The sequence below is a fragment of the Quercus lobata genome, chromosome 5 (assembly GCF_001633185.2).
Source record: "Quercus lobata isolate SW786 chromosome 5, ValleyOak3.0 Primary Assembly, whole genome shotgun sequence".
NCBI classification, from domain to species: domain Eukaryota; kingdom Viridiplantae; phylum Streptophyta; class Magnoliopsida; order Fagales; family Fagaceae; genus Quercus; species Quercus lobata.
The window spans coordinates 81954161-82009037 of record NC_044908.1 but is presented as its reverse complement, the minus strand read 5'-3'; the positions used below and the strand labels follow the sequence as shown (position 1 = coordinate 82009037).

General features: G+C 37.8%; 3 protein-coding genes and 1 non-coding gene across 4 annotated transcripts; 3 read left to right on the top strand and 1 right to left on the bottom strand.

Annotated features, from left to right (window-relative positions):
* The first annotated feature begins 27497 nt into the window (after positions 1 to 27497).
* Positions 27498 to 30612, top strand: LOC115988649 (putative F-box protein At1g49610). Its single transcript, XM_031112235.1, has 3 exons — positions 27498 to 28678; positions 29359 to 29538; positions 30112 to 30612. Exons 1-3 carry the CDS (start codon positions 27590 to 27592, stop codon positions 30454 to 30456), a joined length of 1614 nt encoding a protein of 537 aa, XP_030968095.1. The 5' UTR covers positions 27498 to 27589; the 3' UTR covers positions 30457 to 30612.
* A 2343-nt stretch (positions 30613 to 32955) lies between these two features.
* On the top strand, positions 32956 to 33027 carry TRNAD-GUC. Its single transcript has one exon. It is a non-coding gene; the product is annotated as a tRNA-Asp (tRNA).
* Positions 33028 to 33236: 209 nt separating this feature from the next.
* Positions 33237 to 45684, top strand: LOC115991628 (anaphase-promoting complex subunit 4-like). The gene is made up of 19 exons (XM_031115450.1): positions 33237 to 33559; positions 33682 to 33793; positions 34177 to 34268; positions 34967 to 35050; positions 35447 to 35686; positions 36447 to 36527; positions 38104 to 38255; positions 38360 to 38520; positions 38613 to 38713; positions 38822 to 38896; positions 39453 to 39632; positions 40641 to 40723; positions 40809 to 40907; positions 41643 to 41747; positions 42124 to 42262; positions 42937 to 43164; positions 43251 to 43400; positions 43913 to 43994; positions 45455 to 45684. The coding sequence occupies exons 1-19, from the start codon at positions 33491 to 33493 to the stop codon at positions 45547 to 45549; spliced, it is 2328 nt and encodes a 775-aa protein (XP_030971310.1). The 5' UTR covers positions 33237 to 33490; the 3' UTR covers positions 45550 to 45684.
* Positions 45685 to 46146: 462 nt separating this feature from the next.
* LOC115991625 (calmodulin-binding protein 60 B-like) lies at positions 46147 to 52945 on the bottom strand. Its single transcript, XM_031115445.1, has 8 exons — positions 52347 to 52945; positions 50730 to 50805; positions 50260 to 50318; positions 49134 to 49627; positions 48761 to 48921; positions 48461 to 48664; positions 47831 to 48071; positions 46147 to 47344 (listed from the first exon to the last, which is right to left on the bottom strand). The coding sequence occupies exons 1-8, from the start codon at positions 52457 to 52459 to the stop codon at positions 46797 to 46799; spliced, it is 1896 nt and encodes a 631-aa protein (XP_030971305.1). The 5' UTR covers positions 52460 to 52945; the 3' UTR covers positions 46147 to 46796.
* Between the last annotated feature and the right edge of the window lie 1932 nt (positions 52946 to 54877).

The window sequence follows — 54877 nt, the reverse complement described above, 5'->3', positions numbered from 1 at the left end:
GATCAGGCCCTGGCCCAAAGCGCAACCTACAATAAATATTTGTAGAGGATGTGTCAAAGAACTTGGTCTCAGTGAGTCTATTCGGTCTGATACATGGACATCATTTGTTGCAGAAAATAAAAAACACCAGAATGGATCTCTCACGTATAAGTTTATTTCTTTAGTTCCTCATACAGAATTTTTCGTCCCTTTCTCTGAGGGACTCCACTACATTATATAGTTCCCTTCTCTCATCTCAACCCTACACTTGTTGACCATCTAAGCACCTACTTAAGTGGCTGTCCCATCAGACGCCTTCATCTCTCCCCATGTGAGTTGCAGAGGCCAAGGCGGTACTGTTCAGGGGTCACTTCCTCATTAATGCGGCTAAGAGGGTGGTTGGGGCGCAATTAATGTGGTGGTAGCTCTCCATGGGATATTTTGGATTTTATTCATTTTATATGTTGGGAGGATGAACTGAAGTGGCTGGGGAGAGTTCCTCGTCTGGGCTTCGTGATGTCCGAGGAGGAGTTACTCCTCGGACAGGTTTCCTTGGCGTTTATTGGGATTGAGTAATGCTTCATACGTGGTTTCTCTTCGGACAGGACGCTCCTCGGACGAGCCTGAATTTGGAATAGCTCATTATTTCTGGGCCGGGCCCCACAATAGCCCCTCAAAACTCCGGTTTCTATCTCTTTCCGAGGAGAAAAAACGGGGTTTTGACGTTTGGGAGAGGATGGAAATAAGGAGAGCGTGTGGCGCGCGTGCGGACCGTTACTTCTGACGCGCTGCAATTTACGAGGCGCGGTCATTAACTTCTGGAGGCGTTATGTTCCCTCATCCAACGGTGTGGCGTAGATCGAACGGCTATCGTTTTTTCTCGTATTTTCAGGTAGGAGTGATCTTTTCTCTCTCCTCCTGGCTATATAAGACGTCATAGGGGTTCAGTTTCTTCTTTTATCTGCATTTCATAAACCTTAGAGGCTTCCAGAGAACTCCATCGAACCCCAGAGATACACGAACACTTGCGTCCGTTACGCCATCGTAGCCGTTTTTGTGAAGCGTTTCGTCCACGAGAGATTCCTAGGCGTCTCATTGAACGTTTTGTGAAGATACCAGTACATTTCGTTCATCTTGCTGTTTCAATTTCCTCCTCGGACTCTACTTTTTTTTTTTCTGAGTCTTTACTTTTGTTCCCCGGTTCAGTCCAGATGGGTAGATTTAAGAAATTAGTAAACACCCCAGCCACTATGGAGGCCTTTAGGGCTAAATATCACATTCCCCCAGGGGTTGGGCTGCGGTACTGTCCTCTTGAAGGAATATTGACAGATAGGCGTGAGGGAGAAGTCGTTATCCCCATGATTGCTTTCATAGAGGGAGGGATGACACTTCCCATGCGTAGGATTACAAGGGAGTATTTGTTCAACCATAGGTTGACGCCGTACCAATGTGCCCCGAATATGTTCAAGATACTAGGCTGTGTAGATGTCTTAAACGAGCGGATGAATCTAGGCCTTACTTGGCACGATGTGGCTTATCTGTACGAATGTCATCGCCTCGGGGATGAGGGGTATTATCTTAAATCCCGGAACGAGGACGTTAGGTTGATCTCTTGTCTCCCAATATCCAATAAGACAGTGAAGAATGATTTCCTTATTACTTCTGGGGAGTGGTTCGACGGTATTCATTGTCCAACTCGGGCAGGAAATCCAGGTGCGGCGTCTCTAGGATCGGTCCCTTTTGGGATAGGATTTAGCATTGAGGGGTTACATTTTTTGCTTTCTTTATAATTGGAAGATTTCGTGGACTAATCCCCTTTTCCTTGATTGTTTGCAGATAAAATTCACGTTGCCCCTCGGCTAAACTTTGTGAACATGCCAGCGCTGAACTACCTTCTTAGGTCGGAGATCTACGTTTCCGAGGACGGGCAGTTGCGTGCTGCCCATCTGGTTCTAGGCTATCAACCTCTGAGTAGCTCTTTCCAGGCTATCGGTCACGCCATAAGGGCTGGTAGTCCGAGGTTGGCTAGGATTGACGTGTCCAGGGACGGGCTCCTAGCTGAACACGATCTGCCACCAGTTGTGTTGCCCGGTGTTAGAGATCCCTACTTGGCAGAGCAGCTACCTCCGCCAAACGAGCCTGGTGCTGCCGTTCAGGTTGAAGAGGAAGCTGAATCATCTCGTCTTTCCCTTGAGGCAGAGATAGACGAGTTTTATTTTAAAGAGGAAGTTCAACAGACCCCCCTAGTGGAATTTTCTGATCCCGAAGGAGAGCGGGACCGACATTCTGTAGTTGGTGTTCCTTCCATCGTTATCTGCTTGGACGATACTTCGGACGAGGAGATAGAGCCCATGGCAGGAAAAGGAAAAACTCTAAAGGAGCTGATGGCCTCCCGAGGGAAAGGCCAGTCGTCGAAAGGATAGTCATCAAAAGGGCAGTCCCCGAAGGCACCAACTCCACCACAGGGCAAGACCCTCCCTCCTGTGGCCCCTACGAACACCTCGGACCTTGGCCTTAAGGTTAATCCAGACCTAAAGAAGAAAAGGCCGGCCGACACTCCTGAGGAGGGCGAGGTGGTTGCCCGGCCGACCAAGCAGCAAAAAACCACTCGAGCGCTAAGGAGCAGAAGGGGCAACTCCTCGGAGAGTCGGGACGAGGAGAATTTTGCAGAGGTTCGCGCTGCCCCACGTGTATGGGGCCCCAGGTTGGAGCTGGATGGGGTGGCCATCCCCTACAATGCTTCGATCCGGGAGTACAACCGAGGCCGGGCGGGATACGTGGCCGAGCCCTTAGAGCAGCCCCTACTCCTTCCTCGAGATATGGAGGCTTATAGGCGGTTCTCTCAGCCCGAGATTTTCCTATCCCTTAAAAGAGATCTCGCGATGGTAAGTAATCCTTTTACTGTTTCATTGATTTATTTGGCCTTGTTAGATTAAAGTAATCTTGCTTCGTTTGTAGATTACTCAGCAGGTATTCGTGGCTGAGGAATTTTGCCGCGGTAACAGTAGTCGGGCTGAGGTCGAGATCCAGGCCCGGGCGGAGGTGGAGAAAACCTTGGGGTCTCTCCAGCACGATTATGCTGAACTCACGGACAAGTTCAAGGAGTCGGAGAACCGGCGCAAATCTGCAGACGCTGGTTTGAAGACTGTTGAGGCCCAGGCGGAGGACCAACGCAAGGAGCTGTTCGCGACCCAGATCAACCTCGCCATCGAGAAACAGGCAGTGCAGGACCTCAAGACTGCTCTACGAAAGGTCGAGGATGAGCTGCGGCGGGTCAAAGAGGAGGCCCAGTTGATCCGGGAGGCCACAGAGGCTGAGAAGAGTGCCGCTCGCCAGCTCGGGGCCGAAGAGACAGAGGCGAGGCTATCCGAGGAGATCCCCGAGGTATGCCGAGAATATTGCGGCATCTCATGGTCTCGTGCCCTTGATGCTGCAGGAGTTCCTGCTGACTCGGCGCTGAGACTGCCTGAGAGCATTTTCTATCCTCAGGAGATCCGAGAGAAGTCTGATGACGCCCAAATGGCTTCAGAGCAGGATCCGGCGACGCCTGATGCTGTCCTTGTGCCCGATATGACGAAGGATCCCGTCGTAGACTCTACCATCGAGGTTCCGCCTCCTCAGCCCGAGCAGAAAGAAGATCCTCCTGCTGAGGCTTAGCCTTCTAGGCTTTTGATCTTTGTACTCTTTCCTTTTTTGACCGAGAGTCGTCCTATTTTCCCGCTCTTTTGTAAGGACCTCTCTTTCTAATGTACTCGGAATATTAATATAAAATGTTCGTTTTACTTACTATGGATGCACGTCAGTAGCGCTCTTCTTTAAACATTTGCAACTATGTAGATACAGATAAACGGTCAAGATAAAATGGGTTTTTGGGCTGCGCATCTGAGGATTGCGATGGTGCCAGACTGCGCGCACGTATTAAAATGATTTCCTTTAAGTAATAATCTCCCAATCTACCATAAGCAATAATTTTCCCCAAGTCTGTGGTCCGAGGAGCCATGCAGGACTTGGGTTCTGTTTAGAACTATGAATAGTTGCCTTAAGTATTAATTTCCCCTTAGTCTGTGGTCCGTGGAGCCATGCAGGACTAGGTTCTGTTTAAAACTTATGAGTAATAATTTCCCCCAAGTCTGTGGTCCGAGGAGCCATGCAGGACTTGGGTTCTGTTTAAAACTATGAATAGTTGCCTTAAGTATTAATTTCCCCTTAGTCTGTGGTCCGTGGAGCCATGCAGGACTAGGTTCTGTTTAAAACTTATATGAGTAATAATTTCCCCCAAGTCTGTGGTCCGAGGAGCCATGCAGGACTTGGGTTCTGTTTAAAACTATGAATAGTTGCCTTAAGTATTAATTTCCCCTTAGTCTGTGGTCCGTGGAGCCATGCAGGACTAGGTTCTGTTTAAAACTTATGAGTAATAATTTCCCCCAAGTCTGTGGTCCGAGGAGCCATGCAGGACTTGGGTTCTGTTTAAAACTATGAATAGTTGCCTTAAGTATTAATTTCCCCTTAGTCTGTGGTCCGTGGAGCCATGCAGGACTAGGTTCTGTTTAAAACTTATGAATAATAATTTCCCCCAAGTCTGTGGTCCGAGGAGCCATGCAGGACTTGGGTTCTGTTTAAAACTATGAATAGTTGCCTTAAGTATTAATTTCCCCTTAGTCTGTGGTCCGTGGAGCCATGCAGGACTAGATTCTGTTTAAAACTTATGAGTAATAATTTCCCCCAAGTCTGTGGTCCGAGGAGCCATGCAGGACTTGAGTTCTGTTTAAAACTATGAATAGTTGCTTTTAGTATTAATTTCCCCTTAGTCTGTGGTCCGTGGAGTCATGCAGGACTAGGTTCTGTTTAAAACTTATGAGTAATAATTTCCCCCAAGTCTGTGGTCCGAGGAGCCATGCAGGACTTGGATTCTGTTTAAAACTATGAATAGTTGCCTTTAGTATTAATTTCCCCTTAGTCTGTGGTCCGTGGAGCCATGCAGGACTAGGTTCTGTTTAAAACTTATGAGTAATAATTTCCCCCAAGTCTGTGGTCCGAGGAGCCATGCAGGACTTGGGTTTTGTTTAAAACTATGAATAGTTGCCTTAAGTATTAATTTCCCCTTAGTCTGTGGTCCGTGGAGCCATGCAGGACTAGGTTCTGTTTAAAACTTATGAGTAATAATTTCCCCTAAGTCTGTGGTCCGAGGAGCCATGCAGGACTTGGGTTCTGTTTAAAACTATGAATAGTTGTTAGTAGCCCAGCAAGCAGCGGATAATTATGAAAGAAAACGTATGCTAAGCCATTCTCATTAATAATAATATCTTTTGAGGTTATTTACATTCCATGGTCGAGGTACAGCTTTTTCATCTAAATCTTCTAGGTAGTAGGCGCCTATTCCGGCCACGGATGTGACACGGTATGGTCCCTCCCAATTGGGCCCCAACTTGCCCCAAGAGGGGTTCTTCACGCTGCCAAGAATCTTCCTCATCACGAGATCACCTGGTCCCAGAGGCCGTGGTTTGACGTTAGCATCATACCCTTGCCTCAGCTTCTGGTGATAATAGGCCATGTGAATCATCGCTTTTTCCCTTCTTTCTTCGGCTAGGTCCAGACTTCGTTCCAATAACTCGTCGTTATCGTTTGGGGTAAACGATCTAGACCTTAGTGTGGGAAAGTTGTTCTCAATCGGGAGCACGGCCTCAGCCCCGTAAGTCATCGAGAAGGGGGTCTCACCGGTCGATCGTCACGGCATCGTCCGATAAGTCCATAAGACGTGTGGGAGTTCTTCCACCCATCTCCCCTTTGCCTCGTCCAGTCTCTTCTTCAGTCCGTTCACTATGACCTTGTTCACGGCTTCGACCTGCCCATTTCCCTGAGGGTAGGCAGGGGTGGAATATCGGTTGATGATTCCAAACTCGCGGCAATACTCCCTAAAGTTTTTACTGTCGAACTGCAGACCATTGTCGGAAATGAGTGTACGCGGAGTCCCGAAGCGGGTGATGATATTCTTCCAGATGAATTTTTGGGCGTCCACGTCCCTAATGTTGGCCAATGGTTCAGCCTCCACCCATTTAGTGAAGTAATCCGTTCCGACTATTATATATCGCTTGTTCCCCGCGGCCTTGGGGAAGGGTCCAACTAGATCAAGGCCCCATTGTGCGAACGGCCATGGACTCGAGAGGGGGTTGAGAACTCCTCCGGGTTGGTGGATATTCGGGGTGAATCTTTGGCACTGATCGCACTTCTTAGCGTATTCCTGGGCCTCTCTCTGCATGTTCGGCCACCAATACCCTTGGGTAAGTGCCCTATGCGCCAGCGATCTCCCTCCGGTATGACTTCCACAAATCCCCTCGTGTAACTCCTCAAGTAGAGATTCGGATTCTTCTGGGTGCACGCAGAATAGGTACGGTCCAGAGTAGGAGTGCCGATATAGTTTGTGGTCCTCTGACAGCCAAAACCGAGGAGCATTATTTTGTATCTTCTCGGCTTCCAATTTTTCTTCTGGCAAGACGTCGTTTTGAAGGAAGTTCTTTATGGGATCCATCCAGCTGTGACTCTTTCTGATCTGATGGACTCTGGCAGGGCTTCTGCTGATGGGACCTGCCTGGGCTAGATCTTCAACCAGGATCACTCGCGGCAGATTATGTGCCGAGGACGTGGCGAGAGTGGTCAGCGAGTCCGCATGGGTGTTGACACTCCTGGAAATGTGTGTCAGATTGAAGGACTCAAAATTCGTCTGCAGCCGCTTGACTTGTCCCAAATACTCTTGCATCCTATTATCTCGGGCTTCCAGCTCACCCATCACCTGTCCGACTACCAGTCTGGAGTCCGAGAACGCTTCTATTATTCTTCCGCCCAACCTTTGAACCATCGTCATCCCTTGAAGTAAGGCTTCGTATTCGGCTTCATTGTTCGTAGCCGAGAATCCGAGCCTTAATGATTTTTCAATGGCAGAACCATCCGGGGATATTAAAACTATCCCAACTCCTGACCCTCTCTGGTTGGCTGCGCCATCTACGTAGACCTTCCAATACCTGTTCCTCCCTGTCGAAATCGCACCAACCGACTTTCCGTCCTTGTCCCTCTCCTCGGTTATTGTTTCTATGGAGGGCTCAGCAAACTCCGCTACCAAGTCTGCGAGGACCTGTCCTTTGATGGAGGATCTGGGCATATATTTTATATCAAAGGCTCCCAAGAGCGCACTCCACATGGCGATCCTTCCTGTATAGTCAGCGCTTCGAAGTACTGCTCGGAGGGGAAGCTGAGTCAGAACGATGACCGTGTGCGCCTGAAAGTAATGAGGAAGTTTTCAGGTTGCATGCACTATTGCCAGAATTGCCTTTTCTAAAGGTAGGTATCGCACCTCGGCCTCATGTAGCGATTTGCTCACATAGTACACCGGTCGCTGCACCCCATTATCATCCCGTATCAGTACCAGGCTTACAGCGTGGGGAGCTACGGCGATGTAGGCAAACAGCACCTCATCTGCCTCAGGGCTGGACATGATGGGTGGTCGGGACAGGTAGTCTTTGAGTTGCTGGAAAGCCTGAACGCAATCCTCCGACCATGCGAACTCTTTCCACTTGTTTATCAGGAGGTAGAAAGGCCGACATCGATCCGCCGATCTCGATATGAACCGGTTCAACGCCGCAATCATACCAGTGAGCTTCTGTACTTCCTTCGGATTCCGAGGAGCCTGTAGGCTGTTAATGGCTTTGATTTGATCGGGACTTACTTCTATTCCCCTGTGGGTGACCATATACCCTAGGAATTTCCCAGACCTGACCCCGAATGAACATTTGGAGGCATTCAGCCGCAACCGGTGCTCCCTTAATATAGTGAAGATTGTTCCGAGGTCCTTCACGTGCTCGGACACCCTTCTACTCTTGACAACCATATCGTCTATATAAACCTCAATGATCTTGCCCAGTTGTGGTTCAAACATCCGAGTCATCATCCTTTGGTAGGTTGAGCCTGCGTTCTTTAGCCCAAACGGCATCACCTTATAATGATAATTTCCGATGGGCGTCATGAAAGCCGTTTTCTCTTGGTCCTCTAGCGCAAGGGGTATCTGATGATAGCCTTGGAAGGCATCCAGGAAGCTCATTCGAGGGTGCCCCACGGTTGCATCCACCAATCGATCAATTCGGGGTAGGGGGAATGGGTCCTTTGGGCACGCCCTGTTCAGGTCCGTGAAGTCTATGCAGACCCTCCATTTCCCTGTCTTCTTCTTTACCACCACAGTGTTTGCCAACCACTCTGGGTAAAAGACCTCTTTGATAGCCCCCGCTCTTTTTAGCTTTGCCACTTCGTCTTTTACGGCACTAGCATGTTCCTTTGAAGGGCGTCGGGGTGGCTGCTTCTTCGGAGTGGAAGAGGGATTGACGTTCAGGTGGTGACAAATAAGGCTAGGATCGACGCCCGGGGCGTCGTAGGCGTCCCATGCGAACACGTCGACATTTTCTCTAAGAAATCTGACCAGTTCCTCCTTTTCTTGAGAGGGCAATTCAGAGCCGACCAGGAAGAACTTCTCCTGGTCGCCGTTGACAGCGATTTTATCTAAACTTTCACACCTTATCTCCTCGGCCAGTCCGTCATCTTGCTCTGCCGAGGCGGCTAATTGCTATAAACTTTCAGGGGCCGAGGACTCGGCATGGGGCCGATGTAAGACGGCGGCCACCATACACTGCCTGGATACGGCCTGATCCCCTCGGATCTCTTCTACTTGTCCTTTGGATGGGTATTTCACCTTCTGATGAAGTGTGGAGGTTACGGCTTCCAGGGCGTGGATCCATGGCCTGGCGACTATCGTGGTGTAGGGTGAGTAAGCGTCGACGACGATAAAATTCACCTCCACCACCTCCGCCCCAGTCTGTACGGGTAGTCGGATTTGTCCTTTTGGCGTAACCATTCTTCCCTCGAAGCTGAGAAGGGGGGAATCATAAACTGCCAAATCTTCTGGCTTCAGGTTCAGCCCCTTGTATAGATCAGGGTACATTATCTCTACTGCACTTCCCGAATCCACCAACACCCTTTTCACGTCAAAGCCCCCAATCCTCAGAGTGACCACCAAGGCATCATCGTGAGGTTGAATAGTTCCTCTCTTATCCTCATCCGAGAACCCCAGTATCAAAGAGCTTCCCTTTTTTGACCTTTTGTGTTCCCTCTGCCTGCTCCCGGAGGGGAGCCGATCAACAGCTAACACCCTGGGGATGGGTGGTCCCGTTCTTCCTGGTGCAGCGAGGATGACATGTATCGTCCCGGTGGGTGGTCTTAAGGTCACGTCCTTTCGAGGCTCTTGTGTTGCTTGGCTGGTGTGGCCACTCGACGGGTGTAGCAGGTGACGTAACTTTCCTTCTCGGACCAACTGATCCAGATGATTCCACAGATTCCTGCAGTCCTCAGTAGTGTGCCCATGGTCTTGATGATAGTGGCAGTACAGGTTCTGGTTACGTTTGGAAGGGTCTCCAGCCATCTTTCCCGGCCACCTGAAATAGGGCTCATCTCTTACTTTCTCCAGTACCTGTTGTACAGGCTCTCTGAATATGGCATTCACTGTTTGCGGGTTACTCTGCCCAGCCTGTCGCGAAAAATCTCTCCTCGGCTGACCAGGGTTGTGCCGTTCCGACCTGAAATCATTTGCTTTGGGGTGGATAACCTTCTCCTTCCCCCTCCCTTGCAGCTGATCTTCCTCCACTCTTTTGTACTTGTCTATCCTATCCCTCAACTGATCAACGTTGGCAACCGGTTTACCAGTGAGGGATTTCCTTAAGCCATGGTCGGTGGGGAGGCCGCTTTTGAATGTGCTGATAGCGACAGCATCGTGGTTATCATCCAGGTCATTATATACTTCCCAGTATCTATCGGAGTATGCTTTCAGAGTCTCTCCCTCGTGCATGGACAAGGACAATAGCGAACCGAGGGGCCTGGGGACTCTGGTGTTGGTGATAAAGCGAGAGCAGAAATCCCGAGTGAGCTGCTTGTAAGAGCTTACGGAATTTGTCTTCAGGCCGTTGAACCACCTCATTGCCATTGATCCCAAGCTGGACGGGAAGATTTTACACATAAGGGCCTCATTTTAAGAGTAGATCGCCATCTTTTGGTTAAATTGACTCACATGCTCTACCGGGTCTGATTGACCGCTATAGATGGCGAAAGCTGGTTGATTGAACCGTCGAGGCAGCTCAGCCCCTTCAATTCTATACGTGAAGGGGGACCTAGAAACCTGATCCAACGCCTTCTTCATGGCGTCGTTTCCCGAACCCTTGCTAGATGTGCTCTCATACTTCCTCACAGGGCGTGGTTCCTTTTCGTAGGTAAAGGTTTCACTTGGGAGGGTCCTTGACCTGTGTCTGTAACTTGCATCCTCCGCATTAGAAGACTCGCCTGAGTCAGAGGGAGATCGTCTTCGCCGCACGCGCCGTAATTCCCTTTTTAGGTCATCTATCTCTCGCTGCATGGCCTGGTGACTATTTCGTCTCTGAGACACGTGACTTCCTATCTGAGTGTGACTCTGGCTGGTCCGGGTAGTATGCATACTTCCCTCATGATTTCCCCTGGGGCCTGGGTTGACGGGGTTATTTTGCCTCTGGGACTTGGCGGGTTGTGTCCGTTGGGAATTAGCCTGGTGAGGATCCTCCTGGTGCGGAGCCAGTTCTGCCATGCTCGACTGTTGCACTAGCTGATGCTTTAGTTCTTCCCACAGACGGCGCCAATTGTAGTTGCACGATTTTCCTGGCCCAAATTCTATTGATCAGGCCCTGGCCCAAAGCGCAACCCACAATAAATATTTGTAGAGGATGGGTCAAAGAACTTAGTCTCAGTGAGTCTATTCGGTCTGATACATGGACAGCATTGCTGCAGAAAACAAAAGCACAAGAATGGATCTCTCCCCTACCATTCTATTTTTTTAGTTCCTCATACAGTCTTTTTCTCCCCTATCTTTGAGGGACTCCACTACATTATATAGCTCCCCTCCTCTCATCTCAACCTTACACTTGTTGATCATCTAAGCATCTACTTGAGTGCCTGTCCCATCAGACACCCTCATCTCTCCCCATGTGAGTTGCAGAGGCCAAGGCGGTACTGTTCAGGGATCATTTCCTCATTAATGCGGCCAAGAGGGTGGTTGGGGCGCAATTAATGTGGTGGTAGCTCTCCATGGGATATTTTGGATTTTATTCATTTTATATGTTGGGAGGATGAAATGAAGTGGCTGGGGAGAGTTCCTCGTCTGGGCTTCGTGATGTCCGAGGAGGAGTTACTCCTCGGACGGGTTTCTTGGCGTTTATTGGGATTGAGTAATGCTTCATACGTGTTTCCTCTTCGGACAGGACGCTCCTCGGACGGGCCTGAATTTGGAATAGCCCATTATTTCTGGGCCGGGCCCCACAAAATCATTTTTCTTTTTTCCAAGTAGAAGTATGTTTATTATTTATTTTCCTAAAACATGCAAGAGAAATCTTACTCCTATAAATACTCTTTATACAAAAGTGGATTATTATTATGTGGTTATTAACAAAAAGTTTGTTTAAGTGGTTTTCTATATTAGTATGTGTGTGTATATATATACAATTTATATTTTTTAAACAAGTTTTTAATATATATTTTCTCTTTTGTAGCTCACATTATTTATTGAGTCATTAAGGTTTAGTTTTGCTTCACATTTAGCTTAAAGTACGTAAATTCCTGTTCTAGACTTGTAGGTTCACATCTATTTGGGCATATAATTGAACTCATTTCATTTCTACTGAAAAAAATTATTAAAAAAAAAAATTGAACTCATAAAATTTCTTCTCGAAATTTCAAATTTTGGAGTATGTTAAAATTTGGGTTCTACTTAATTGCGTAAGTGCTTATGCCTAAAAGATAAAATTTGGGTTCTACTTAATTGCGTAAGTGCTTATGCCTAAAAGACCTAAATATTTGATAAAACGCCTAAAAAAGATATGTCTTATAAGCTCAATTTTTAATTTTTGTCTTTTATGTTTTAAAATCTCACATTTTTTATTTTACTATTTTTTACTTTTTCAAAGTATAAGTATACTTTAATACATTTTCAACAAAAACTTAAATAAATTATCAAGAAATTCAATGATTATTGTAGGTTATATATCATGTAATGTAACACAATCATCAATGGATATGCACAAAATGTGAGGATGGCTTTTCATTACTTTTTTTTTTTTTTTTTTGTTCGTAATAAGAGCATCAGTATTCGGTCTCTCAAATGCCATATGTTGGTATATTCTAGTATAAAAGCACCAAAAGTACCTGTTATATATTATTTTAGGACAAAACTTAAATACAATATCTTAGGTGATGTTCCTAAGATTCCCCTCTTAAAATTCAGTCATGTGGCTACTTAACTAAAAAATACACTTCCATCTCATTAGGAAAAATCCAAATGGAAGAATTTTAAAAGGAAGACTTAAGAAACAGCACCTAAGTACTGTACTTAATTGCCCATTATTTTATTCCCCAAATCCTCTTCTTCTTTTTCTCTCTCCTCAAAGTCTCTCATCCTCTCTCTCGCCAAAGCTCAACGCCAAGCCTCTCTCTCTTCTCCATTGCTTCAGGTCTCTCTCATGACCTCTGTTGCTTCTCTATCTTGGCCAAACAAAAATCCCTCTCTAGTAGTGGGTCTGGGGCTAGATTTGTGTATGTGGATCGATGTGGTAGGTGTGGTTCAGTGTATATGGATCGGGCTGAGGATTTGCCGTCATATGTGGTGGGTGTGGATCGTGGTGGGCTGAGGATCGGTGTGGTGGGTGTGGATCAGGCTGAGGATTTACTGTCGTATGTGGATCAGTGTGGGTCATGGTAGGTCTGGGTTAAGGATTGTGGTGGATCGGTGTGGTGGGCCGTGGGTCGTGGCGGCTTGGTGGGTTAGGGCTAAGTTCGGTTGTGGCTCTTGTGTTTAGTGGGTTTGCTTAGTGGGTTTGCTTGGTGGTTCCAGTGGTGGCACTGTGATGTGGTGGGTGGTGGTTGTGTTGTTGATGGTTGGGTTGAATTTCTATGCTGGGTTTGTTTGGGGTTTGGGAAGAGTTTCTGTTTTGGGGTTTTTAGGTCTGCACGGTGGTGATTGGAGGTGATGAGTGGTTGAGAGAGAGAGAGAGAAAGAGAGATAGAAATTAGAGAGAAATCTATTTTATTGTGTAAATATATTATTTTAATGTGTTGTATTGGAAAATAAAAGTTGGGATGTTGGGTATGTTATAAAATGTTATGGTATAATAAATAAAGTAGCTTTTGAAATGGTAAAGTAGAATAGTTTGAAGAAAGCAGATGCTAATGCTCTAAGGGATTTAATGTAAAACTAAGGAGCAAGAACAAAATGTCATTTTGGTAGTCTTGTGAATTACTATGCCTAAGCAAAATGTCATTTTGGTAGTCTTGTGAATTGGATTGATAATCCTTGGTTCATGTATGTCATGAATATGGACAGGGACATACCCAGGTTGGGGCCCAAGGGAGCCCAAGCCCCCCTGGTCCAATTTTTGTTTTATTTTTTTATACTTATTTTATATATATATATATATATATATATATATAATTTTTGTAGTTGCCCTCCTTCCAAAACCTTAGGTTCCCTCCAACTAGTAACTATCCAACCCAAACTTAACAAGAACAATAAAAATATTCATAATGGTAATTATATTTTAGTAAAAAAACTATTTTACCAAAAAAAAAACCATGCGTTATTGTAGAAACTAAAGCTAATTTTTTTGTAACTATAGTAAACTGGTAAAAATAAAAGTAGCAAATTGTTAAAAATAAAATACAATATTTTATTAAGATTATCTCTCTACCTTCAATTAAAAAACTCAAATTCTCTCTCTTCATTTATTATCTTAATGAGTTATTTATATTATTTTAAATGAAGTGGTAAAAAAAAATTGAACATTTAATGTTGAGTGTATTGTAAAGTGAGGTGGTAAAATAGATAAATTAGCTTTTTGATATGTTAAAAGCTAAATTTTTATCACTACTACGGTAAATGCTCTAACTTCAAAAATAAAAATAAAAATAAAAATAAAACCTAACCAACCTAGTATTAAAAAAAAAAATATATATATATATATATATATATTTTTTGTTTTTGCTTTGTTGGTAGATGATTGCATCTTAATGTATTAAAAAATAACGATTTTGTATATTTATAATTTGTTACTATCATATAGATGCCTATTTGGATTTTTTTTTTTTCTTTATACTCTGACCCCCTCGAGTTTAAAATTCTAGATCCGTCCTTGAACATGAACAAGTGATTACTGCCACATTGTTATGAATTTGCCTTTATTTAATTTAATTAGTTATCTTTTGCATTTGCCAATGGGTATTTCTAATTTCTTTTATACGAATAATTTTTGCAAAATTTCATTTGGATATTTGGTTTTTTTTTTTTTTTTTTGACGAACAGGATAATTGGTTTTTTGGACATTTTGTTTATATATATATATAATCTCTTTTGTAGCTCACATTATTTATTGAGTCATTGAGATTTATTTATATTTATAATGCATGTCACATTGTGCAACGTAGCCTTGTCATGTCAACACAGTGACATATCTCCGTGCCACATCAGTGTTCGAGTCCAAGTCAACTAGCCATGTTAGCCTTCCATGAAAGATCAGCATCATCTTTGATTGATCAACTATTGACTTTGTTTGACCACTTTTCAGCTCTCTTTCTTCTTCGCCACCTCGTTTTTGCATATATATATATATAATTTTGGGGTTTGTTTAAATTGATATGACTATAACTCACATTATGCTATTGACGTAACATTAAGAACACATCCACTATCATATCTGTAGGGGCTTGGGCCCAGGTGACCAAGAATGGCCCATGTAATCAAGGTCCAAGGCTGGCTCGGGTAACAAAGGCCATCCCCAAGTAATTAAAACTGGCCCAACACTGTAGGGATAGGCCCAGTCCAATGACAAATGTGCAAAGGTCTAAGGATTAGCGTTCAGGGGAATCCTATTATGCTCAAGCCAAGTTAGGCCCAATACCGACTAACAAGCCATGGGGAGGTTAATGAGGGGACAGTCAAATTTAGGTCGGTCCCCAAGCACTGTTAGTACCTTTAGGAAGTTCGCTGTCAAACGCTATTTGGCGTCTAAAACAAGTTTCAAGAGAATCCTCAGAAGGAATCATCTTTCTTTGGGATTCTAGTCATAAGTGAGATTGCGTGGGAACTGATGAAAAAGTAATAATTTTGACCCCACTAAGGAGAGACTATAAAAGAGAAGGGAGGACAAAAGGTAAGGGGGTTTTGGAGGGGGTTGACAAAGACCAAAAAAAAAAAAAAAAAAGTAAGTGAAAGTTCGAGAGAGAGAGAGAGAGAGAGAGAGGTACTTTGAGGGAGAAGAAAAACTAAAGGGTAGGTGAGAAATGGGCTTAGAACAACAAAGGTAAGGGGATTGGGCTGTCAAGGCAGCGTTTGAGGCAACAATCAGTAGAAGTGCAAGGAAACCCACCAACAAATAAATTAGGGGCCCAAGTCCTTCATACCTGAAAGCAACACTCCTAGGTTTGGGTACCACAATATCAATTTATAAACATTTTACTAAGTAAAATCTTAACTCTTATACTCAAAACAAACAAAAAATTAATTAGCATTTATTTATTATGTTGTTGATGTGGCACCAATTACATGCATTGTCATATCAATTTATAAATATTTGGTAATAAAAAATAACAAGAGGATATTGGAAATTCGAAATTGCATAGGGATTAAAATCAAATCCAAAACTTGATGAGCAACATAACCATTGTCATTGATCATTACCATATCAAATGGCAAGCTTAACATCACAAAGAAAACATAAGTACATGACATCTGAAGCTAAAGCACTAAATAGCAAAATCATAGCAAGATTTAGTGGACCCCACAGATTTGTCCACTAAAGCACATATTTTGTAAATAAATTGTAAATAGTGGACCTCACAGATTTGTCCAAACTTTTCTATGTCTTAAATTAAGGAGCTTATCTTTATCATTAAAAAAAAAAAATTCTTATGCTTCAAATTTGAAACTTATCATTATATAAAATTAAAATTAAAAAAAAAAAAAAGTATATGAGCTCTATTCCCTTATCATTATCCACCAAAAAAAAAAAAAAGCAATCTACAAATTCTACATGTTACTTTTTGTAATTTTTTTTTTTTAAAAAAAAAAACTTAAAATAGAATTGGTCTCCCAAACATTTTTTTTTTTCAGCATTATGAAAAGTGTTTATTTGAAGACTAGTTTCAATTTCAATTTTTTGAAAATTATTTTTATACCAGTTTGAAAATAAAAATAAAAATACTCCTACCAAACAGGTCCTTAGGGCTTTAAAGTTTTGAATTTTAGGGTTTTAAAGGTGAGAAATCAATGCCTATTTGCTAGGTTTCGAGTTGCTAAAAATTTAAAGAGAAATAATAAACTTCGAAGCACCTATTCCTTGTGGAACATGGACTTTTACCATGAAGTCCAAACTAAATAACTAAACTAAAATAAAACAAAAATAAGATCCAATAGACAATTAGTATGAATCCAAATCTTCTGTCCCACTTTTCCTGCTCCACTCTATACTTCACCAATGAAAGCTTACCATGTGTTAACATAATTAATTAAATACTATCATTATTGACTTATTAATATTATCATTATTAATTAATGGTAGTATTTAATTAATTAGGTGAATACGTGGCCAGTAGGAAAAGTGAGACAGAAGATTTGGATTCTGCTCACAATAGAGTATCATCTTTTTCCAATACTACTATGTGAGTGTTTGGATAGGAATTATTCCTGCGTTTGCGTTTTGCGTTTTCTGCTTCTTCTTTTTTTTTTTTTTTTTTTCACGCGTTTTGCTTTAGAGGGACAATTATCACTATTCACGCACTGTAGCAGCACTGTTCATGGGACTCACAACCACTTTATTCAGAAAAAATATTAAAAATAGGTCCCACGGCACTATTCACGTATTTAAAAATTATTTTGCTACAGTGTTTTTAATTTCCAGTTTCAGTTTTAGTTTTCAGTTTTGCTACAGTGATTTTTCCAATAATATTATGTTATGTAATTATTGATTGACTACAAAATGATTTAAATCACTTTTTCTTTTTCTTTTTCTTTTTCTTTTTCTTGCTAACGATTTATAGTTCAACTAACATCTCCTCCCCATAAATGTGGTCAATGGAGGATGAGGTCTTGGATTTAAGATCCATGGGTGCGTAACATATATTTAGGTAAAATGTATATATGTATAAAATTGGGTAAAATAAATTTTTTAAAGCAAAATCAAATTGGACATTAACTTTCTCATTAAGACTATGTTTGGATGAGCTTATTTGTTGAAAAAACAAGTTCCATAAAAGCACAACAGAACCTATGAAGTTTTAAAAAATTGTGAGAATAAGGTGTAAGTTAAAAAATAAATACACCTTAAATCTACAAATCAGCCTCAAAGAGACATCATATCAAGTTCAACGTGTATACTATATTAAGTGAAAAACAAAAAACATTAGATTTTGTGCATTATTCATTTATTCTATATGCAGGTATTAGCCACACATTGAGAGTACCAATTACCAACAATAAAAAGCTACAATCTTGATACATTATAATGAGGAAATCAACATTGGCAATAAATAAAAATAGGTAGTTTTGTATATGACAAACTAAGGAGAAACGAACCATGAGGTAAAATCTGTGCCAAAAGTAGATGTTGTGCATCTTTGTATGTGTAGCGATCGCTGAGCATTATTCTATATGCAGGGAATAGCCAAGCAAGGAGTCCTAACAATAAAAAGCTATAATTAAAATCAAGTTTTGAATACAACATTTGACATAAAGAATCAAAACAATTAACACGGAGAGAGCTATCAAGAAAAACCAACCAAGAGACACCATTTGCCAATAGTGAGTTCCTTGACATGATGCACACTCTGAAGAAGTTCTCTCACAGTTTCTTGAGACTTCTTATAAGTAGTGTATTCTCCAACTTCACCACGCATTGACATGCTGAAATCAAGCTTAGCCTCAACCAATGACGATGCTTCCTTTATCCGACACTTCTTCATACAAAAATACCCCAAAATTTCCAAAGACTCGATCTTTGGAGCCACAATTTCCAATTCGAACACAGGATCGTCACTTCCTACCATAAAATAGTTATCTATGACCAATTTTCTCAGACTCTCGGAAACTATATCCAACCGATTAACCTGACAACAATTATCCAATTTCAAGTATTTAAGTTTAGGACAACCCATTAACACTTTCCTTATGGCATCCTCGCACAATGAGGATAGCTTAATAACCAAGCATGTGAGAGAACTCCAATGTACCAATCCCTTAGGCTTAACTTTGCAGAAGCAAGAGAACAGTTCAGAAACAAACTCGTTGGTGTAGAGATGCTGAGGCAATAGGTATGCATTAGAGTATGCATCAGAAATGCTAAAATCAATAGCTGCAGTTAAATGTAGACTGAGTTGGTCTACCTTGGCAGTTGTGGTGAAACGAAGCCAGAGTTGTGTGGTCTTCCTGTGAGTGAGGCCAGTACCCCCTCACTAGCCAGGGTGAGAGTGGGCTGTCTAACCATGGCAAAAGAGCTTGAGGAATTGTGGAAGAAACTGACATTTACTGAAGAAGAGGATGAAGATATAGTTCTGGGAAGCAACAGTACAAGAGTAGTGAAAGAAGTTGGGAAAAACTGCATTGTGATGAAGGTTCTAACTCAACAAAGCGTTAGCGTGGAAGCATTGAAGAAAAATATGAGAATGTTGTGGAAACCAAACAAGGGGATACAGATTTCGGAGATTGAAGACAAACTATATCTCGCTAAGTTCGGAGATAGTTGGGATAGGAAAAAGGTGATGGAAATGAGACCATGGAGCTATGAAAAACTGCTAAGGAGTTTGAAGGGGAGCTGGTTCCGAAGGAGATATCCCTCAAATGGTCCCCATTTTGGATACAAATCTATAATCTTCCTCTAAAGTGTATGACTAGCGGGACGGGCTATGATATTGGGGCAAAGATTGGGGAGGTTATGGAGGTAGATGCTCCTAAGAAAGGGGTGCAATGGGGGAAGTATCTTAGGGTACGAGTAAACATCGATACATCAAAGAAGCTAGTTAGAGTGAAGAAGGTCAACATTGAGGGCGGTGATGGTCGATGGGTATATTTTAAATATGAGCGACTCCCCAACTTTTGCTACAAGTGTGGCATGCTCGACCATGGTGAAAACGAATGTCTAGAGAAGGAGCAGGTGGATGATAGTGGTGGGAGGGGAAGTGCGCAGTATAGGCCATGGCTAAGAGGTGAACCGAGGAGATGATTTAGCAGAGAAGCTGACAGAATGGAGGACGGCAGTGGGTCGAGCAACAAATACAGGGAGTTGAGGATACAACCAAAAAAGAATATAGAGCCGAATCAGAAAACAAGGGTAGGTGGAAAACCGTTTACAGGGATAGGTCGGCCAAGGGAGAATAGTCCAAGTCCAAGCGACGAGATGTCAGGAGCATCGGGGGAAAGTCTAAAGGGGAAACATGAAAATGGCAAAGTCAAAAGTCAGGTGGAAAAGTAAGAAGGCATTATAGATAAACATAGTATGGTGACTTTGGATGAGACAATGAGATATGAAGAAACGGACGTGGGGATGCAGTGGGAGATAGTGATGCATGACGGCAAAGAAGATTTGAAAGAAATAAAAAATCTCACCACAAAAGAGGCCTCTGAAGTTGGTGTCAACCGAAATTGGGCCAAGGAAAACATGAGCCCAATTGCAATGAGCCCAAGAAGCAGGCACTGGAAGAGACTAGCTAGACAAACAAAAGAAACAAGCCTAAGTAAGAAGGTATGCCCAACCAATATAAAGAGAGAAGGACCCGAGCCCTTACAGGAGTTAGACCCTAATATTCTGAGTTTAAAGAAGAGTAAAGGAAAGTGCAAGGAAAGCAAACCCTCGAATGAGGAGAACAAAGTGGATGGCGGTGTGGTGGTGGTTGCGAGTCAGCACCGTCGAGCCCAATAAGCGTACTAGCGTGGAATTGTCGGGGTCTGGGGTTGTCTCTGGCAGTTCGTTTACTCACAAAGGAGGTGAGATCAAAAAACCCCACCTTGGTGTTCCTTGTTGAACAAGGCACAGATTAACCGAATAAAGGGGCTCCAATAGAAAGTAGAGCTAACTCAAGGGATAGTGGTTCCTAGTGATGGTTGGAGTGGTGGCTTAGCCATGCTGTGGAAGGAAGGTATGGTGGTGCACTTCAAGAGCTACTCCAATTCTCACATCGACATGGTGGTTATGGAGGAAGATGGTGGAAGTCCGTGGAGAGCTACGGGCTTCTATAGGCATCCCAACACAGGTATGAGATATAGTTCGTGGGATTTATTAAAAACTCACCACTCTCAAGCTAAGATGTTGTGGGTTGTTTTTGGAGATATCAATGAGATTGTCCATTTGGAAGAGAAATTAGGGTTGAAAAAAGGGAAGCAGACCAGATGGAGGCATTTAAGGAGGTGCTGAGTGTTTGTGGGCTTTTTGACCTAGGCTTCGTGGGGCAGAGGTATAAATGGTGCAATGGTAGATTTGGGGACTAACGAACCCTTATTAGGCTTAATAGGATGGTAGCCAACGATAGCTAGAGAGATAAATTTCCAAAAGCAACAGTCTACCATGTATCTATGGCAGCATTAGACCATTGTTTTCTTACTCTTATCTTAAAGAGAAGCAAACCCCAGAGGAAAAGAAACAAGCGGTTCTTTTTTGAAGCGATGTGGGCAAGAGAAGTAGAGCGCAAGGATGTAATTGAATAGGCTTGGGATCTGAACAAAGAAAATTCGGACCTCCCTATCCAAGACAGACTGATGAGGTGCCAGAAACAACTTCTGCAGTGGAATCAAACAATATTTGGCAATGTGAATAAGATGCTAAAATAGAAACAAAACCATATGCAACAGTTGGAATCGCTCAATTGTCTTAAAGACACGGAGGTTGAAATATGGGAATTGAGGAAGGAGATCAACGAGGTGCTTATCAGAGAAGAGATTATGTGGAAACAAAGGTCGAGAGTGGAATGGCTAAAGAATGGGAATAGAAACACAAAATTTTTTCATGCAGTAGCTAGCCAAAGACAAAGGAAGAACAGAATTGAGGGCTTAATGGATTCCGAGGGAGTGTGGCATGAAGAAGAAGGGGAAACCAAAGCCATAATCCTAGACTACTTCAAGGCCATCTTCAACTTGGACTACCCAACCAACTTTGGAGCAAGCTTAAGAGCTATCGAAAAGAGTGTTACTCAAGAGATGAACAAGGAGCTGCTAAAGAAAATCAAGCCAAACGAGGTCTAGATGGCACTTAAACAAATGCACCCGACAAAAGCATCAGGTCTTGACGGTATGTCCCCTTTGTTTTATCAAAAATATTGGGATATTGTTGGGCCTTGTGTATTAGATTGTGTTCTACAGGCCCTCAACTCAGGCATCATGCCTCGCCACGCTAATGAGACAATCATATGCCTCGTCCCCAAAACAAAGAATCCCCAAAAGATAACCGAGTACCGTCCAATCAACCTATGCAATGTGTTATACAAAATTATTTCGAAGGTGCTAGCCAACAAACTGAAGAAGATTCTGCCAAAAGTAATAAGTGAATTGCAAAACGCATTTGTCCCTAGAAGGCTCATAACTGACAATGTTCTTGTCGCCTTTAAAACAATGCATTCCATTGATCAATGGATGAAGGGAAAGGAAGGGCTAATGGCTATAAAACTCGACATGAGCAAGGTTTATGATAGAGTGGAGTGGTCCTATTTGGAGGCAATAATGCAAAGAATGAGATTCCAAGAAAAATGGATTTCGTTGGTGATGATGTGTGTGACGACGGTGACCTACTCAATCTTAGTTAATAGGGAACCAAGGGGTGCTATTACTCCTTCAAGGGGGCTACGACAAGGGGACCCAATTTCCTCATATTTATTCCTCCTGTGCGTCGAAGGGTTATTGGCAATGATAAGGAGGAAAGAAAGGAATGGTAGCATAAGGGGTATCTCGATCAGGAGAGGGGCACCCAAAATATCTCATCTTTTCTTTGCGAACGATAGTATTAATTTCTACAGAGCTACGGTTGGGGATTGTACACAAGTCTCTGAGGTGTTGGCAGACTATGAGAAGGAATTGAGACAGAAGTTGAATAAAGAGAAAACCTTGCTTTTCTTTAATAAAAACACGAGTTCGGAAATCCAGAAGATGGCTGAGGAAACCTTTGGAGCATAGATTGTCCAACAGCATGAGAAGTATCTTGGGCTTCCCCTGATGATGGGTCGAAGCAAAAAAGAAAGCTTTTAATTGGATAAAGGATCAAGCAAACCGTAAAATTGTTGTTTGGAAAAGTAAGCTATTGTCCAATGCAGGTAGAGAAATTCTGATAAAGGCAGTGGCGCAAGCGACTCCCACTTACACAATAAGCTGCTTTAAGCTCTCGAACTCGCTTTGCTCGAATCTAAATTCATTGATGGGAAGATTCTGGTGGGGTCAAAAGGTAAATAAAAGAAAGCTAGCTTGGATTTCGTGGGAGAAGCTTTGTACCCTAAAGATCAAAGGCAGGATGGGGTTTAGGGATTTAAAGGCTTTCAATTTGGCGTTATTGGCAAAACAGGGATGACGAATCTAGAAAAATCCAGACTCTTTAGTTCATAAAGTTTTCAAAGCGAAGTATTTCACAGAGACTTCTTTTATGGAGGCTCAAATGGGGAAAAGGCCATCCTACATTTGGAGGAGCATCTTGTCTGCTAGGGAGGTAATTAAAATGGGATCTAGGTGGGTGATTGGTAATGGAAGGAGGGTGCATATGGAACGAAAAATGGATTCCTATCGCAGATACGTATAAGGTGATAAGCCCGAAAGTCCAGATTAGTAAGGAGGTGAGATGGTATCGTGTCTGTTGGATGAAGAGAGTAGAGGATGGAATGTCGATCTCATCAAAACTACATTTTTACCTTATGAAGCAGAAGTGATTCTTGGAATCCCAATAAGCCCCGTGGCCCCAGAAGACTCTCAAGTATGGACAAAAACCCCCAATGGAACATTTACAGTCAATAGTGTGTACAAAGTTGCATATAAGTCGCTCAAGGAAGCCAGTAAGGTGAACAGTAATTTTGGATGCTCTAACAACTCCAAAATGCAAGCTCTATGGAAAGCCATTTGGAATCTAAAGAGTCAAAGTAAAATTAAGCACTTCGTTTGGAGAGCGTGTAGGAACATCTTGCCTACTAAGCAATGCTTAAAGCAGCGAAAGGTTATTACAGTTGATAAGTGCAACTTGTGCGGTAAAAGGGAGACCATAGGACACACACTTTGGAGCTACAAAACCGCAAGGGACACTTGGGAAGCACTAAAAGTAAAGGATGCTAATCAGACCCTACCTTTGGAAGAGTTTTCGCAACTACAGCGTGGAGTCTTTGGAACAATAGGAATGCTATTAGACAAGTGGACAAGGCAAACAGGGGAGAGTGATAGCAATGGAAGCTCAGAGGTACGTTGAAGAATTTCGAGCACACATACCTAGTGACCCCCCAAAGATCAATCCACCTCCTAAGAAATGGTCTCCTCCACCACTCAATTGGTATAAAGTCAACATGGATAGCGCGGTGTTCAAGGACCAAGGGAGTATAGGAGTGGGAGTGGTCATTAGAAATGACCGAGGGGAGGTAATGGGAGCAATGAGTAAGAAAATTCACCTTCCATTGGGAGCAATTGAGGTCGAAGCAAAGGCTATGAAAGAAAGCATACTACTAGCGTGGGATCTGGGTCTAAAAAACATAATTATAGAAGGTGATTCTCTGGCAGTGGTTCAAGCTCTTAGTGGCATAACCGCCCCTGCTATTTCTATTCAAAAGGTAATCGAATGCATCACTTGGTGTTTAAAGAGGTTCGACATTTGGAAAATCTCTAATTCGAGAAGAAGCAGCAATACAACTACACACTTAATGGCTAAAAAAGCCAGCTCAATCTTAGAAAATGTTATATGGGTGGAGGACACTCCCCCACCTATTGCTGATTAGCTATTGTATGATGTAATGTCTATGGACCTTTGTCCTAGTTAATGAAATGAAGTTAGTGAGTTTTTCATCAAAAAAAAAAAAAAAATACACGACTTCTATCATTTTATGTGTGTCCCTAGCCCAATGTTGCAGCCTTGCAACAGGGGCTAAAGTTTTAGGTACTTTCGGAATATGAAGAAATGGTGTTTCATCTTCTTACATTCATGATGGATCCCACCATAAATTTAATGAATGGATCACACCATGAATTTAATGAATGAACTCTAGTTATCATGAATGTGAGATGAGAGAGTATCATTCTTCGTATTCCAGAAGTATCTAAGAATTACTCAACTTTTGAACTCATTTTATTTCTATCCAAAAAAAAAAAAAAAAATTGAACTCATAAAATTTCCAAAGGCTAATATAAGATGGAGTTTGTTAAAATTTGGGTTGTACTAGATAAAATTCTTTCGCTTTTTTAACCATTGTAGTTCTGCTTTCTGGCGCTTTGAATTTTTTAATTTATTTAACTTTAATCATGTAACCGTTTGTCCGTTTATGCCTAAAACACCTAAATATTTGATAAAACGGCTAAAAGAGATGTGGTATCATGAAATTTGATGATTGTAGGTTATATATCATGTCATGGAACACAATCATCAGTGGGTGCGCACAAAATAGGATGATGGCTTTTCATTACTCTCTTTTTTTTTTTTTTTTTGGGTGGTAATAAGGGATTTAATGTAAAACTAAGGAGCAGGAACAAGTTACTGTAGAATTATCCATTACAAAACAACCCCAAGCCACTGCGGGGGTGTTGCAAAATACAACAATTTATGGGATCTAGGACTTCCCTAAGCTAGCAAGAGCATCCGTACACCTATTAGCTTCTCTAAATGCATGTTGGGTCTACATATTAGGTATTCTCCACAAGAAATATCTGCAATCATCCGCCAAAGGCAACAAACATGAATGAATATCAATAGAGTTGCTTAGAAATGAGACCACAATCAAAACGTCTAATTCAACAATAATATGAGATCGGTAATCTTGTGAATTGGACTTATGTCATGAGCATGGACAAGAGATTACTAACTGCCACATTGATATGAACTTACCTTGTTTTAATTTAGTTATCTTTTGCATTCACAGAGAACAAAGTTTCTCTTCAAACTAGTTAGTTTAGAGAGAAACTTCTCACATATTTCATTTTTGGGTCTGAATTTTGAAAATCTAACTGTTGAATTTTAATGTTCCTTATGTTCTTAACATGCATATCAAATTTCGTTTAAATCGGATGTTATTTACTATTCGATCGATAAACTTATTTTTTATGTACAATTTTAAATCACAAAAACTTGAAATTAATTTTAACATTTGTTTAATGATAAAGTAATTGATATGTGATCTTCATGAAATTTTGCAAACATAAAGGATAATAAGAACATGCAATCCAACGGTTAGATTTTCAAAATTTACATACTAGCACATACTATCCTTCAATTGATCTGTGATCTTTGATACATTTTTCCTAAAAACTAGCACATACTAAATCCAACAGTTTACTCTATTTCAAATCCTAAATTTTAGTTTTTTAAAAATTTCTTCTTGTATAACCTCACTAATAGATAAATTCAAATTGAAAAATTACATTAAACTCAAAATAAATAAAAAGTGCCTCATCACACGTGCTATTATATATATATATATATATATATGTATGTATGTATGTATGTATGTATGTATTTGCTCTTTAGTAGTTCACATTACATATCGATCTGAGGTATTGAGGTTTAGTTTTGCTTCACATTTAAGAGAAGGTATTTGGTATCAAATGATACTGTGTCAACGGTATTAAAATTCAATAAGTGTAAAATATGTTAGCAAAAAATAACTAATCCACTAACAAATGAAAGACATGTGTTAGTGGGTAATTATTTTTACACATATGTCTTTCGTTTATTGGATTTTGATACGAATGACGTGATGTCATTTGATATAAAATACCTTTTCTATGTTTAGTTTGAAGTAAATTTCTATGTAAATTCCTGATATAGGTGCACATCTCTTTACACATGGACAAGAACATGCAAGTGACATGGGTCAAAGATGAATGGTGATAAGTCATCTCCTTCGATTGTTTTAGAATGGAACAACATCTTCTGGGAGAAGAGGAGGTAAAATTTTGTAGCTCAAGGATAAAGATTATAGTTATCTATTCAATAATTTAGAGAAGATACACCACATCTCAATTTCCAGTTACATTTGTTGTGGAAAGGACTTTGGTCAAAGTGATCAACACTAGACCACTTTGATCAATGTAGCAATGATGTGCATCTTCTGTTTCCTTGTGACCTCTCATATGTTGATTACATGCAGCAGTAATGGGACACACTGGATAAGCAAATGCAATCGTTGCACCATGAATGGCTCCAAAAGAGAATCATGAAGATGAAGACATACCATTATTAAAGGATGGGTTTGAATCTTATAATATATACATGTCACATTGTATAACGTAGCCTTGTCATGTCAACATTGTGCCACACATTATAGTGTCGAATCCAAGCCAACTAATTATGTGCATTTTGAGCGATGCATACACAAAATTGACTACATTTTTTTACAAAAATTGAGTTTTTTTTTTTTTTTAATACAAGATAGAATTTCTATTCTAGTCTAATTTAAGTGTATAAATATGTAAAGTTTCCTTTTGAAAACTTGAATCCGACGCTTGCCCCTAATATCCCATAAGCATTTATATTTGTGAAATGATTACCGTACCAAAGATACGCAGTGGAATAACAATTGAGTTAACAAGCTTGTATTGATTTTTTTTTTTTTTTTCCCTATCACTAATAATGTACTACCACAAGAGCAGGTATCAATTTTTTTCGTATTTCTAGACTTTCTCGTGCATTCTATGCTACCCCCAACAACATTGTTGACCAATATACTTGGATAGACATGATTATTTAAATATATAAAAATAAATAAATAAAAAATTGATAGACATTGACCCTTTTTGGCTCCCCCTTCATATTTTTCTCATTTATTCTAATTTGTGGCCTGTTTATTTATTTATGATGAAAGGGAATATTTAAATTAAATATGGTTTTCAAAATTCAAAGCCTAATGTTTATTTATTTCAGACTTTGAATTTTGAATTAAATATAATTAGAAGTAAAATTGGCCGATGATCAAAATTTAGAGTCTACTTCTTCGGATTTTTGCTTTAAATCAAGACACTAATCAATTTTTGATGTAGGCAAAAATTGAATCGCAACTCTCTTATTCAACTATAAAAAACTTTACTAGTTGAAAATATTAAAATAATTCTTAAACTTTATGATTTAATTTCACCATTTGAAAACTATATAGTTTACTTTGAAGCCACCCATTTTATGTTTAAAATAAAATAAAATGAAACTACCCCTAAAATATAGGGTTTATAATGTAATTTGCAATTACCCATTAGCCCAATAAAAAAATAAAAATTCGCTCCTTCCCAATGAAAAATCCTGTTCTTATCGAGAGACTTGAGTTGTAAAACAGATTCACCAATACAACCGAACTGAAGAGACAGTTGATAATGGAGGCAGAAGCAGAACGAAGCTCAACTTCCAGCGAAGACATCAGCGTCTCCTCCTACGATTCCAGCCTCGTGAAAAACCCCAATTCCGAAGAAGAACAAAGAGAAGAAGAAGAACAGAGTGACTGTAATGATTACGAAGATGTTCATCAAGCTAAGCGTCGCAAATATGTGGCAGTGTTCAGAGACAGCGACGATGAAGATCGAATCAGCGATTTATCGAACTCGATCATCCTCAGTATCCTCGCGTTCTTGCCCACGAAAGACGCTATCAAAACCGGCGTTTTGTCGAAAAGATGGGTTCAGCTCTGGACCTCTGTTCCTTCTCTCAGTTTCAGCGACGCTGGTTATTTCAATAACACTAAAGTTTTCGCCTCTAATGTGGATAGTGCTTTGCTCCTACACAGTGCTCCGAAGCTCTCGAATTTCTTGCTCGAATTCTGGTACAATTCACAGCTTAAGACTCGAGTCGATGACTGGGTTCGTTTCGCCACAGCTGCGAAGGTAGACCAACTCAGTCTTAAATTATCATCGAATTATTATAAGAATTCTGAGGCATATGTATTGCCTCAGGATCTTTATGCCAATGAATTTGTTTCTGAATTCGAATTTTGTTTCTGCAAAATTTTCCCAACTGGGGTTGTGAATTGGAGTTCACTCAAGCGATTGTGCATTGGGTACACGGCTTTGCCCGAAGAGGCGATAACGAAAGTGCTGATGGGTAGTCCTAAACTTGAATACTTGGAGTTGTGTAATTGTTGTCAGGTTAAACAGTTGAGCATAGTTTCTGATAGTCTGAGGAAATTGGTAGTAAAAGACCATTTGCGACATTCGTATTTCCCTGCAGTGCAATTGGAAATTGTAGCTCCGAAGATTGAGTCACTGGAAATTCTGGGGAACTTTGATAGAAATAAGTGTCGGATCAAAGACGTGTCGGCATTGGTTGAGGCTAAGCTCGATTTCCACATGTCTATGGGTTGTAGATGTAAAAAGGAAGATGCTTGTAAGGAGTATCAAGACATTGTGAGGGGACTTCTTGAGAGTGTGCATCATGTCAAAGAGCTTACTGTTGGCCCATGGTGTCTCATGGTTGGTTTTTCTTGATAGCTCTCTCTGTTGTTTATTTATTTACTTCCTTTCGATCGTTCGTCTTATGCAAAAATACATGTTTAAAATTGATTGCTAATGTTGATATCAATTTGCGGAGGCATGAATGTATCAAAATTATAGCTTTTTATTGTTGGTATACATATAGTGTTCTTTTTCACTTACTATACACATCTGAACATGATATCTTGTCTCTTTGAGCCTGATTTGATTGATTTAGGGTCTGTTTATTTTTAACTTAATGACATAGAAAAACCATTTTGACATAGTAACAAACAGATGCAATAACAAAATTGAAGATCAGAAAATAAAAGGATAGATGGCCAAAGAGTACAACGCCTATGCTTTGATGATTTGGGTGTTTTGGACTGTTGTCGTTGGGATCTTGTGGCAGGTGTGGGTGGTTTGAAGGTTGGGTTTAAGGGTGAACTGCCAGGTGTGGTTGTTGTGACGGCGTTTGGAATTTTTGATTTGTTATGGCTTTGGTTGTGATCAATGGTGATGCATGAAAAATCACGTATGGGATTTATTGACATTTATCTAAGTTTGTGTTCTGCAAAACATTATAGCTAAATTGTTCGCTGGCAATATATTTAACTTAAAGCACATGGTCGTATTCACTTTACCTCATTGCAGTCTGCTTCTTGCTTTGATGGACCTAGGTTCTATCTATAATGTCAGTGAAACATCGGCCTTTTCCATCTTTGAAGTGCAAACGTTTAACGGTGAAAACAAGCATGAAGAAATGGGACTTCCTTGGCATTGCAAGCCTGCTTCAAAGTTCGCCATATGTTGAGACATTGGTTATGGACATCAAATCCCACGACAACTCAGGGTCAGAGGTATGTTTTTCTTGGACCAATTTACTTATCAAAAAATGTTTTTCTTGGACCAATTTCCAGAGTTTCATATCAATTATAGTTTGATGAAGGATTACTCCCAGTTCTTTATCTTTTTTAGTTCAATGTGTCAAACTATTTTTGGAGTCACCTCAAGGAGCTTGGAGCCTTGGTCCCCTTTAATTTCTTGGCTTAAAGAGTTAATGTTGGTTTTCAATCTTTCTAAAGTGGCCATTCTGTGGATTTTTTTACTCAAAACCCTCTCATTTGATAATTTTCTTATACAACAATGATGTCAATAGTAGATTTTTGGAAATCAGTTTGCATGCATAAGAGGACATTCATTGTTTAAGTTACTGTCCAGAACTCCATAACAACATGACAAAATATCATCATCTAAACTGAACTTCAAAACAGATGTGGTTCAAGTCATAGTCCAGTAGTAGTGACTAGTGACATCATTTGAGGTGTTTGATGTTTGTAGTTCGAACCCTCCCTCCCCCCTCCCACACTATCTATCTATTAAATAAATAAATAAGGAACTTCAAAACAAACTAATGTACATATATTATGTAGTTTCTAGGAAGACGCTACTTCCACACTCGCAAGTTTGATGAAGTGAGCCATTGGAAATCAAAGAAAATCCATTTCAAGTCTTTGCTGCAATACCTCAAAACAGTCAAGATTTCTGGTTTTGTAGAAAGGTTGTTCCACAGAAAGGAAGTATTCATTTCAGTAGTACAATTTCTGCTCAAGAATGCAAAGGTGCTGGAAAAGATGGTTATCAGTGAAGCATTGGTAATGCAAAACCAGAATATGGTACATGAATTTCGACAAATGGCTCAAAAGTTGATTAGCTTCCCCAAATCCTCTCCTCAAGTAATGGTCATGTCATGTTCCCATATCAGTAAAATCATATAAAGTTATTCTAGCCTTTAAAACTATTGGATTGTCACAAATATATAGTAGTTGTACAGATTACAGGTTCAAAGAACTTAAATCTTGCTAAGAACTTGATTCAACTTCCGTTGCTTTGTATTTATGTCTCCTTAGTGATATGAAGCTTGTCTTTGGATATATTCATGGTTGTCGGTGGTTATTTGCTTATCAAGTTTTTAATTTGATTCTAATCACGCAGTTTCAAACTTTTCTAATATCCTTCGGTTCTTTTTTAATTGAATCACATATTTTTCCCATATGCCTCACTTGTGCACAAGTGGTTTATCACTAGCGCATTGATCCAGCAAAGAAATGCAAAGAAGAAATGGAATGGATTGCTTCTGTCTTATAATTGTGGGGAAAAAATTTTGTTATATGTTTGAGGAATTTTCATATTAGCCAGTTTAACTTGTGGAGGTTCTGTGTATTCAATTCTTTCGGGATCAACTGCACTCCCAATATTTACAAACAAGTGTCCCCTTTGAAAGATACACAAGTTTTAAGGAAATGCACTTATTGTGGGGTATTTACCCTTCTATTATCAGTTCTCAAGTGGTAGGAAAGAAGAGAGAAAGACACCATGATATTGGAAAGAGAAAATTATAAATATGTCATATCATTTGTCATTAGATGCTGACAACCATCTTTTCTAATTATTGGGGAATCTATTTTTGTCCGATAACTCATTCTTTGTGGACTTATATGCTTCAGTTGTTTGGGATCGATTGGGTCATGCCAAGTTCAGTAGCGGACTTATTATTTTGTTGGCACCATTGGCTTGGGAAGCATAGCTCCAATATTTGGAATTTAGTTCAAGACTGTTTAATGTAGACTATTTGGATTGAACGAAATCGGCATTCTTTTGAGGAAAGGGGAAAACAATGGCTCAGTTTTTAGATTTGTGCTAACAGGCCCTCTTTGATTGGTCTCGGTGTTGGGGTCTTTCGGATTGTTTTACCCTTATGGAATTCATTTTGTCTATTAGTTTTTCTTAGTGGCTGCTTGTGTCTTTTTGTTCACTACCATGAACCCTTTGTATTTTCATGTTTTTCCCTTATTAATAATATTTTCTTCTTACTTGTCAAAAAAAAAAAAAAAATTATCTCTTTGAAAACTAATTATCATTAAATGATTTTATCTTATCTTACCCTGAAATTATTCTAGACATTTAAGGTAAATTAGTTTATTTTATTTTTATGTATTTTGCTTTGTATTCAATTGATGTGAAAATTTCTACCATTAATTTGACTGTAGGTGAATTTGTCCTTGCTTATAAAGGTTGAGATCTTCGGCTGATTCTATTGTGAAGTAAAAACGCAACAGTAACTTTGATAAAATAAAAAAATAAAAAAAAGTATTCTGGACATTTTATAACTTTATAACTTTATTCTGGAAAAGTTAATTGAATCTCAATGAAAATCTCTTGAAAATTTTGTTTACTAATAATGACCAAAATATAAGCGAAATTAATGTAAAAATTTCACAAACAGACAACAATTACATTAATAACAGTTAGATGATAATAAAATAATACAACAAAAAGATAATGATGAAAATAATTTTAATAATTTTCAAACATATAATATTTCCAACCATTTTTGAAGAACATAAAGAATGGAAATATTTTTTTAAAGATATATCTTATACTAACTAATTAGAGGTCAGGCTTTGATGCAATGGCAAGTACAAAAATTAGTCTCTTCAAAAAATTAGGTGTAAGGCTACCACCATGTTTAACCCCAACTCGGTAAAGTAGGAGTTTTGTATTACATACAAATGGTATATATTATATTTCTACTAAGAAATTAAAAAGACTTCACTTATCATTGTATACATTTTAGAGTCACTCTTTGTATTTTGTCTCAAATATGTACAAGTTCTTCTATGGATACACGATATTCAAAATATTATTGGATACAACAAAATTTTATGACATTTTCGTAATAAACTAAAGTGTCAGCTCACTTTAAGTCAAATAAAATAATTATAGTTGAACCCACCATAATTGGAAAATTATGAAAATATTTAGAGGGTTTTGAGTTTGAAAATGCTATTTTTTTTTTTTTTTTCATTATAAACCCATTCTGTTGTTATTCATAATTAAGCAACAAGGCACAAATTTTTCATAACTTACTAAGTGACAAATTACGATTGAAACAACATTATTTTCATACAAGCTCACCAATTATGAAATATTTTACTAGTACATTTATTTATTGCTTATTTTTTTTTATGAGAAGGTAAATTTGTCCTGATCATATATAAGTCCCATAAGTGCACATACCAATGCCCAATAGAGTCATTAAACGACCCCATACAAATATTTGAAGGATAATTATATCAAAAATAAGAAAATCCTCTTGCAAAGTGATCCATTCTTTGCAAGCGCATCCAGTACGCACACTTCTCGGTGGGCTGTGTTGTATTATCCCAGATAGTTTATATTCAAATAATATTAGTTAAAATCCCTCAACAAACGCGGTCGTTGTAGTATAGTGGTAAGTATTCCCGCCTGTCACGCGGGTGACCCGGGTTCGATCCCCGGCAACGGCGTCTCATTTTGAAATTGGGTTTTAAAACACCAAAAGCAATTTGAAGTTTTAACGCCGACATAATATAATCGCCGTAACAAGTCTCCCATTTTATTTTTTTGTTTTTTCAAAAACTAAAACGTTCCATGATCACTCATTTGGGACCGTTAGATTAAACTTCTCAACTGAGCTACTATATATTAAAAATCGAAACCCAAAAAAAAAAGCCCGCCCTCACTCTCACATTTCCAAACTCCTCAGTCCTCACTCACAGTCACAGAGAGCCTCTTCTCTTCTCTTCTCTTCTCAGTTCGTTTCTCGCTTTACATTTCTATCTGTTTCGTATTTCTTATTCTCTCTTCTCCTCTCAAAAACGACTCCGTCTCCACTGGCTCAGTCGCAGTGTCTTCCTTCCCTCGTTTTCTAGGGTTGCTCAATTTCCTTTTCTTCTTTGTCGCACTCAAAATTTTCGAAGCTTTTTAGCTATGGAAACCGACGAGGATCAGCGTGTGATTCCTTTTCAGCTTCAATTCGACAAACCGGTCGCCTCTCAGGTTTTTCTTCTTCTCTCTTTTCCTTTGTATCTTTCCGACTTTGCGATCAATAATTGACATAAGCTTGGGTTTTTGTGTGTGTGTGTTTGTGGATTTTGTAATTTGGTGATTTGTAATGGCAGATTAAGATTGCGGAATGGAATCCGGAAAAGGATTTGCTGGCCATGGTTACGGAGGACTCGAAGATTTTGCTGCATCGTTTCAATTGGCAGAGATTGTGGACGATCTCTCCTGGTGATTTCTCTTTCTTTGTTTTGTTTTCGCTAGCTTTAGTTTAATTTCTACTCATTCTGTTGTAAATTCCAGACTCTTAATTTAATTTCCATTGTTTTCACTACAAATTCTATTGTGTGTATATATATTACAAGCTTCGAATTCTATTGCAAATTCCAGACTCTTAAGTTAAGTTGTTGAGTTGATCAATAGTTGTAGTTGCGTATTCAATTGATACTACAATGATAGATATGTGTGCACGCACGCACACGCACACGAACATAGATTTGCACATTAAATATACATATATGTGTGCGTGTGTGTGTGTGTGTGTGTTGGTGGATTTGAACTGCGGCCAAATGTGCATTGGTTGTGTACTAACTGAATATGTAATACTTCTCTAGGGAGGTGCATAACATCCTTATGTTGGCGACCTGATGGTAAAGCGATAGCTGTTGGGCTTGAAGATGGAACAGTCTCATTGCACGACGTTGAGGTTAGTGGCCTTAATTTATTGCTCTAAATTACTGTCAGTACTCATTAGTTGCTTGTCTCACCTAGATTTTAAACATATATTTTTCATTTACTGTTTGGTGAACTACGTAATCATTGAAATTTGAAACTAAAGTTATTTCCATAGAATGAAAGCTAACATGCTGCTTATGTCTTCTGGAAATCATCATGGTGCCTTTTAACCAAGCTTGGGTAGTTCATGATTGCATTATGAGCACTATAGTACCTAGCTTTAGAACCCAACTAAGCCCTCTGACATATAACATGACTGTCATTTGTGTAATAAGAAAACAAATGGGAAAAAAGGTCCGTTAGTCTCTAAGATGCCCCATGAATAAATTAGTCATTGTGGCTGTCATGCTGTATATGGACTAGATATAGTTTATATGGGCTTCGATGTTCATTGAGTTCTGTCTTTTTTTTTAATATTTAAATTTCTCTAATTCGGCGGCATCATATTGCTATGTTTTTGTGTTGCTTGTATTTTGTAACCATACATCTTCTCATTCTCAGGTTATGTTATTTTATTTTTATTATTTTTTTAAGTTTCTCTTGTGTGGTCATGACATAATTCCTTTTATTATCGTGTTTTTGTGTGTAAAACAGTGAAATGTATGCTTAATTTTATCTTATTCTTTGTTTATTCCTTCTCTAACCCCTGGTATTCTTTATGTCAATCAGAATGGAAAGTTGTTGAGAAGTTTAAAGTCCCATACTGTTGCTGTTGTGTGTCTTAACTGGGAGGAGGATGGACATCTGATTAGAGTATGCTTTCATCTATCTATTTGCATTCCATGTACCTTTTTTATCTTAATGGATAAATTGGATTCTTGAAATGAGTATCATTTTTAGAATTATGCTTTAGAAAACATATGGTGGATGCTCACTGAGCCGGTATTGTTTTCTAATTCACTTGAAGATATGTTTGAAACTTATAAGTTTTCATTAAAATCTATTTAGTTTGACATTAAAATCAATCAATCGGAGTTCTTGAAAATTTTGAAATTTGCTCTACATGATAATCTTATTAATTGAAGCCACTGTGGTTGAAGCCTTTTCTTTCTATTCTTCTTTATGGCCCCTCAGGGGGGTAGTGTTTACTTGTTATTTGGTCACAACAAGGATTTTCAATTCCATCCTCTTCTTTAAATTGAGTTTCAGGATGACAATGGTAACATATCAACATATGAAGATCGTACTTCTCGTTTCTTTCCTCCTGCTCCAAGAGTTCCCCGGATGCCTGGAGTGGTATCTGGAGATACTGGCTTTATGGATGACAATGAAGATTCATTTCGAGAGCTGTCAAATTCTTCACATCAACGCTTTAATATCCTGTGCAGTGGAGACAAGGATGGAAGCATTTGCTTTAGCATATTTGGAATTTTTCCAATAGGCAAAATTGTAAGTTATTATCTTTCTTGGAAAATAGTTCTAAATCATACTGATTAACCAATGGGATGATAACACTTTCTTGTTATGTGGTTAATGACACTAAGCGGTCCTTGCTGATGACTCTTATAAAGGGTCATGTCATATGATTTCAAGGTGTTGAGCATATAATCTCTATATCTAGCTGTACAATCCACAAAAGGTTCTTGATGCTTTGAAATTTATATAATTATTGTCTTCTTGTTTAATGCATATTTGTTTCTACCCATGGTCCTATTTATGTATGTAACTTTTGGCCATCCAAATTGTTAAACGAGTGTCTTGTAACTTGTGAAGGACTCTTCCATGCTTCATAGAATTTCTTTAACGTAGAGGTCTAAGGAGCAATTCCATGGTTGGACTACCAAAAAGTAGAATGGGCTAAAAGCAGCCTAAATTCTTCACTTTGTAGTGACTTTTTGATCTGGGATCATCTTTAGCCAAGAAAAGAAAAAAAGTCTTTACTTGTTAGTTCTTGGCCCATCCAATTATGTACTGTTGTTGTTTTTTATTTTGTTAGTAGCTCATGCTAGCATACAAATCCTCAGTCATAGTTCAGTTACTACTTGATTTGAGTTTGGATTTGACTTGTTCCAGGTTCTTTTTCTTATTTTCATTTTCCTCTTTTGATAATAATTACATCCAATATACTCCTTTTCAGTTGTATGGTTAATATGCTACTTAATACACTGTTTTGTTTAAAGTTAATTGTCTCTTGACTTTGCATGTTCAGAACATACACAAGTTTTGTTTTCCTACTCCTCTTGTGGGCACTCAAGCTACTTACCGACTTCTTAATGCTTCCATTTACAAGGTATGTGATCCTCATGTAGATGACCTCACAAAATTTATGGCATGAATTTGACAATAAGATGTTTTGTCACTAGTTTGAATATTCATAAATTACCTTTTAATTAATTTTTTTTTAACTAAGGATATTGCAAATTCTGTTGATGAGAGACATCTACCTAGGAATGAGAACTTTTTATCTCATCCGACACAACCAAGTCATGAAACCAACATTCTTTTTTTGCCAGGGAAGGGGTGCCCCGGGGGGGGGGGTGTTATAAAAGGGGTGTAAACAAGTCATTCTGCACTCATGCAGCTACTACTAATTACATTAGGAGTCCATACAACAGAACTTTGGGAAGCTTGAGAGGACTTTTGTATACTTAATGAGAATAAGAGTGCAAGTTCACAGGCCATTATATTATTTTACCCATTTCAATTTATGGCATGCATTTGACAAAAAGGTTGTACCTAGTGCACAAGGCTTCCACCTTTGCAGGTCTAAGAGAGGTGGTTAGTTTCCCTTTCCCCTAATTTTTGGAAAGACTGACTGCGACACATCACTTGGGTGGGGGGGGGGGGGGGAACATGCTTTCCATTGCACTAAGATCAGACCTCATGAGACTTTCTTGCCAAAGGATTAGCTTTTTAAGTGAAGTATGACTTTGATGGGCAAACAATGTAGCTGTCTAAATTAGGTGACCAGGTTAGAAGGCAAACATTTCCTACAAATGAAATATTGTCATATATTGCCTCTCTGGTTGGTAGAACCATAATGCTTACACAAGTGAAAGTATTTTTTTGGGTCAAATGCTGGTTGATTTCATTTTCTCATTTTCTGTCACCATTTCTTATCATCCATATTGTCAGGTCCATGTGCTGGTATTCTATACATTGGACTATTTTTTTTTTTTTTTTTTGATAAGTTAAAATTTTGATAAATTAAAAAATAGTATGTTTATTGCGGGGGATAGAACCCCGCACCGACAATTACTTGGTGAACCGGGACTATTAACACTACAATTTTGCGATTTCTGGTTCAGAGTTTGTATTACACTAAATTTTTGGAATTTAAGGTTTTATCAGCATTTGCTTTTAAACCAAAATGAGATTTTTATTGCTCTAGCCAAGCCCCTCTCCGCACAATTCAGGTATTTGGGAGAATTATGCTTAATTTATTTTGTAAAATACCAATTCAACTTGGACTTCTTGCTCTTGGTGTCTATAAAAGTTAATATATTCTATTCAATATGGATTTAGAAGATTGACATATAAATCAGATGCTCATCGTTTTGATTGTCTTGCATATCTTGAACCAGGAATTTCTGTACTAGTTTTTCATGTTAAGTTGCCTCTCATGGATAAAAGATTAATGCTAAAGAAAAAATAATAACAGCAGCAGTAGCAAATTTCATGGTCTCTTTAGTTGCAAATTCCAGCTGTGGGAATTATTTTATATTCTATCAAACTAAATAGTTATGTAGGGTTCTTAGTGTTAGTAATGTTTATTGAAAAAATCCTCTTATACATTTCATTTTTGAAAGCTCACAGATCTAGATTATCAGTGCAATCTGATCTTGTTGCATTATTGTTGTCATTAGGTTGCTTTATCAAAAGATCTTTGTCATTTGATAGTCATGTGCTCGGGAGAACTTATTGAAGATAATGATGCATCAAGAGACAGAAGAACGGCTGGACATGGTATGCATGGCTTGCATTCCTTAATGCTCAATACTTCTATATTTTGGAAGAGGTAACTTTGCAGTAGAAAATGCAATTACTTATCTATGCATTTGTTTTCCCTGCATCCATCTGGCCCCTATGTCCCTCTCTCACTCTATCTATTCCTCACTGTAGGAAAAATGAGCTTCATCAGGTCGCTCAACAAGCATCTAATATTGAGGATCTAACAGAGGTTATCCGGGCATCATTATCAGTAATGTGTAAGCAGTGGTCTGATGCTATGCACACTTTTCATGAGAAGTTTGATCCTTTGTCTACTCTGATTATTGACCATGGTAGCTACTAATAATAACACAAAACCACAGTTCATTGATGTATATCTTATCTCTTCTTTTTTTATTTACTGGTTTCTACCGTTTGTACATAGGACTTGACTCATCCCCCCAAGAGGAGTTTCTTAGCCTTTTAGGTGGTGCTCGGACCAGTCCACCAGTTCATCAATTTCTAGTTAACTCTCTTGGTGAAGTGGTATGCTCAGCCTTGTGTAAATTTATTTATTTATTATTATTATTTTTTTTTTTTTCATGAAGGACATTGCGATTTTGTATTTGATATGGTAAGTTTATTACTCAATAGGGTGCCAAACGTGTGTCAAAGGTTGTATGTGGTGCTGGAAAAGAACTTCAGCTCATTGTCCTTAATCATCTACAGGTGTATTATTTACTTATGACAAACAATTTATTACTTGGTACTTTCCCTTCATGACATTTCACTGATATATCTGATTCTTTCAAATTGATATGTAAGCAATCCTATGAATTGAGTTGGTTGAGTTCATGAATTAGTGTCAAAATGCTTTATTTTGTATGTAGACATCAACAAGGAAAAGATGTACTGTGTAATTTTCTTTTAATTTGTAGTAGGAAAAAGTTAATCTCATGAATATAATGCCAATGGAATTTATAACCATCTTAAAATTTAAAACCAAGATAAATCTTTTTGATAGCATACTGTTGTCAAAAGCTGCATGCAAGTGCAAATTAATGCTTGTTATGTAAAAACTGAAATTGATTGCATTATAACCTTCTTCAACAAGTTACAAAGTAATTAGTTTTCTTTTCTTTTTTCTTTTTTTTCCCAGTACATTTTTCTTTTAAAAATAAAATTTTCTAGTTATTATATGGTTAAATTCTATGTGCCTGATTCTTCATGTTCTTTATAACAAGAGGCTTAATTGGAAACTAAAAGAAAAATATCTATTTTCCAGCCTGCTGCAGAAATTATTGGATTTAGGATGGGGGAACTGAGGGGCCTTTCAAGATGGCGTGCACGCTATCAGGGTGTTGGTTTGGACGAGACACTCATCAATAATGCGACAGAAAAAGCTGGTATGTTACTTGTTCAAGTGGAACGGTTTATGAGAGTGCTTTCATCTGTGGTACAGCAGGTATGCTTGTTTGGGGATCCTTTTGTCTTCCACAGTTAATGTTTTAGACGCAAGTATTTTTGGACATATAACTGTTTGATTTATGCAGTAGCTTCCTACTACTATTGACATTCAAATTCTCTATTCCTTTCTTCCTAAGTTCCCAACCATATATTTCTGACAAAATTGTAGTCAGAATCATCAACTCCTAAGCAATACCTGAACTTGAGAAGGAAAACAACAAACCTAGATTAGAAATAACCGAATCACTTAAACAAGTTTTAGTTCCCAACTTGTAGGCTTTCTGTTTTATAGTATGTCCATTTAAAACTTTTGCTTATTCTTATTTACTAATATGGATTCAATCTTGACAATTGATGTGACTTAGTTATGTGATAAAAACTAGACAAAATTGGATGGTTTCTTAAGGTGAATAGCATAATCTTAACAATTGATGAGACTTGGTCAGTGTATTTCGTTTTAGTTGAGTCAAAAGTAGTTATTCATTGCCTCTGCTTTAAGAGGTTGGAGGAGAGATTGTATCAGAAGTGCAATTTGTTGATTTAGAGAGTTGATTTTAGCCTGTGGTGTGTTCTTTTCCTCCATCTCTCCATTATCATATATCTAATGAAAAATATTACTAAACGTTGTACAATTTTCATAGCGAACTTTCTGATCTTTATGGATGACCATGCCTATATTCTACATGAGATTATGGAAGCTGTTTCTCAAAATTTGGCTTCTTCCTTGCATAAATTTATGAACTTCACATTATATAATCCCAGTCACCAAGAAGGCTGCAGTGAATGGACATCTCAAGAAGCAAGAAACTTGGTGCTTGTGAAATTAGGAAATTAAAATAATATTTATTTTCTGATTTTACTTGTCTTCCAAAAGGACTTTCTATAAATTGTTGGATGGGCTTAGGAACATAATTACTTAACTTTGAAAACTGGCCAAAATAACTACCAGGACAATCCTTTTGGATTTGTATCTTGTGTTTGATTCTAATTTTGTCTTGTCTTTCAGTTTTCTAATTTCTTCAACTGGCTTCTAAAATGTATAAAGCTACTAATGTCAGAACCCAGTGATCAGCTTCTACCATACAATAGGTTTGCCTGTCTGATTTTCCTTCTTGTTCCATCTGGTTAGGGGCAAATATTTTGCAGTCATCTTATTTATTTATTATTTTGGCAGTGAGCTTGCTGTAATATTTTTGAAATTTTTATATGATCAAGATCCTGTTAGAAAGTTGCTGGAGCTATCTGAGGCTGATTGCGATATTGAAATTGAATTGTAAGTTAGTTTTCAACAATTAAAGATTTAATCTGTCCTTAACTTCTGTCACTTACAGCCTTATCTGACATCATTTGGGCATATTATAGTTTTGGCTTACATATAACTTACATGGTAATTGCATATGGGTTGACATTTGAGATTGTTTTTGTGTGAAAACAGATCGAGATTATCAATGAACATGTAAGAATGAGTCTCCTGAACTACTTTCTTATACAAAATTCATGGTCTTTGGACCAAATGGGATCTGCTCCCCACCATACATAACAGGCAGAGGGAAAGGTCACAGTTGAATCCCATACGGGTCTGTGACTTATGTATGTCTTCAAAAAAAAAAGCTATATTACTGAGAAATCCACTGTTATTTTACATAGGAAATTCTTAAGTCACTTTGACTTCTCTAATGAAATCCAAATGAACTACTGGCATTAATTCCCTAGAAAGCCTTTTCATTTTGCAGTGGATGTGTGTATGCATATCTTTACACATGGTTACATGAATGCATGTCTCTGCATGTTTTCAAATATGTTTATTTTACATGGGAATTCTAAAGTTGCTTCAACTTAATGAACTAATGCCATTAGTTCTCTAGAAAGCCTTTTCATTTTTGCAGTGGATGTGTGTATGCATATCTTTACACATGGTTACATGCATTTATGTCTCTGCATGTTATCAAATATGTCAATATGTATTTGCAGTGCTCTTCAAACAATCTGATGTTGCTAAATTCTTCAGGGAAACAATGCAAAGAGTTAAGGAATTAGTTCATTTTGGGGGATTTTTAGATTGTGAATATCTGCGAAGGACACTTGCTAAAGAATTTCAGCAGATGGAATCTAGGTATTTCTTTCTTGCTCCTTTTCATTTCATCATACATAAACATAAATGCGGGTTATATAATTCAGATTGCAAATATTGTTCACTTTTTTTTTTCTTTTCTTTTTCTTTTTTTTCCATAAAATGACACTTTCTTAGCAACCCACTCCCCTCTCCCCACCCCCCCCAAAAAAAAAAAAAAAGAAGTAAAAGTAAAAGAAAAATGAAGTATAAATTAACATTGAAAGGGAAAAATATGAAGATTTTTGAAAACCAGATTATAAATAAAATCTCTAAATAAAATTTGTAATTTAACAGACAATAAATCTCTTTAGAGTATACACTATTTCCGGTTTTAAATCATTTTAGAATTGCTTCATTAATTATTTTATTATTTCAGTTTCAAGGAAGCTTTTCTGATGCCATTTAGCACAATTTCCGAAAAGATACTTTGTGAGAATCTATTGCCACTGTTCTCTCTTCCATCTTCACCGGCATCCACTTCTTTCCCTGTCCCTACATCAATATCATACTATGAGGTAATGTTATTCTGTGTGAATTTCATGACATATAGTTATGTCTGAACTTACATGGTCATTTGGTAATTTATTCATTTTTTATCCTGTAAAAGCAAGTGAAGGTTTCATGTTTTATAAAGTTAATCATTCTCTATAACAGTGGTTATGACCTAGGATGCATGATTTGAATATCCTACCTATGAGTTGGTTTAGAATTATTTATTTATTTATTTATTTTTGATAAGTAATAAACTTCATTGAAAATCAATATAAGGAAAAAAATAAAATAAAACAAGGCTTTCCTTGCTTGCTTAATTAGAGAGTTAGTATGTAGCTTGGGACTCCAATTTAAAGGCCCCAAGATTCAGTATCATTATGCTTGATTTGATAAATAAAATTTTGTTGGAATTTTCCAATGGCTTGGTGGTGGCTATAGGCAATTCTAGGTGTTGACTCCTAGCTTTTCTATCCCTTTTCTGTATTTGGTGTTGACTCCAAGCCACCCTAGGTACTGGCTCTTAGGTTATTTGTTCTTTTGTTTCTTTCCTGCAAATATCTTTCTGAGTTTATGTCCTGCATCAGCATCACACTCTTGCTTTGGCTCTCACTCAGCACTCTGGTATCCTAGGGTTTTATTTTTACAAATGAGTATCTTACTGCATTCCAATGGTCTTATAGTTTTTTTACATCTGCAGGATTCCTCCCATGCCATGTCATCTAATCAGACTAGTCAAAATAGTTTCATTGATTATATCTCTTTCCAAATACCTGAAGAGTCTTTCCCAGAGATTGCCAATTGTATAGGCATAGCAAGAGGGTTTATGAATGATTTGATCAGTGTAAAGAAGGGCTATTCTTCATTGGAAGCTGTATTGTTGGGTGTCCCTGATGGTTATCATTGTGTGGATCTTTCCTTATATAAGGTTAAGACCTTGATTTAACATGTAGAGTCTCATGGTTATCATTGTTGGGTGTCTCTGATGTTGTCTAATGCATTTTGTTTAAACAGGAAAGTCAAATTGTTCTGTTATTAAATGAAACTACCTCTTCTGAAGGCTCTGGAGATGCCTGTATGATGATTGTACAAGCAAATGACCTTCCATTTGTATCTATTTCAAGGTCCACTAGTCTAGACTATTGGATGTTGCATCAATTAAAGGTAATATAGGTTTCCTGTTTCATTCTTATTTCTTGGATTGGATAACTTAAAAAGGACGTCATTGCAAACTACGTAGTTTTTGCGGAGTTGACATGTTTTTGGAATTCTTTCATTCGTCTATTCAAACTCCTCTGTCCCAACAATATGACAGCCCATTTTCTAATGCCCATGCTGTCTTAATTGTAGTTTCTTTATCTTTTGCAAACCTAAAATTATTCAAGTTAAAATGCCCTCCATGTGGCATTTGTTAATTGTCTTAAAGTCAAGTATCTCATTTATCTTCTATCAACTTCCTCCTTTTTTAGTTTCTTTTTTAACTTGTGTTTCAATACATTAGGTTTTTTTTTTTTTTTTTAGATTTAAAATCTCCCAAGGTTAATTGCATTCCTTTCAGCCAAAGTATTTTTTTTAGAGCTGCTTTGTGGCTAACCCCCAAAATTTTGGATTAAGGCTTTGTTGTTGTTGTTGCTTTGTGGTTAACTACCAACTTCTCTGCAACTCTGTATGTTTAGGAATCTGTTGTTTACCTGCAAATGGAGAATGAAAAAGTTCGCAGTATTCCTCACTCTGTAATTGTTCCCCTGGCAGTTAGCAGTAAGTGTTTCTCATTTTATTTTATTTTATTGTTTTTAAGTATTGTTAAGTTACATGTGCATCTAGTGGGTCTTTAATCTATGATCTCACCCTTCACCTTGTCCGTACAAGGAGGAGGTACCATTTGAGCTAGAGCTCATTTGGCTCATTTTATTTGGTTGATTTTGTGAAGAACTATAGTCCTAGTATGGGTTCTATCAGGCAGACCATGACCACGTTGATAAGTTTAATATGTTGACTAATGATAAGAATGTTATATAATTAATGATATCAAAGCTTAGATTCACCATTGAACACAATGAACAGGAGACTAATTGAAAACCTTAAGAAGGTTGCCTGATTTTCCATAGTGATACTGATATTTGACAGTTCTTGCAAAATAATAATATTGATGATAATGCAAGAACTGCAGTATAGTAGTATGGACAAAATACATTTTTCCACCCTAAATTTTGCCTCATTTTCAATCTCTCCCCACCTCCCCCACACCACCCCCCCCCCAAAAAAAAAAAAAAAAATCAATTTGCTTGATTGACACCCCAATTCGAGATATTTGTATCGACCCCCTACTGTCTAAATAAGGTGTTAAAGGAGATAGAAATAGTTTTCTTCATTGCAACCAATGAGGGTAATTTCGTCATTACCTCATTTTCCATCTCTTAACACTTAATTTAGACGGCAGGAGGCATATTGATACAATTCTTTTAAATTGGGTGTAAATTATGCAAATGGATGTTTTGGGGGGACATTATAAATGGGGTGAAAGTTTATGGTGGAAAAGTATAGTTTTCCCTAGATTTTTTAAAAGAATATTCTTACTTTTAAGAGAAAAGGTCAGGTGTAAATTGTATTGTTTAGGCTGATTCATAACAGAAGTTTAAATAAACAACAATTTCTCCTGTACACTGCGGCTAGCTTGTTTTGTCATTGGGGATGTCATATTCACTAGTATTGAAATGGTGACTACATGATGAATCTTATTCTGTTATAGGGACTACTCCATGAGAATGCGCCAGAAATTGGACTAGTACATTTATTTGTGTCATTTCAATAACACCTTTTAAAGCATGCTTATACGTCTCCTATAATTGCGTGAACTCTTGAATTTTGTCTATAACCCTCACATCATCAGTCCTGTTCTCCATCATTATCGTCAATGTCATCAAAATCTGTCATTGTAATATGGGTTTTACTAACAAATGCAAATGCCTAAAGAATATGTTAGTAAACAAATTTTTTTTTTTAATTATAGAAAAATGAAAAAGTAATTAACTAACTAATTGATTTGACAATTTTTTTCAGTTTTTCATAAATAAATAAAATTCTAAAATGAATAGTTAGTTAATGTATGCCCAAGACATACATACATGAATAAATGCTACATATACAATGATTTTCACAACATTTTATTAGTTTTCATTTAAGCTCACCATCACCTTTTTTGAAAATTATTGTGACAGCATCCCGAGGTGTTGCTTGTGTATTTGCTGCAAGAAAACGTGCCTTGGTCTACATCCTGGAGGAAGACGAAGATGAGGTCTCCGATGCAGAATAATCTCTTATATTTTTTATTTAAATTTGTCTGTTATATATATTTTTAATCTTTAATTACTGCAAAATACTAACGTGTTGTATCATATGATTAATTTTGTGTTCTGCTTATCATTTGTTATATAGTTTTTGTTTTCAATTGTTGTTTTTTCCTTTTTGTATAACGTGAAAAAGTGTCCTGCATCATTGAACCAAAGCAAACCGAACATGATCTGTAGGAAAGTAGGATTAGAAGTAATGATACTTCCAATCCTATAGAGCCTTAAGAAATAAAAGTTTGACAATATGAAAAAATATAAAGCTTTCTCAAGAATAAGAGATGCAAGCCGTAAGCCAATATCCGCACGAAAGTTCATCTGATTAGATTCAATAAACATTTTACAAACCTAACTCACTCACAGGGCACATGTTCAAGAGAGTAAAGTTAGAAGGCAAGCTGAGCGGGCAATTTCAGTTAATTCTTATCATACTAGGGTGAAAACTACGTAAAACTAATAAAGTCTCACTAAACTTAATCTTCTAACACGTACAGATGATGCATCTCATATAGAAAAGTATCAGAGCAATCATGCAAGTGACCATTATAAAGCATTCAATGAGGAGCCACCAAAACATGATCCGGCAATTTTATCACTAGTTCACTATTATTAACTATTATTCCCGTGTTACAATGCAGAATGACATGTTGGATTTTAACTAACATACTACAACTAAGTGCATAATTAAGAATTTAAAAGATACAACATGCTAGCCATGCCTGGAAGTGAGATTATTTTTTTAACCATCACTTCTGCCCTGGTCACTAACAACTATGACGGAAAAGAACGATACTAAACTTCCACCTAGAATGTTCCCTCGCTAAAATCTTCTTGTTATCTCTACCATCTGCAATCATCTTCAGTAGAAACAGCTTAGCTTTGTAGGTCTATTAAACTAGCTGGCCAGAATGTTGAGAGGACATCTTAGATGAGTAAAACACAACTGCAAAATAGTTGTTAACAGAAGATATAAGCTTACTGTACAGGCTAGCACTGTACAAAACAGACAGGTTTTCAGATATCAGGATTATGACCCAAGGAACAGCAAGAGCTAAGAGTCAAGTCTCCACCCAACAGCTTAAGCCCATGGATATAGTCCCTTTTTTTTTTCCTGAACCATGTTAGGAACTTCAGCATGACAGGAATCAGGCAGGCAGTGAAGAAGAAGCATATTAACATCAAAACCGGATCAGCTTTGCTGCACAGATCACATCTATGGTTCATCCAACTCAACAAGTTGAGCCCGTCTCTCAGCAGCCTTCTTCCTAACAAAGATGCCCCATCTCAGGGCTGCCTTTAGCTTCAGCCACCCTACAACAGCTTTTCCTGATGACCGAGTCCGATCATCATCGAAGTTGCAGTTTAGAGATGGAGTTCCCATATATGCTGATGGATAAGGGTATACTTCCTCTGTCATATTCATGGAGCCAGGTCCTTGACCTCCCATGTTAAAGAGACGAAGCAGCTGTTGCATATCCTCATTTTCAAGCATTTCATGACTTCTCATACGAATCTCTTCCTCTGGGAAGAATTCTTCAACTCTATAAGAAGTTAGATTGGATGCACCAACCGTCTGAAAGACTGATGTGGATGTCTCTCGTGGACCAAGGGCCATCACATTTTCACTTCTTGGAAGCTGGGCTTGGTGAGAACTGCCAATCAATGGGTTCTGTAGAGGGATTGAAGTGCCATCAAACTGAATAGGAGCATTGAGATTCACATTCTGAGGCTGTAGTGAGAATCTGGTATTATCATTATATCCTGGAAAGAGAGAGAACACATAATCAGAAACCAATAGAAGAGCTAATGCGTGCACAGGCTGAGTCTTTTAGGCCTAATGAGTAATGAAGGATTTTAAGACAGACACAGACAGTGACAATCCACAATGAAAAGCCATTTTCAAAGGGTTGCTAGGAACAGTTGATGGTATAGACATCAAAACAGTTCAGTGTTCTTCATGTCATGCCATCTCTCTAAGTAAAATGTTTTTTTTTTAAAGGCTAAACTATTGTTTTCATCCCTAAAGTTTGCATGATTTTTTTAGTTCACTCTCTGTTGCTAAACTATTGAAACTCTTTCACATCTGTCCTTAAAAACTTCAATTTTTTTTACCTTCCAAATTGATTCCATTTTTCTATTTCACTTTGAACTGGAATTTTTTTCCCAATTAACAGCACTATTGTAATGCATAAACCCACAAAATATTGTAATATAAACTATTATAATTTTATAGAAAAAAAATTAGACCTGCAACTGTTAGGCCTGCTGAATTCATAGCAGGCTGCTCTGAAGGAACTGGAACAGTAAGGCTTGGTAGGGCGAATTGTTGGTCAAAGGAATTTGAATAATCTTGTGAGTTCACTAAGACCTCAGTTTGAGAAGCATCCAAGCTCTTATTTTCTTTATAGCTCAGAAGAGACTTGCCATCATACTCTATAACATGCATCCAATTGTCATACGCCTTCTTCACCAAGGTGTCAACATAGACCTGCAAGAACCAAAACAAATCTGAGTTTCGAAACTTCCATCTTTTTTCCCATAACCTAGAAGTCAAGCATTTCTAACAAGCCCATGGGAAAAATAAGAAAGGGCCTGGCCATCATAAAATTTCATTTTAATAAAAGCTGGAGTAGGGTGATAGGACATTTATTGCTCATTTAGATTCCAGTAAAAGCTAATTATGGTCTAATTTCTCCCTCCATACTTGAATAGATCCCCAATGTAAAAACAAAAGTGATACTAATATCATGGACAAATTATGGCGCAGTAAGATTAATGTAATAGGTTAATGCCTAAAAGAACATTAGTCAACCACAAGATGGAACACAAACCAACATGATCATCCAAATTGATATGGGAAAGATGATAAACTATTACCTTTTGACTTTCAGAAAGAGAATCAGCTGCATAATATTGTTCACTGGAAATTAAGCCACAAAATTCATAGATATTGTTAAAAACAACACCAACATTCCTCTCATCTTCAGGATAGTACACATAGAGTTTCCCACCCAAAACACAAGTTTTTGCATGCTCAACAAGAACATCCCACATCTTATTTGACATGCCACTTCCAAGAATCTACAACATAAGAATAGAAAAATAATTAGAACTGATATATATATATATATATATATATAAGGATTTGAATTTGACAGGGAAATTTAGCATTCTCACATTCCGCAATCTCTGCGAGTCTCTAACCACAAGCCGTAGGAAGTCTTCAACTGTACAAATTCCAGCTTTGTTCAGCCTCTTGTGAAATGACCCATCTTTGCCAATTTTCTCCAATCTCCAAACCTCATCATTTAATGCAGGTGGATAATGTTTCTTGTATACTGTAAAGCAAAAAATTGCAAAGTTACCAACAGACGCATGCCTGATATATGGAATAAAACTATAAGTCTACAACAACGGATCCTTAGTCCCAAAATTTTGGGGTTGCCTATAGATGCATCCTAGGTAATTCAGTCTTCTGATTCCCCATTATCTGCATATGGCCTTTTTTTTCCTAGGTGAATAAAATTATTGGTGCAAATTATGAACTCACATTCTCCTCTGTGATCCTTAACAGTGAAGGCTTCTGTTTTTGCTTCGCGTATACGAATGCCCTCGGAATAGCCTGAGGCAACCTTCAGTCCTAGCCTGAACTTCCTGCTCCTTATCCAGCTTGAGTTGTCAGTAAAGGTTAGATCACCTAGTGTTCCCACACCTTCCTTCAGTGTTACTTGCAAATCCCCAGTCAGCAGTGGCCTCTTTCCTTCACGCTCTTTCACCACATGGCTATCAAATTCTTCTTGACTCCAGTTTTCATCATCCTCATTATTGAAATCACCTTCAAGCACAATAACATCTAGCTTCACAGCAGATTCTGGACCAGATGTGACAACATGGCCTGTGATTGCATCAAGCAAAACAATATGAATTGCAGCCCCCTGCTCCCCTTCAACTTTTCCACCAGTAAAGAGAGGAAGAGACAGCCTAGACTTGAAGCACAGCCGTAAGTTTCTCCCATCAGGCCCTTCTATACGTTTAGGAGAAGACCTGCATTTTCTCAAGCATTACCCGGAACAAATTATTGACATGAATATCTCATCATTAATTCATATAATCACACTATTGGCAACAATAGATTAGATGTTGGCAAAAGCCAAGAAAAACAAAGAAATGCAACAAAAGCCAAAAGAGTAAAACATGTATATAACAAATCTCAGATCCAGACCCGGTGTGGTTTGGCTCAATGGACAAGTTATCAAATTATTGCACCACAGTATCTAAGCCCAACATCAACCTCCATGCTAAATTACAGCAAGAGCTAATACCGTAGGTGGCAAGAGAGGAGCTTATCATGAGAACCTTCTGGATCTTTTTTTCTCTCTCTCTGACTTGTTTTTTAGATTTCTTTTGGATCTGTTATATTAGAGGATATAGATTTGTTTTCCTTTTTCTTTTTTTTGTTTGGTGGGGGGGCAGGGGGAGTTGAGAAGCCTAGGATTTGTCATGTACTCATGTTCTTTGTTTACTGGTCACACACAAGAAGAATATATATTCTTTACAAACAGACCAAATATAATATTCATTTGAGGATTTGAAGTGTAAAAAAATTATGTTTGTAATTATTTTAATGAGCATAGACAAGATGATAATAATTATAACAACAAAAATAACAATAATACCTCCCAGTAAGTTTGGCAGTGCCTAATTTTGCTAAAGCACGCTCCACTTCTTCACTGACCTGTTTAGTGGTAGACATAAGACATCAAAAGCATTACACCAAAATTATAAATCAATATACAAGAATTTCACTTAGCATGTCCAACACTCCAACCAAACAGCATAGACACTTCTTCAATCCTTCAAAGGAGTTCTAAACATGTTGGAATCACAAAGACCACACAACCAACACATTTTTGGCTAGTTTATAATTTTGAATAAGAAACTGGACCATCAAATGCTAGAGAGACATATTTGACATTAGTAAGACATAGTTTTCCAATAACCAATGTCTTTAAGCCCCATGATAAAAAATTAATCACCAACTGGGCAGTAGCCAAGTTGAATTTATCACTTCATGGTGAAACATGAAAAAGAAACCATCCTAAATCTTCATGGAAAACAGCAAAATTCATAAGAAAAATTATCTTACAACTCTCCGGAGAATAGGCTCCAATGATGAACAAAGTTTCTGCAGACTATCCACCTTTAGAGCTTCAACAATTACACTGCATGAAATCAGAGCTTTTGAGAAACAATATCTGAAGGCTATCAACATTGCATGGGAAATACAAAATGAAAGACATAACACATGACTCCACAATATTACTGTTGAAAATTCAAAGTTAAAAATCCAATTCAAACTTTTAGGTACAGAAGCAGGGATGTTTGGACCATGTAAGTCACAACAGAACCCAATAATATATTGGGGAAACAAGTAAAAAAATATTAGAAACATCAAAACCTGGAGGAGAAAAAAAACCATACACATGCGCACACACAAAACTAGGTAAACCAACTTTACCGATGAGAGAACAATACAAAGGTTTACAGTAGATAATCATTGAAGTTAAAAGGACATGATAATCAACTTTGATTAAGAATGCACCTGATTACTTCCGAATAATAAACCATGTAGCCTGAAAAGGCTAGCAAGTTACCATGTTGAAGAAGACATATATAGCTACATATATTATTATTCGGTGTTTGCAGCTGATGTAACAAGAACACTCCTATGTCAACCTCTTACTATATTTCCTAGCTGAGGTCAACCCACAACACATCTACATGCAGGGAAAAATGCATTCACCGACACCCATTTGTTACACAGTTAGAGCACCACAACCCTCAGAAAGCATCACAATCTGGTGCTCTAATAAACTATTCATAACATCAAAATCAGTTTTATACACACACCCTTTTCTCATTTCATGAAACCAACTCATAGCCAAGACCAAATTTACAAAGTTCCTAACTTCTTATTACTCAATAAGCAACAATTACTCTGCTTACCAAAAGAATACAATGATAATAAGAACAATAACCAACAAATTATCAAGAACTAAGTTTGCTAGAACCCTTCATAGAATCGAAATTAATTTGAAAAATAATTCAATTAATACCTATAGTTTAAAAGTGTGTAACAAATTAAACTCTAGAGTTTTAAAAAATAGTAATAAATTAAACCCTTCAGTTTTAAAAGTAACAAATTAAACCATGAGATTTCAAAAAGTAACAAAACAAACCCTCAACAGTTTACTTTTTTTTTTTAGAATAAACTCTCAAACTATATTAAACCCCAAACACAATACACTTAAATGGACTAATTTTTAATTTATTACTTTTTGAAATTCCAGAATTTAATTTCTTTCTTTTTGAAACCTCATGGTTTAATTTGTTACTTCTGAAATTATATGATATAATTTTTACACTCTCTAAATTACATATTTTAAAACGTAATTTTCTCAACAGTTTTCTTGGTTCAGTTTCTACTGAACAAGCTTCACATTTCCTGTTCAACTACAAACATAGAAGCAACAAACAAATTCAGAGCTGAAAATTTAAACCAAAGAACACCAAATTTCACATTTCTTGTTCAACTACAACCATAGAAGCAACAAACAAATTTCGAGCTGAAAGTTTAAACCAAAGAACACCAAACTCAAATTTAACATTTCAGCTTTAAAAATTAAACCAATTTAACAAAGCATGAAGCAAAATTTGAATAAGATAAAATAAATGGTTTCAAATTTTGAAGGAAGAGAGAGACCTCGCTAAAGCAGGTCGTTTCCTATCAGGCTGGCCATCTTCAGCTGAAGTAGAATCCAAGCCTCGCTTCTCTCTCGCCATGCTGTTCGATCTTTCCATATACCTCGTTTGCATTTTTTCAAATTTTCAAACGTTAACGTCCTTGTTTGGCTGCTGAGAAACTGTGAGAAACTCTTTTAACACCTCTAATACCAACTTTCCAATTACATAACAAACATACCTATAAGCTTAAAACCAATTTTATCTACTTCCATAACCAAACAAGTAAACACAGTTATATTACTCCTTTCCTTTTCCGTTTCGGTATTTTCTCAGCAACCAAACAGAAGCTTCACCCGAAACTCACAAAAATAATAATAAACTTATATAAAGTTTGACTTTAATAAGAAAATAACAAAAAGTTAACACGCATGAGAATCCGTCTTGATTCGTCTTTCTTATTTTTAATTTTTCTTTTGTTTTTCTCAGCAACCAAACGGAGAAGAGAACCAAAAATGAAAAAAAAAGTGTGGGTGCCGCGGATTCGAATGGATGAGAAAAGCAAAAAAGAGAAAAGGTGAAAAATTAGAAAAGAAAGCGGGAAAGTGAAAAACCTAAGAGAGAAAATAAAAAAATATATTAAGAGTCTTTTTTTTAATTTTTGTTTTGTTGTATTTGTTTTTTTTTGTTTTTTTTTTTTGCTTTATAGAGTATCTGAGAAGTTTCGTCGAAGCGTCTGCGAATTTTCGTTGCAAACACTTTCGCAATTTCTTTGAAAGCCACTTCTCACTCTTTATGTTTCTCTCTCTCTCTCTTTTTTTATTTTTCTTTTCTGTTTCTGTGTGTTTCGGTTTGTCTGTGAATGTGAGTGCGAGTGCGTGTGCTTACAGTGACGGCTGGAGCAGTGAGAATCTCTGCAAGGTAGTTGGACTGTGGTGGGGGCTCAGAAATGATGATGAGATCTGGGCCGTTTGATTTTTTTTTTTTTTTTTGAGGTTTGGGGGAATCTCATTCAATGTTTTATAATGATTAGGCATGTGGGGGTGTCAGGGGTGGTGGGGTTGTGTGTGGGTGAGGACAGGGTTGTGTTGTGTGTGTGCTTCTTATATTGATTTGGATAGAGATGAGTATGTGTCTGAATTTGAGCAGGATAGAGAATAAAATTCATCTTTTTGCACAGTTTAATAAAAGATGAACAAAGTTTCTCTCCAAATTAATTTGGAGAGAAACTCTTCAAATTTTTCATATATTTTTTTTTTATGTGAATTTTAAAAATCTAACCGTTGAATTTCATGTTCTTTATATTCTTAACATACATATCAAATTTCGTTCTAATCGGATATTATTTACTATTTGATCAATTAACTTATTTTTTTATATACAACTTTAGATTACAAAAACTTGAAATTATAACATTTATTTGATGATATAGCAATTGATATTTGATTTTCTTGAAATTTTGTAAGCATTAAGAATGTAATAAGAACATGCAATCTAACGGTTAGATTTTCAAAATTCACACTTAATATAAATATATATGATGAGTTTGTAGGGTTTCTCTCCAAACTTGTTCATAAAAGATTAACACGTTAGTTTTTAGAAAATGTTAACCAATACTTTAAGCATATTAATTTAGAAACTATTTTTATAAACATTTTATTGGAAGAATAATAAAATAATAAATATTGTTGATAGTTTTTTTATATTTTCATGAAAGTAATGTAAAAACTTTCTTATTATGATTTATTAACAATTGTCTTAAGAGCATCCGTTAACATGACCCTTATTTTTTTACTTAAAACTCAATATATCATACAACACTTATGGGTTGGGTTTTCAGATGGGTATTATAATTGATTAGGTGTAATTGTGCCTATTTTTAATATTTGATATGATGATATCACATGATTGGATTGAATGGTGTAAAACTTGAGTTTTACACTATTTTCTTGTAGAGTTTAGTCTTATTATTATGTACTCTCTTACCAATTAAATTTATGATGGGACTCTATCATGAATGTGAAAGGTGAGTGCACCACTTCAATGTCCTCTAAAAATATTTAATAATCTTCCATAAAAGATAATGTCACAATTCTTGTGCACCTTTGAAATTTGCTTATTTCTAGTATCTTATTTGTATAGAGTTTATTAAAAGATATAATTTTGGTAATTTTTATGTTAAATATTTTATAAAAAAAATTGGAAGTTAGTTTATTACAACAACAAAATAAATGCTAAAACTAGTTTATTTGCTTAAAAACTTAAACAAAAGCAAAACTTTTCTCAATAATTCCCATACCCAACGCTCTACTGATATGCTCTTTTGTGGATGTTAGATTAAAAAACAAAAACAAAAAGTAAATCCAAATAAAAATAGTAAGTAGTCACTCACCAATAAAATTATGGTAAGAGCTGTGAAACTTCTCATATATATCTTTTTTGAGTGTGAATTTTAAAAATCTAACCGTTGAATTTCATGTTTTTTATATTCTTAACATGCATATCAAATCTCTTTCTAATCAGATGTTATTTACTATTGAATAAATTAACTTA

Bases quoted from the DNA above. Each gene is read 5' to 3' on its own strand.
- LOC115988649 (XM_031112235.1), top strand. From the start codon at position 27,590: ATGGAGGCAGAAGCAGAACGAAGCTCAACTTCCAGCGAAGACATCAGC. The intron at 28,679-29,358 runs GTTGGTTTTTCT...TGATGGACCTAG, and splicing joins TTGGCCCATGGTGTCTCATG to GTTCTATCTATAATGTCAGT. The intron at 29,539-30,111 runs GTATGTTTTTCT...TATATTATGTAG, and splicing joins ACGACAACTCAGGGTCAGAG to TTTCTAGGAAGACGCTACTT.
- LOC115991628 (XM_031115450.1), top strand. From the start codon at position 33,491: ATGGAAACCGACGAGGATCAGCGTGTGATTCCTTTTCAGCTTCAATTC. The intron at 33,560-33,681 runs GTTTTTCTTCTT...TTGTAATGGCAG, and splicing joins ACAAACCGGTCGCCTCTCAG to ATTAAGATTGCGGAATGGAA. The intron at 43,165-43,250 runs GTTAAGACCTTG...TTGTTTAAACAG, and splicing joins TGGATCTTTCCTTATATAAG to GAAAGTCAAATTGTTCTGTT.
- LOC115991625 (XM_031115445.1), bottom strand. From the start codon at position 52,459: ATGCAAACGAGGTATATGGAAAGATCGAACAGCATGGCGAGAGAGAAG. The intron at 48,922-49,133 runs GTGAGTTCATAA...TTTGCTTTACAG, and splicing joins TAAGGATCACAGAGGAGAAT to TATACAAGAAACATTATCCA. The intron at 48,665-48,760 runs GTGAGAATGCTA...CTTATGTTGTAG, and splicing joins ACTCGCAGAGATTGCGGAAT to ATTCTTGGAAGTGGCATGTC.